This window comes from Hemicordylus capensis, chromosome 1 (assembly GCF_027244095.1).
Source record: "Hemicordylus capensis ecotype Gifberg chromosome 1, rHemCap1.1.pri, whole genome shotgun sequence".
NCBI classification, from domain to species: domain Eukaryota; kingdom Metazoa; phylum Chordata; class Lepidosauria; order Squamata; family Cordylidae; genus Hemicordylus; species Hemicordylus capensis.
This window is the reverse complement of record NC_069657.1, coordinates 357690583-357762671: the sequence shown is the minus strand read 5'-3', so window position 1 is coordinate 357762671 and position 72089 is coordinate 357690583. Positions and strand designations below refer to the sequence as shown.

The 72089-nt window shown below is 45.8% G+C and overlaps 1 protein-coding gene and 1 long non-coding RNA gene across 8 annotated transcripts; one reads left to right on the top strand and one right to left on the bottom strand.

Annotated features, from left to right (window-relative positions):
- The first annotated feature begins 45564 nt into the window (after nt 1-45564).
- LOC128347977 (uncharacterized) lies at nt 45565-63336 on the top strand. 7 transcript variants are annotated; one of them, XM_053303391.1, is made up of 5 exons: nt 45565-45907; nt 46061-46168; nt 46992-47059; nt 51205-51343; nt 57847-63336. In XM_053303391.1, the coding sequence occupies exon 5, from the start codon at nt 58935-58937 to the stop codon at nt 60429-60431; it is 1497 nt and encodes a 498-aa protein (XP_053159366.1). In that variant the 5' UTR covers nt 45565-45907; nt 46061-46168; nt 46992-47059; nt 51205-51343; nt 57847-58934; the 3' UTR covers nt 60432-63336. The 7 variants fall into 6 exon arrangements, with proteins under 7 accessions (XP_053159382.1, XP_053159372.1, XP_053159366.1 ...); XM_053303407.1 differs by having other exon boundaries at nt 45565-45750; XM_053303397.1 differs by having other exon boundaries at nt 51208-51343.
- Nucleotides 63337-66854: 3518 nt separating this feature from the next.
- Nucleotides 66855-70770, bottom strand: LOC128339866 (uncharacterized). Its single transcript, XR_008313283.1, has 2 exons — nt 69600-70770; nt 66855-69482 (listed from the first exon to the last, which is right to left on the bottom strand). It is a non-coding gene; the product is annotated as an uncharacterized LOC128339866 (long non-coding RNA).
- Between the last annotated feature and the right edge of the window lie 1319 nt (nt 70771-72089).

The window sequence follows — 72089 nt, the reverse complement described above, 5'->3', positions numbered from 1 at the left end:
GGCCCCAAGATCAGTTGGGATAGGTCCATAGTTGTCATGGCCGCTATGAACTCCTGAGCTGATCTTGACAAGTTGGTTCCAAAGAAAACATTAAAGCCCCAGAACTATTATTCTGGGAGATTCCAACGCAAACTCAGCAACCAAGTCAGGTCAGTTAGAGACTCTGTTGGGCAGCAGGTTGAACAGTACACCAACAGAAGTCCCAGTCTATCCTTGGTCTCCAGTCATAGGTAAACACACCCCAAAGAGGCCAATTCCCTGATAGGAACCCTGGTAAGGGAGATATTCTTAGAGACCACAGCCACTCCTCCTCCCTGCTCAGGTCCCCTCACCTGCACTGCAGCAGAGTATCCTGCTGGGAGAAGCTGGGCCCAAACTGGACCACTAGCCTCCACCATCCAAGCCTCTATAATACACACCAGGTCAGTTCCATCATCCACAATCAAATCATGGATTATTTCTGTTTTACTTTGAACTGACCTAGCATTACAAAGAAGCAGGGTAAGGTTCTGTGGGAGGTTGGTACTGCTGCCAAGGTCAAAGAGCTGGCAGGGGGCCTAGAAGGGGTAATAGCTATTAAATTTCTGATCTCCCTTCCCCTGTAACAGCCTCCTACCCTGCCAACATCACATCTTCCTCTGTTCCCCACCACCACTGGAATAGCCCTCAGGGACAGCGAACACTTTCCCCCGCCCCCATCTCCAGAGACACCAAAACATGTACCTGTATAGACCTCGTTAATAAAGAGAGAGGTTTTTAGAAACAACAGCATGGCTTGCCCCAGGAGCAGCCAGTGCAGGTGCCGTCAGGTGGGGTGGGGTGGCTTTAAGAGGTACCCTTAAGCACAAATTAATAGGTGCTTACCTCTGTTCTGGCTGCAGCTGCAAACTACTCCAAGCAGCAGTACGCTGCCCAGCACTCTCTACGGTGGCGGATCGGCTCCACCACTCACCTGGCTTCCACGGAGCCCATCCCCCACCTGTGGCCATGTGAGTGGCAGAGCTAATCCATAGCTGCAAGGAGTGCTGGGCAACGTGCTGCTGCTCGGAGTAGTTTGCAGCTGCAGATGAAGCAGAGGCAAGCACCTATTAATTTGTGCTTAAAGGCGCCTCTCGCCACCCCCACGGCAGTGCCTGCACTGGCCACTCCTGGTCTGCCCCATGCTGTATCAACACAGGTCTCTGTATTCCATCTCTTACCCCACCTCACAGGGTTTCTCTAAACCTCCATCTTTGTTGCCCCCTTTTCTCTCTCTACATCTCATGTCACTCCATCTGTTATCTTGACCCTTTCTCCTCTGTACCTGATAGTACTTTATCCTTCATTTACAGCTGTTTCTCTGACACCCTCATTTTCTTTTGTTTTCCCACCCCACAGATCTCTCTGCACCCAATCTCAATTTTCTAAAAAAATCTTAAGTGAGGAATCTTAAGTGAGCTGTGTTCCAGGCTGGGCACTGGCTCACTGGCCCGATCCTGACTATAGACACTATCCAAAGAGGTCCTTTAGGCCAGGGATCCTCAACGTTGGGCCCCCAGATGTTCTTGGACTTCAACTCCTATAATCCCTAGCCAAAGGCCACTGGGCCTGGGGATTATGGGAGTTGAAGTCCATCCAAGAACATCTGGGGGCCCAACGTTGAGGATCCCTGCTTTAGGCAACTTTAAGGGCTTGCATGCACCTAGAGGGACTTTAAAAAAAAAAGTAGTCCACCGCTCATGACACAAAATGCAGTGATTTTGGAACCCCTGACTTTCAAAATAGGTTGTAATATGGCATGGTTTCTCGCATATTTTCAAGGGAACAAAAAAGAAGCAAAGGATATCAGACTCAGGCTACTTCACTCACCATGTCATCCTCAATATACAGAGACATTATATGACATCTTGTTCAGTGAGTTAGTAGAGATGATCATTAAGGGAGTTCAACACCTGGCAACCACAGTGTGAAAATATTGCCATAGCTGGAGTGAAAGGTGAGACGAATTATGCAGAAGAAGAAAAAATAATCTTGCAATAGTGGTTTAATATTCTGAGATGAAACAAATTACATTTAATAAATCATGAGGTGAACCAGTATTAGGTATGCTACAGAATATTCTAGAAGGTGACATGTAAAGGGCATCTGCTGCCTACATTGTGTAAACCTATCCAATTCTGGCTGTAAATCAAATCATGTTGAGAATGTATGATGAAGAATATGAGTTTGTCCTCATCCCACCCAACCACTCCCGCACACCAAAGAAAGTGTGTTCATATTTTTTTAAAAAACAAAAATGATTAAACAGTCATGTCAGATAGTTGAACATTTATGCCTCTGTTGGGACGTTAATCTCTGCATCTTAAATTATTGTATTGTTTATCCTGATACTGGAACACTAACAGCCAGAAATGACAACCAGGTCAGTTCTCAAAATCAGCCTGCACAAGTACACAGGGATGTGTGTGTACATATACACTTAAGATATATGCATACAATGTACCAGACTGTAACCTATGGAATCCTCAGAACTTTCAAGCTCATACTATCCTTGAAAACCTATGGCCTACCCATATATATGTTTATATTGGCACAAGTGCCTGAGGTAGAACAATCAGTATACGGAATGGGAATAGGCCAGTAGTACCCCGAATCATGTTCCCATTCTTTTCACAAAGATTTATGTAAGGAGCTTGTCAAGGGGGCATTTCTGCAGCAATAAGCCATTGTAAATTCATCTCCACCAAGCAACCTGTTCACTTACTGTTCATGGGGAAAACTGTTACAGCCTTTCTCCCAAACTACATTTGCAAGATTAGTATAGGGGCAGATGCTTTAAAAACTGTAGCATGCAATGCAGGTTTTTGAAAGGTTATGAACATGTACAGAAGGAAAATAAGCATTGCAGATGATTCTCAGGCATGTCCTGAGACAGAGTTGGACCAAATCATCACCTATCATAAACAGAGGATATGTCCTAGAACACCCTGACATTTGCTTTCCACAATGTGTTTGGGTGGAAGACCAATAGTTGGTCACACTTTGGCCGTTCTTGCTGAGGAACCCCTGAGAAAATCCCAAAGAACCCAACTTTCCCCATAAAATAGTTTGAAAACCGCTGTTATATTTGACAGTAGTTGATGTTTGGTGTGCAATAGTATTTAACATTAGATAGTATTTGATAGTTGACATGTATGGTTATCCACTTGCATTTGCTAGATATCATCCAGTGGTAATTAGTAATCAATAGTTTTTTGAAGCAGTTCAAATTCAGAAATGCCAAAAAATCTAAGGCTTTTGAATGCTGTGTTTAAAATGTCAAATGCAAATTATAAAACGTCGTTTCAGCTCTAGTTCTGATTCAGAATGTACTCTTGCTGCTCTCAGTCAGGTCTGGCCTACAGATACAAGAAAATAAGGGAGTAGAAATGACTGTAGCAGTTTCTATGACAGTTGGGAGATACCAATTTTGAAAGCAACCTCATGTTTTTTTAAAAAACCCTCCCTGTACATAAACACTAAAGGTCAGCTAACTCTTCAGAGCTTTTCTTGAACTAGCCTGGAAATGATCAGAGTTCTTCCTCTTCAAATTTGGGAGAAACTTGGATCATTTGCTGAGTCGGAGGCAGCTCAGAAAATAATCCACTCCCTCACTGCCAGCCTAGACAGTAGCCCCGCCGCCCTGCCGATTTACCAGTCTCAGCAGTGGTGGGGTAATAAATAATAAATAATAATAATAATTCAATTTCTATACCGCCCTTCCAAAAATGGCTCAGGGAGGTTTACAAAGAGAAATAACAAGCAAATAAGATGGCTCCCTGTCCCCAAAGGGCTCACAATCTAAAAAGAAACATAAGATGGACACCAGCAACAGTCACTGGAAGTACTGTGCTGGGGGTGGATAGGGCCAGTTACTCTCCCCCTGCTCAATAAAGAGAATCACCACGGTAAAAGGTGCCTCTTTGCCCATTTAGCAGGGGTAGCAGGAGAAACACCACCAGCAGCAGTGCTGTGCAAAATGGGAGGCTTTCCCCCCTCTCACCTGATGTGGTCCAGAGAAGGAAGCTGTGGGGAAAGTAGCAGCAGTGTTCCCACATAGAAAAGGAGATGCTTTTCCCTTCCTCATTCCTTTCTTGTTCTGACACATTGCTCCACAGTACACCATGCAAATTTGTCCTGTCTTGTGAGAATTGGAGTCTTCCCAAGGGCTACTGCAGTTTAAGTACCTTGCAATAACCCTTGGGAAGACCGAGACTCTCAAATCCCTTTGCTTGGCACACTATTGGACAGTGCATCAGAGCAACAAGTGGAGGAGAAGTGGCGGGGGGGACCACAGACCCCACATGGCAGCACTGTTGCCATCCTTCCATTGGTGCACTGCTCTGGAGCACACCAAGGGAGAGAAAATAAAGTGTCCCTCTTCCTTGCATGCCGCTGTTACTACTGCTGCTTGTCCCACCACCAAGACCGGTAAGTGAAGGGCTTGGGGCTGGCAAGGAGCAGGGGAGAACTTCTCTCATTTCAGGATAACTTGTGATGCTCTGGAAGTTAGTCCCTCCTTTAAGGGAGTGATTTCTGAGCCCCAGGAATTCTTTTCTGAGCCTAAGCCTGCAGATGTTTGCTAGTATTCCTATTAAAAATGTCACATTAGAGAAAGCTTCTAGCCCAACCCATTCTGTGCTCTGCTTGCAGTGGTGAGCTTTGCCTTGGGGAGCATTCAAAAATGCAGTTTCCCCACCTGCAATCAATGGGTAGGCAGGCAGGCAGGCAGACATCCTAAGGTGTGGTGGAAGTGGTCTGAACACACATTCGCTGAATTCTAATGTATTTGTTTTCATGGCAGAGAATTGTGTGTTCAAACCAATTCCTCTGCACTTTTGAATATATCTCTGTCTTCACACCAAGGTAGTACAGTTCATCTATCATCTCATGATTTTATCACCATATTCTGCTGCTCAAGTATAGTTCCCTTAAGAAGGCTCTAATGCATTTGGTCTATTCCATGAAAAAGAAGAAAATATATTGGTGAGTGTCACACAAAGAAAGGTAGAAGTAGTGACAGAGTACAGAAGTAGCACCTCAGAAAAACACCTTCAATGATTTAAATGTTGATCTACACATCAGTACTTTCTTTCATTACTAATATAGAAAATGTGGCCTCCCAGAAGAGCTATAACAAGAAAACATTCATATTCCTTCAATACTTTACTCACAAAATGCCTTCTGAATGAACTTGATTTCACATCTTTTTCCTCTCAATTGTTCCCTTGCTATGCTTTTATTGACTTCTGGTCTCACTAAAGTTTTTTTATTAGTCTTTGAATGAACACTATGCAGCACTATTTGAGGTTCAGAAAAACAAGTTTTGGTTTTTCGTCTCTTCTTTTTAAAGACTACAAATGACAGTTTGAAACCAGTTTTTCTTGTTCAGCTTTGCAAGGATGTCTTAGTTCATCTCTGAAGAGCCGTTATAAAAACCAAAAAACATATTTTAATAGGCATCCCATGTTGACCTACATTGCTGGAAAGGAGATGATATTCCGTATTCAGATTAGCGAATACAGTTTCTGCAAAAGGGTTCTGGTACACTGAGTTCGGACATGACCAATTTTGCTTGGAAAATGCTCCAATATCAGAACATGAAAACATTCTGATAGTATGATTCTCTGAGCTACTGATCTGAGAGAGTTCTTCACAAGATTAGGTGTTAGCCTTCCTTTCTGCTAGGGCTAGGATCCTAGACAGACCTCAATTCTTGCACAGCAGCAGGTACTCTGGTTCAGTGTTGAGAATTGGAAACACAGGATGGTACACATGGGCTCTGGAATGCTGGGACCATATGTGAAACCATATGTGAAACCAAGCAGATGTCTTCTGATAACTCAACTATTTATTGCTAACCACTCACTGGGGGAAAAAAGAGTTTTATCCAAGGATAAAACTTACGTCTGTGGTAAAACAAGCACCGTTTATCTGTGGTCTGTCTCCAGTTTCTAATCTATCTAGGCCTTGGACTATACCGAGATGACCATACAGGCCTAACTAAATCTTCTGCTGAAAACTGAAAGTGTCCTCCCAGTTTTCTCACATGGTCTTTTTATTCTGAGGCCTTCTGGGCTTTCTGATTGGTTAAATAAGCAGTTGTGTTTGCTTCTTCAGTATAGTTATTCCATGTACTATTACCCAGTTTCAGGGGCGTAGCAAGGTTAGAGTGGGCCCAGAGACAAGATTTTAAAATGGGCCCCCTGTCACTGAAGCTCAGCTCATGAAGTAAAGAAATCGTAAATGAGGCTGAATAGTGGTAATCAAAAGCACAATAAAAATTTTATATATATCTCCTATGTGCCACAATAGAACATCATCCTAAATTATTTTTTTTAAGGTTTTGTAAATTGTGGACGATGCAAGTCATTTAATGGTACTAGAGAAAGACATGCTGTTCTGGTAGCTCCAGGTCTTAACACTCATATCAATTTCGGAGGATGAATACAACTGAGGGAAATTCGGGTGGGTGCACGGCTGGGGGAGTCAGTCATGTGACTTCCCTCTGGGGGGCCCCTCAAGGCAGTGGGCCCCCAGACAACTGTCTCCCCTTGCCCTATCATAGTTACGCCCCTGCCCAGTTTTAATAGTACATTTCTTCCCAATAAAGGTGACTTCCTATTTGCCCCTCCTAATTGGGCAAAGACGCACCTTTTAAAAGTGGTGATTATCTTTTATTTAGCAGGGGGAGAGCAACAGTGTTCCCTCTAACAGGAATTCCCAGATGTTGTTGACTACAACTCCCATAATACTCAGCCAAAGGCCATTGCAGCTGGGAATGCTGGGAGTTGTAGTGACATCTGGAAATCCATGTTAGAGGAAACGCTGGAGAGCAATCGGCCCTATCCACCCCCAGGATAGTATCTCTCCAGTGGCTGTTGCAAAGGTGTGACCTTTATATCAGGCGGTGAGCCCTTTGGGGACAGAGATCCATCTTATTTATTTATTTATTATTTCTCTATGTAAACTGCTTTGGAAACTTCTGTTGAAAAGCAGAATATAAAGATTTGTAGTAGTCAGTAAAAGTAGTTGATTTAATCTTAGCCAATTTGGCTCCATTTTCCTTCTCTGCTCCCACAGTTTAATTAAGGGAAAGCATTAGACTGTGTTTTTGTTCATCAGCAAATCTTTTCTGTTTGTAAAAAAAAGACATAACTTAATGTAATAAAGGAATTAACATGTTACAATATCAAATGAAGAGCAGTACTTAGTGTACGGAGAGGAGAGCTGGTCTAGGAGAGGAGAGCTGGTCTTGTGGTAGCAAGCATGATTTGTCCCCTTAGCTAAACAGGGTTCGCCTTGGTTGCATATGAATGGAAGACTAGAAGTGTGAACACTGTAAGATATTCCCCTCAGGGGATGGAGATGCTCTGGGAAGAGCTGAAGGTTTCAAGTTCCCTCCCTGGCAGCTTCTCCAAAATAGGGCTGAGGGGCGATAGTGTCTACTGCCCTGGTAAGCTCCCTGTTCCAGGTCTCCACCAGGGCATCAACAGAATCACTAGCAGAACCAACCCTAAAACCCTCCAAGGCTGCTTGGAATCCTATAGGACCCAACAGCCTTCTTGGGTGAACCATCCTAATAAGTCCTACACCAACCCAAGTGGGTTGTGGCCATGAAATCAACCTTAACCAGTCCATCCATGACAATGGAGACACGCTAGGAGTCTCCACTCACAGAACTCTACCCAGATCTGAGCAAAAGACCAAATCAAGAGTTTTACCAGCAGTGTGTATTGGCCCCACGACCAATTGTTATCATGGACCATAGTTGTCATGGATGCTATGAACTCCCAAGCTGCACCAGACAAGCTGGCCCCCAAATCAACATTGAAGTCTCCCAACAGCAAAAGCTTGGGCAACTCCAACACCAACTCCGTGACCAGCTCCGTCAGCTCAGTTAGGGACTCCATTGGGCAACAGGGTGCTTGGTACACCAATAGAATCCCCAATCTATCCCAAGTCCCCAGGCCAAAATACACATACTCAATATGGTCCAATTATCTCACAGGGTTCCTGGTAAGGGAGATGTTATTCTGATAGCCACTCCACCCCCTGCCCCCTGCCCCCTCCCCCTAACCTGCTCCACCACTGAGTACCCAGTAGGGAGGAGCTGAATCCATACTGGGCCACTAGCCTCCCCCAATCAGGTCTCGGTTATACAAGTCAAGTTGTCTCCCTCATCCATGATCAAATCATGGATGATTTCGGTCTTATTTTGGACCGACCTGACATTGCAAAGGATCAAGGTCAAGTTCAGAGTGTGGATGGAACTGCTCACCAAGGCCTGAGAACTGACAGGACAATCAGAAGGGAAAACAGAGATTAAATTTCTGGTCTTTCCCTGTAATGGCCTGCTGACCAGCAAGCATTCCCTCTAACAGAGAATTCCAGCAGTTGTTGACTACAACTCCCAGCATCTCTAGCTGTGATGGCCTTTGGCTGGGAATTATGGGAGTTGTAGTCAACAGTTTCTGGGATTTCCTGTTAGAGAGAACACTGCTGCTGACCTGCCAATGCCAAATCTTCTATTCCCCATCACTATTGTAATAGCTGCTCTAGAACTCCCAGAAGTGCCCCCAATTACCCCACCTACACCAGAGACCGGACACATAGCTGCAAGCCTGCAAATACAGATAGGCAATACAGAGAGGTTGGCACTATATAGAAGGAGTCCAAGAGGGTAAATAGGCCTCAGTCCCACCCCCAAAGGCCGGCCTCCTTTGGTGGCCAGTGGCCTGCGCTGGTGGCTGTGCCACCAGAGTTGGAAGGGCCCAAGAGTTGGAAAAGTCCCATCAGCTGTCTCACTCAGCCAGCAGGCACAGAGTAGCCCACCTGCTCAGGGTTAGAGCAATTAGAAGGGACCAGCAACCGAGGGGTGAGAGGGGGAGGTCCCGACAGAGCCTAGAGCCAGCCTGATCACCCCCAACAAGGAGAGAGAAAGGGAGGGAGGTAGAATGCACACAAACCTCTCAGCATCTCTTGCAGTGCTGCATTGGAGATAGAATGGAGCCCTGTGGGACCCCATACAATAGTTCTAATTTTGAAAAGCAGCAGTCTCCAAGAGACACCATCTGTAATCAATAAGAGAGGTAGGAGCAGAACCACTACATCTGGAATCCACTCAAGAGTAGGAGCAGAACCGTTGCAAAGCAGTGCCTCCCACTTTCGAGCCCTTCAGGTGCTCCAGGATGTATGACCTACAGTTAATAGAGATCGTGCATCATGATAAACCTGGAAATTGACTTTCAGAATGGCCATGAATGGTGTAGCCTTTGTCAAGCCACTAGGTCTCAGTAATGATCTGCCTTGGTGCTGAATTTCTGTGTGAGGTTTATACTGCATATGTTCACAGTACATGGCCGAACATCAATAGTGTTACTTTACAGTGGAGAAAGCAGAGGGACTTTTATGAGACATAGTTTATAGCCAGGGTAGAGAAGCTCATAGTGGATAATACGCTAAGGTTTCCCGAGAAAGATTATCAGCTATCAATCAATCTCAAGGGGTTCCAACTGCAGCAGAACTCTTACCTGAGAACTGCAATTTGCAATTTGCACTTTTAAAAAAGTCATCACCCTCATAATGATGAGCCAATTTGGTATTAATTATCGTCACTAGCAGGCACAATTACAGAAGGATTTAATTAATTCCTATCATTTGTTAATAGTTACTGAATTAATTGGATCTGGAAGACTGTACACTGAGTAAATAACTTTAACATTATGAAGTTCTATTTGTCAGGCAAATACAGCATATCCTGGCCAATTACCCAGATGGGATTTTAAAGTAAGAGTTCATGCTGTGCATCTGTATTATCTGCAAAATAAAATTACGGAAAAGCAATGGATACTGTGCTGTCCATGCTTGGTTCCTATTTAAGCATAAATTCATCTGGCTATATTGCTGAACAATGACATTTGTACATATTGCCATAGCTATCAGAATTTTCATCTGTTTGGGAAACTGTGTAGCATTTTTTTAAGGTAATGATTTAAATTATTCAAAACATCATATGAAAGCTGTAGTGTGCAATTTAGAAAGCACCAACGGCTAAGACTATTTTTGCATATTCAGATTCATATTACTGACATTATTTGCATACAATTTGCATGGGCACGGGGGGAGGATGTGCTGGTGTACACAGAAAATTGATTTTAAAAACATGATTGTTTCAAGAATTGCTATTCTCAAATATGCTTAGACCAGCACCCCCAAAATGTGTAACTGGATTAGAAGTTATGAAATTTTTTTTAACAAGAAAAAACCCTGAACTTCTTTTTGCTTAATTCTCACTTTTCAAAGCCTTTGCACATATTAGATACAATCCAAGTAAGTTTCAACATGATTAAATCCCATTTTAATTCAATAGTACTTAAATGCTTAATGACACATTTAAGTTTCATTGACCAATAAGATAAGCATACCAAGAACTTAGCTTTCTGAGGGGTGTTTCATGATCTATAGGCAGTATCAAATACAAAAAGATCAGCAGGTGAAGGGAATAGTTTAATGGTCCAAGAGGTATAGTTGAGCACAAGGCTATTCATCAGGGGACTATATACATTTTAAAATATAGTAAACACCAGTAGAATGATGTTTTTATAACAAACATAAAGATGAGCTATACTTCATACAATAAAGCATGTAACATCAATAATTTGGGGCGGGGGGGAACCACCCACAGTTTATTCCTGACAAAACCCAAGTTTTGTAGAGGATATATAGTACCACAAAGTAAGCAAAACATTCCTTAAAATCTAACCCCTGCCCCCCGAAGGATCCATATAAGCAGGAGGCATATATAAATATCAAGCAAAAAAAGCCCTTAAAACAAAGTGTAAACATTGTGAGCGTATTTACTTAGACTCAAGAGCCATATCCAGTTGTTATGCAAAACATGGATGCTATACCCATGTACAATGTCCATGAGAGTGCACTGGCAAACTCCATCCCCCATACTGATATGGCTCCCTCACCCCATCCCCCATGCTCCCCTGGAGTATAGCATTTGCCTGAGGAGACAAATGTTGTAATCATGGAGAGATTTTCCCTGTGACTAGGAACATTGGGCGCCCAACATTTACAATCATGGGGAGGGTATCTCTTGGAAAACCACATTTTTCTCCTCAGACACATGGTCTACTTGTGGACAGTATGGGAGTGGGACACTTGTATGGAGGTGGGCCTTACCGACATTCTCCCATAGATGCTGCACTTACGTAGAGCATCGATGGGATGCACATCCATTCTTTCAGAGCCAGTGAATAGGGCTAAAGAATGTGATGAATCCCACACTCCAGATGTTTCGGTTATACACACACACACGTAATCTTAGTTATAAGTAGGGATGTGCAAAACGTTTCGGGCACAGAACAATCTGTGCCTGAAACGACCAATTTCGGGTGATTTGGAGCTGAACCGAATCACACATGATGAGACCCGATAATTTTCGGACCCGAAACGAATCACCCCTGTTTCGGGTCTGAATTTTTCGGGTGTTTTGGGTCTCCTTTTTGTGCCCTAGAAAAGTGCCAGCCTTGTCTTCTTCTTCCCCCTCTGTTTTCAGTTTGACGTCTCTTTGAATTTCCCGCCTTTTTGCCTCCATTGATTTCAATGCAGAAATTGCTTTCCTTTTACTTTAATTGAAAAGGTCCTGGGGCCAAAAGAGTGGGGTGGTGTGGTAGTGCCTAATGGGTGGAGGTTACGACCCCAATTGCAGAGGGGATTGGGCAAAGGGCCGATTTTTGGTGAATTTCTGAAGTTTTGGTGTCTTTGGGGCAGATAGGGGGCATAACGTGGGATCTGGGCCAAAAGAGTGGGGTGGAGTGGTAGTGCCTTATGGGTGGAGGCTACCACCCAAATTGCAGAGTGATTGGGCAGAGGGCTGATTTTTGGTGAATTTCTGAAGTTTACGCATCTTTAAGGTTTTCCCCCATTAAGTATAATGGAGGGTGTATCACTTCACATCGGGGGGAAAGGGGTGGCCTAGAGTGGTGTGCGGTTGGTGGTAGTGCTGGGTAGGGGCAAGGAAGCTACCTGAATTTTTTCAAAGGATTTGGGCAGAGGGCTGATTTTTGGTTAATTGTTGAATTTTACGCGTCTTTAAAGTTTTTCCTCATAAGTTATAATAGAATGGAGCTTTCAGCAGCCCCATAAGTGCACTTGGGGGGTGCTGGGGTGGCCCAGAGCGAGTGGTGGTGTAGTGCACATAGGGTGCCAACAACCCCCATGGGTTTCTAACCCATGGCGTACAGGGTTCTGTTGTTTCTGAGGTATTCTGAGTGTGGATTCTATGATAGCAAATGAGATTTTCAATGACACACCATGAATCCACTCTAATTTGCTATCATAGAATCTAAACCTTAAAGACATGAACTTAAACAATTAACCAAAAATCAGCCCTCTGCCCAAATCCTTTGAAAAAATTCAGGCAGCTTCCTTGCCCCTACCTGGCACTACCACCAACCCCACACCTCTCTAGGCCACCCCTTTCCCCCCAACATGAAGCGATACACCCCCCATTCTACCTAATGGGGGGAAACCTTAAAAATGCATAAACTTCAGAAATTCACCAAAAACCAGCCCTCTGCCCAATCACTCTGCAATAGGGGTGGTAGCCTCCACCCATTAGGCACTACCACTCCACCCAACTCTGCTAGCCCAGATCCCACTTTCTGCCCCCGATCTGCCCCAAAGACACTAAAACTTCAAAAAATCACCAAAAATCAGCCCTTTGCCCAATCCCCCTGAAATTTGGGTGGTAGCCTCCACCCATTGGGCACTACCACCCCACCCCCTCTTTTGGCCCCAGGACCCATTTTTCTTACCCAAATCAATTCAGATTTGGGTAAATCCGAATCCGAACCGAATCGGGGGTGATTCGAGTGAGCAAAATTTGGGCACAGAACAGAACAGGGGTGTTTCGGTTCGGGTCCGAACCGAAACACCGAAAATACTGAATTGCACACCCCTAGTTATAAGCTCAGAGAATGAAGACCAAGGAGTTGTGCCAAAGATTTCATGAAAATGGTGGGTTTTAAGAAGGGATTTGAAGTATGTAAGAGAGGACGCATCATGTAGGTGTTCCAGGAGACTGTTCCACACATAAAGAGCCACAAGAGAGCAAGGGTGGAGTTATCTGAGGGAGCAGGAGATATTTGGATCACTGAGCATAGTAATGCTGGAGGAGCAAACGTCAATGAAGGAGTGTAACAGGATATGAGAGTTAGGTGCAGATGGTGAAGCTGGAGCTTAGAGGAGGCAGGCACAGAACCAACCACAGAAGTGCTGCTCCCTCCTCCCTCCCTCCCCCTCCCTCCCCCACTGTGTCTGCCTCTTCCTCTCTCTCTTCTCATTCCATCTTTATTGAGCCATGTGGGCTAATCATTTGCCAGGTGAACCAACCCAGGTGAGAAGAGAGAGAGCAAGAGGCTGCCGTGGCAGGGGAGAGAGAGATGCACAGCAATGGCCCATTCTGTGCCTGCCTGCTACTCTCTCTCTGCCCCCACCCACCGCCTCACTGGCTGTTCCTGATGAATGCTGAGAGTTATGGAGGGGGCGGCCATTGGGTTGTGCACAAAGCTAGCCAGGCCGGATTTGAACCGACCTTGCCCAGCTCAGTTTTGGCACCATTTGAACCTGTCACACACATATGCATGTTTGCCCCTGTCAGAGCTAATTCCCCCAGTCAGATCAAAAGCATAGTCTCGGGACGTGATAACAACCATGCACCCGAGCAAATCTGTTAACAACTTAAACAATCAAACTCATACAATCTACTTTGGATTGTGCCTCTCTGTGCCTATTAAATTTGATTTTAAAAATGTTCATTTCACGTTTCAGACTCTAAAACATGGTTTTCTCCTGCCCCTTCCACTACTGCTGTCACGTGCACCAAGCCTTTCTAATACTACTACAGGTTAAGTATCCCTAATCTGGACATCCAAAATCTGGAATGCTCCCAAATCCGGAATATGCGCCCGCAGCACTGATAAAACATTATTTTCACATGAAATCTGAATTTCATCTCCACCTAAAATGCTATGTTTGAGACTAACATGACCAGCAACATTGTTGTGTTGAAAATTTTCTTGCAATTAGTTTTCATTACATTTACAGCTACCTGTAGTTATAGTAAATTCAATGCTTATTTGTTTTCATATTTTAAATAAAACCTATATAAAAAAAACCAGTGTACAGTAACCTTTTGTGTTTAGACTTGGATCCCATGCCCAATATCTCATTATAGTATGCAAATATTCCAAAATCCGGAAAAGTCTCAAATCTGGAACACTTCTGGTCCCAAGCAGTTTGGATAAGGGATATTCAACCTGTACCATGGATTTATCTCGCTACCACCTGAAAGTAATGAAAGGTTTATACAACATGAATATTTCAGATCTGACATGTTCTAAGTAAGCATATATGCCACAAAGACAAAATACCCTTAGTGGATGAACACCTTTCGAGGCAACAAAGCAAAACTCTGGAAATGGTAAGATATCATGAGAACTTTTTTTTAAAGTGATAAATGGCTTTATTTGGTTACACAATAAACTCCTGTCAAAGAAAAGCCTCTTCAAGGAAAGAGCCTTTTATTTTTCATGCTGGAAGCATATGTGCAATCTGTAGGTAGAATATATGACCCCCACCCATCCCCATGTTCATATACCGTAACAACTAGTTTTGCAATAGTAACAGTCAATGAAGCTCTAGAGTTTGGTCAGATCTCCTTAAAATTCCCTCACGGTAAAATCTGACTCTATAAATAGCCAGTCTCATTTAGAATGGTCAATGTCTTATTTAGCATTCCCAAGTGTTATATGATAGGACCAAACTAGACACCGTATGAGGTCCATAATTAGGATCTCCCATACTCTCTCTCTCTCTCTCTCTCTCTCTGTACTAATTAGCAGTTCCAAACATCTGGTTTGAAAATCAGGAAAGTAGAGCCCTGACAGTGGGGTTTTCATTTTATCCTCTCCCCCCATGCCCTTTCCCTAGTGTAAATGGTGCTCACCCCAAGCTCCAACTATCTCTAAGAACATAGGAACACAGGAAGCTACCATATACTGAGTCAGACCATTGGTCCATCTCGCTCAGTATTGTCTGCACAGACTGACAGCAGCTTCTCCAAGGTTGCAGGCAGGAATTTCTCTCAGCCCTATCTTGGAGATGCCAGGGAGGGAACTTGGAACAGGAGATCCTGATCCTGGATCTTTGCAATCATGTCTAGTTTGGCCCTTGAATGTTTTGGTTTGTTTCTTGAGCCAATTATCAAGTCATACACCATAACTATGTTGACTTCATACAATAGATAGTAAAGCATGGCGACTGATGCTTGCACAGAGGCCAGATTGAGGCTAAGCAAGCTCAGCCAGTTCACTGTGCAGACCAAATAACTAGCCTAATCCAAATGCTTCTGTAGGCTCAGGCCTTGCCACGTGAATTGCTCTGGCCTCTTGATGTCCAACAGCCTCTTGCCAGTAGGAATGTCATCTTGCAGTTCTTCCAGTTGGCCAGAGCTTTGTGGCACAGGCATCACATCACAGTTTGATATTCTGCAGGGGCCAGGCTGATATGCTTTGTATCCAAGCCCTGACAGATTCTAAACTACAAAGAGTATTTTATCCATATTCCTGTTTGCATTTAATATAACTGAGATTTCCCCCTCTAAGTAAATTTATCTGCCAAAGCAGCCACCTACTATTCTTCCTCTACTCTTGCTAATGTGTCTTTTGCCATCCTAGTCCCTACACAGTGAATACACTCCTTCTCTCTATTCATCAAGTTACTTTCCCTTCTCTATTTTTAAAATGCTTATTTGAATCAGCTTTTTTAAAGCAATGCCTTGAAAAAATGCTCTCCTCATTTGGCATAGTTCTGCATTGCCACCTAATTCGCCTCCACTTTTATTCATTGTCACTCCTTGACCTATAGGTGGCACCAGAGGGGATGGGGGGGGCAGTAACTATGCCCCTGGACAACTAGCTCCCCCCCGCCCCGCCATTACTGGATCCAAGTGGTAATTTGAAGGAAATGCTCTGTTTACATACTCAGGTGCCTTTCTTTACAGATGTGTATAAAGGGCAGTTCCCCAGCTTGCTTAGGATGGAAGCATTAAAGTGAAATACACATTCAGAATTCTAACATGTGGAACAAAGTTTGCATGCCCTTTAGAAATGCACTTTGCCCTATATGTGCCCCCCCCGCAATAAAATGTCCCCCCCACCCCTAGTGCTACTACTGCCCTGACCTCACTCTGATTCCTGCCTTGCTATGCTCTGTACTGCAGGTAGAACACTTCAGATTCTACACTGCTTGCCCTAATATATCAATGTTTGTTTAGTGTTTTCTATGTTTTGTGGCTTCAGTCCAGCAAGCGCACAGACCCCCATCATGAGTGCAAGAGATTCTATGCATCAGTAAAATCCTCCCTACCCTGCCTGGTTATCTACCTGATCCAGGTATTTACAAGCTGCTCTACTCATGGCCTTTGTCTTCCCTACACCTTTCTTGTAGTTGGAGGGAAGAAAAAGGAGTTTGCTTTCTCCTTTCTTTCCCTTGCTGTTCATCTGTTCAGCAAAGACAAGTAGGGAAGGAGAACCCTGCATCAGCCTGCAAACTGAAGGCATATCATAATTACCATAACTCTCATCATTCAGCAAAGAACTTTTCAATTTCGTATACCCAATCCTAATAGTATTTATTTGGAAGCAAGCTCTCCCGTTCCCCCAGTGGAATTTACTTCTGCATAATAATGCTTAGACTTGCATTCCAACTAAAATGAACAGATTACTGAGGAGATTTAATGTTCCTGAATAATAGGCCTCCGTATCAATGTGTTGGCCTCAGAAGTCTTCATGGACCATGATAATGGCACTCTGCTACTTCCTGGCAATAACAAGTAGCCTTGCAACATCACATTTTCTAATAAAAAGATCTGACACCATCCCCTAGTGATGTGGAGACATTCATTAGGTTTACTTTAGAGGATTAATTATTCTTCAATCAATACGACTGGACAATCAACTAATTTATAGGTGAATCTGGGAGACGAGGCAAGTTCTTCAGGCAGAACATCCTAAACAAAGTTATCTTTCAACAGCTGTCATTTAATGCATTTTTCTTGATTATTTCTAAAACAATAACAACTGCTTTTCCAGATCAGACCAAAGGACATTTTAATACCCGCACTTTGTTTTCATCAGTTACCAGTCTGATGTAGGGATGTGCTAACGTGATTCGGAATCTGAATCGCACCACATTCCTCTAAAATGGGGGGATTCCACACCCCCTTTAACACGGAGGAAAGCAGGCCCATACCTGATCCTTAGGCACTTGCCACCATATGCTGAAGTGCGGCACTCCCCCAATTTACCAGCACACCCCCATGGCGCTCCCCCCAGCTGCCCCTGCAGGATGTTGGCACACACATGGCCTCTGCACATGTGTGATGGCTGTTTGCATGGTCAGTTTTGTGCACATCCCTTGTTCTGATGCCCCTTCTGGATTCATGGTATAAATATGATAGCCATTCCCTTTTGTTTGTCTCTGGCATCTGGTAAAATCAGAGGCATACTGCATCTGAAAATGGAGGCTTCACTTTTGACTATCATGGCAAATGATAGGTCTATTTCCCAAGGATTTTTCTAATCCTATAATATATTAGTGGCTACAGTTTGATTATTGTTATTTTTAAACTTGTCCTTTTGTCTGTGCCCATGCCAAGGCTGAGCCGTGGACAGCTTCCATGAAGTGGCACAGAGTCCAGGTCAGGATCAAGATGGTCTGATAGGTGGTCAGAAGTCAAGGGGCAGGAGAAAAGTTACGAGCTGGAGTCCAAACCAGGAACATAGCAGGGCCCTATATTTTGGCAAGACTATTGTTCAGAGGTCTGCCACTCAGAGCAACTATAAACAGAATCTAGACATATGCTGACAGTTCACTGCCCTGCGAGTGGCAGGCAAGGAGGATTGTAGGAGGCAGGGAAGTTGGGTAGGGCTAGAGCAGAGGTCAAGGCAAAAGGCAGATGAAGCGACAGTCAGAGGATGAAGCAGAGGCTGGAACAGAGGACTTGTGAGCAGGCTCTAGGATGGCTGGAACTGAAGTGCTTATATAGAGGAGTCAGAAGCCCCACACTTCCCTAAACCTAATGAGGTTTATGGCCTTGCCCTCCATACCTCATGGGACCTAATGAGGTCCCAATCCAGGGCATTTGTTGTAGTTCACAGCTCCCTCCTCTTGTGTAGGTGCATCGGGAGGGAAACTGTCACTATGCATGCATCTCAACACTGAAACTTGTCCTGGGTTTGGTGTCCACATTGCTTCAGGATTCTGGGGTCAATGGGTGGAGGCCCCAAACAGAAACAGAGAGCTTGTGATGTATGGTAAATTAGATATAGAAGTGCACAGATTGACATAAGCAACGCCATTAGCTAAATCTCAGACACAGCAAGAAGAGCTTTGTCAGTAGTTCTTATTACTGTGTACTGGTACTTTTCCTTTCCCTTAGAGTCAAAGTAACCTGCTAGTGCTGAAAGATAATGAAGGGGAGGCTGACTGTCTGCCTGCATACGTGTTTATAGTTTGTTTCTTGGCCTTGGTCAGGCATCTTGGCATCAACATGCTGTTTTCCTGTGTAGATGACTTTGGCATTTTTCTTGTATAAAGGTATTGCTGTTTGAAATAATTCTTGTCCTGCACATAAGGCAGCACCTCTGTACTTAAGGCAGAATAAACCTTTGGTCTTAAAGTCCTCTCATCTGGGCTGATTATTGACTCCATCTGCCCAGAAATGAACCTCCCCTACTGGCTCAAGTCTACCCTAATACATCACTTGGAGGAAGATTTCTTTATCCACCTCAGCTGCAGCAGAAGTGCACAGGTAAGGGGAACACTGCTAATTAATATCATCTCAAGACATGGAGTTTAAGTTCTAAATAAAGTAGTTTATTTAGGAAATCCATCAGGGAGATAAATAAGGCCTACATGCCTTGCTACTAGCTACATACAGGAACAGGAGAGGAAAAAGAAGGACCTCTCTCTCTCTCTCTCCAGGTGAGAGAACTAAACCTGAGACTACTATCAGTCTAACAAAAGGGGAAGTAGAGTAGAGAAAGCGCAGTCAGAGAGGGGATTCCCTTGCTCACGATCTCTACCCCTGGTGCCCCTACTTGTCAATGGGGTTGCTGGTGCTAAGAGTTGATGCCATCAGGAGTTGCATCTCCAACAAAACACAGGTCCAGATGAAGGAGGCTAGATCCCATAAGTTCCTGGCCTCATCAGAAGGAGCATCTTCAGGAGGGATGAACTCTTTATGCTCAGGGGCTGTGGCTTCCATGGGACCCCTATCAGTGCTGGAAAGCCCAGTGGAGTCCTATCTGGCAGAGGAGGTCTCATCAGGGTCTAAGTCTGGATAGATCCTGACACAGAAGTAGGCGGAGCCAAGGCAGAGTCTATATGGGGAGTGTCTTTCAGAATCTTTTCCATCCCAAGTACTAATTTGCTGTGAAAATGTGGCTTTGTGGATGGATGTGTGAAATACTGAACCACATTTATGTGGATCCATAAAACAATGGCTGGTAAGCAACACAATTAGTGTCTATAACACATCTTGTGGCAACAAATCCCAGGACTTGGTCTACACATGCAACAAAATGAGACATTAAAATCCTGAGATAATAGAGTGGACTGTACTATTTCTGACAATACCTATCCAACCCCAGAACAGCATCCTTTCAGTGGTTGTTACCTGCGTCTACCTTACGTTTCTTTTAGATTGTGAGCCTTTTTGGACCTTATTTATTACTTATTTACAACCACCTTATTTATTATTTGTTTTTCTAGTTAAACCATTTTGAGAATTTTTGTTGAAAAGTGGTAAATAAATATTTGGTGTTGTAGTAGACTGCATTGGTGTTTCACATTTTTGAATGTTTCCCCACATTTTCTAAGCCTACTTTCCAGTAGGCTTATTAGATCACCTGGCATTCTCTGTGTGTGTCCATCCGTGTGTCCCCCACTATCAACTTTGCAATGCCTAGACCAATATGAACCAAATAGGGTACAGTTGGTGGGACACATAGGGAACCTCAATGGCAAAGTTTGTGAAGCCAGCATGATGTAGTGGTTAGAGTGCTGGACTGGGGAGACCCGAGTTCAAATCCCCATTCAGCCATGATACTAGCTGGGTGACTCTGGGCCAGTCACTTCTCTCTCAGCCTAACCTAATTCACAGGGTTGTTGTAAGGAGAAACTTAAGTATGTAGTACACCACTCTGGGCTCCTTGGAGGAAGAGCAGGATATAAATGTTAATAATAATAATAATAATAATAATAATAATAATAATAATAATAATAATAAAAAATACACCCCGATCCAAGACGGCAGACACGTAAGCTTTTGAGGCACAAATGGGCTAACTTGTAAACCGCTTAACTAATTTGAACCAAATTTGCTACGGCTGTAGGGACACATAGGGACACCTCAATGGCATATTTTGTGATGATGTCATCCACCCCAATCCAAGGTGATGGTCGCATGAACGTCTGAGGTGCACGCCGGCTAATTTGTAGACTGTCTAACTCATTTGAATCAAATTGGGTACAGTTGCAGTACATGACACACAGGGAGACCTCAATGGCATAGTTTGTGATGATGTCATCCACACCAATTCAAGATGGTGGAACATGTAAACTTTGGAGGCGCAATTGGGCTAACGTAAACCGCTTAACCGATTTAAACCAAATTTGCTACAGCTGTAGGGACACGTAGGGCACCTCAACAGCATAGATTGTGATGATGTAATCCAGCCCAATTCAAGATGGTGGATATGTAAACTTTTGAGGTGCAAGTGCACTAACTTGTGGACAGTAACCGATTTGAACCATATTTGCTACAGCTATATGGACACATAGGGATGCCCCAATGGTGTAGTTTGTGATGATGTCATCCACCCTAATCCAAGATGTGAACTTTTGAGGCACAAGTGCACTAACCCGGATAATATCAGAACTCTCCATGATTTGTTGGCTTTCCGTAAGGCATGCAAGATGGAAACGTTCTGTCGGGTGTTCGGTCACTGAGATAGCTGGTCGTAGAGTGATCCGGTAATCCATAGTTATTATGTCTTGTAATGAGTACTGCATGCGGTTGTGGTTATGATCTTATGTATGTTGTATTTTATAGAACTGTGTTGTTTTGTAAGTTATTGCTTGTAAGCTGCCCTGAGTCCTATGGGAGTAGGGCGACATATAAATCTAAACAAATAAATAAAAATAAATAACTTGAGGATTGTCTAACTGATTTGAACCAAATTTGGTACAGTTGTAGCGAGTGACGCACAGGGACACCTGAATGGTATAGTTTGTAATGATGCCCTCCATCCCTATCCAAGATGACAGATGCATGAACATTTGAGGTGCAAGAGATCTAACTTGTGGACCTCAATTTGAACCACATTTAGTCCAGTTGTAGAGACAGTGATAGAAAAGTAGGCTGATTAGTTCTTACTAGAACAACTTGTTAAAAATGTGCTGCCTTGCAAGTAAAAAAAAGAAAAACAAGAGTAAGCTTTTGGTTCTACTTACTCTCTTTTGTTCTAGCTTCTACTTTCATGGAGGGTTGTTTTTTAAAAAACATAATGGGGGCCTTCAAAAATATGATCCCCATCTGCAGTCTGAAATTGTATAATCCATTATACCACCCCATTCTTCTCCACGTCTAGACCAGCTCTAAATGCAGGCACCCCATAAATCTATATAATGATAAACTGAACCTGAATTTGCCTTATTTATTGCTGCAGCACATACTATTAAAACACTTGCTTTCAAAGTGACAGAATACTAGGAATAAAGTTACAAAGCCTCAGGCAAATTAAGTAGGAAAAAACCTAGCAAAGAACATCCCTAGTAATCAACAGTAGGATTGTGGCATTAGGATATGGGGGGAAAGAGGTGATATTGGGAGTAACTGCTATAAAGAATTATACATCCAATATCCTTCTGAGCAATGAGAGGTGGGGAATACTCATTAGTGATGTTATACCTTTTTCATCTGACTGTATGCAAGAAGGGTGAAAAAAGAGTAGCCCTCTCTTTGGATGTGAATGAACTAGTGCTGAGTTTTGTCAAAGAGAAAGTAAAAGTGGGTTTCTAATAAATTTCTACACGATTATCATTTCCTAAAGAACACAGCATCTAGTTAAGATGTACTGAATCATTAACTATTCTCCAAGAGACAGTTCTTTTCTGCTGTAAGTTTATGTGCAGGACTTTAACTCTCTGATTCAGCAGCTCTATTGCCTACTTCAGCATGCTGAGAAGTATGAGAAAGGTGTCCTTACTTCTGTTGTAGTTTTTATGTGTGACAGTGATCACCAACTGGGTGATGCCACAGAATGATCATGAACATTAAATGAAGCTGTCACCAGTAGAATGTTCAGTTTCAGTCAAAGTTACCCATCTGAGTAGGATTGAAATATAACACAGGGCTATAGGACAGAAGTAGATGGGTGGGACAGAAAGAGGACTGGAAAGTGAAGAAGTCCCTGAAAGCTAAGGAGCTAAAGGAAATGTAGGCTGTGAGAGCCAAACTACACATTCCCACAAACACATGACTGGGGCTGACATGTTCTTTTTTATAACTTAGAATTGCAGCCACAGGTGAGCTCAAATAGAATTGGGAAAGCAACGCGAGGAAGGAGGGGCCCCTGTCACAACCCAGTCTGCATTGCCTCTTAGGGATGTGCGAACTGGCTTGAGGTTGAGCCAGTTCGCCATTGAACTGGGCCTGTTTAATGGCTTGCCCTCAAACCAAATAGGGCCCAGTTCAGTTTGGCTCAACTTCGAGTCAACCTCCCATCCCCGGGCTGGTTCGGGGGTTCTAAATGTTAATTTAAAACAAAACAAAAAAACCCCATCATCTGGCAGCTTCTGGAGGTGCTGCTGCAGCTTTGACCCAAGCATGCAAATGGCCAGTGTGTATGCATGGCGGCCTTCAAAATGGTCCCCCAAGAGGTTTGAAGGATATTTGGGAAATTTAATAGAAGAGAGAGGGATTTTTGTCGGCTTCCATACAAGAGCTACAATGGAAAATTTTACATCAGTGGCATTTAACTCCAGTAAAATTAGCATATATTTCTCATAATTATTCTACTCAGTGTTGGAGGGGTTGTAAGCAAAAGGGAACATTTATTTTATCACACGTGGTGGTCTTGTGAAAAGTTGGCATGTTTTTGGCAAAAAATATTTGGAGAAATAAGAATTATAATGAGACAAAATGTGGAGTGTTCTCTGGAATTAGGGTTATTACATGTATTTGTAGGAAATAATGCCAAGTTAAAAAATAAGGAACTTGTAAATTATTTTAATTTTGGCAACGAAAACAATAATTGTCCAACATGAAATATTTGGATCAGTTAACAACTGAGCAGTGGTATAATAAGGTGTGGTCAATTGCGTTAGAAAAGATTGACGATAAGATTAGATTAATGTAGGCTGTGAGAGTAGAATCACAGTTCCACCGTATTTGGGCAGATTATATTTATCATATTAACAGTACTAGATCTAATTCTGGATTTTCTTGTGATATATGGAAAATATGGTCGTTAAATGTATTGTGTTACTATGTGATACTGTTCTATGTTACTATGTGAATACTATTCTAATTTTAAAAAAACCAAAAATGGCTGCTGTGAGCCGGGAGAGGGCTAGAAAGGCCCGAAAATGGGCTTTAACGGCCTTAAGAAGACTGGGGGGAGCCTGACGGGGAGAGGGGGAACCTTCTGAGATGCATCCACAGCCGTGGCAGCACCCCCCTAGAGGCTGCTGGACAACCCAGACCCAGTGGTAAGTTAATTTTAAAAAAAATTAGAACCCCCGAGCTGGCTCAAACCCAAGCCAGTTAGGGTGTGTGTGTTTGCGGGTGTGCAAACCCCAACATTCCTGGTTGAGTCCAGTCTGGACTCAAACCAAATCAGGCAAACCAGTTTTGTGCACACCTCAAGGGGGGAGTTCTCACTGATAAGTAGAGGAGACATTAGGTAGGAGAAACAGTGTTACTGAGTGAGATAAAACATCTTTTAATCAGGGGGTCCTTCAAACACAAGTAGCAACTTTTATTAACCAGAAGCTTTCAGGCTTCCTTAATAGTCTCCCTCTTCCCAGTTCCATTGTTCCACTTTTCTTTAACCTATGAACTCTAAACCATTTACAGAGCCAGATGCTGCTGGGCACCAGCCCTGATTCACACTCTGCCTATGCTCTGGATCTAGAGCTGTGAATGGGGACTAGCCACAACCTCACTCCGTTCTTTGGAATGGCAGCCATGTATGATCCGGAGGGACAAGAGAAAGGAAGGATAGACATGCTCATATTGTTCAATGGGCTTTATTAAAGAATAAACAACCATTAAAACTAGCAGGGCAATCAAACAGTCCAAACAGGTCATTCATGCTTCCAGTGTAATGTAGTGCAGTTTCTTAACTAGCATATATGTTGGTTGTGTGTAAGGTGAGTGTTATCTGACTAATACACTTAACAAGGACAGAGGAAACCAGAAAGGAAGAGGGGGAATTCTTGGAACAGGTAGCAGAGTGTCTACAATTGGTGGGAATAATGGGAATTAGGAGGCAAAGGCTGTGGACGTCTCATATTACCAGATCTCGAAGTATCCAGGGCATATCCACTGCTGGTGGATTGGAGCTGACAGTCTTCAGGTAAGCATGTTAAATGCTGATGGAAGAGTAAACAAAGATAGCCTCACTTCCTCGTCAGGCAGGAAGAAGCGCCGACAATCTCTTGTGTACCAAAAGGCCTTGCTACGCAGCTCAGCAGCAAGATCTCATGGCAGGGTCATCGAGCCAGTGAGCAGCCAAAGTAACCTCTGGGCTAAGCTGGCCCCAGGTAGCAGAACCCTTAGGTAGCCAAATCCTGTCTGCTTGGTGGTGGGGTCTTTTATACCTATTCAGTCTTCTTGATCTGAACATGGAAACTTCCTTCAAGATAGCCTTGTCCTGTCACAGAACTCCCAAAGTGTCAATAATTTGATTTTAGGAAACTTCACACTCATGACAGTTGTTTGCTTTGCCAAACCTTGGCATGCAGGATGTTGAGGGCCATCTCTTCAGCCTGTGTGCTCTGGTATCAGGAATACAGTGTTCTGAATGTTCCCAAACATCCTGCTGCTTCTGCTGCTTCTGATCTGCCACTGGGGGCTAGGCAGATTTCTGGCGCCTTTATGCCTTTGCCCCAAGGATATTAGAAAGTAAAAGATTTGCCAAGAGGAGAATATCTATTTAAAATAACTTGTGTGTGCAAACCTATCTGAGGGTGCATTTCTAAAATATACGATTGAATATATATATAAAGACTGAAATCAATACTGGCAATATAGCAGTTAATACTCACATTGAGACAGTCATAGAAATTTCCATAGGCAACAATCAAACATTTACCATAGAAGGACAAAATTGTTTCTGCCTCTCTCCAAGTCATAAACCAGTGAAGAGAGCTGACGGGCCACCCTGCCTGCTTGCGTGGGGCTACTCAGATCACTCAGACCCAGAGACTCCTGAAGTCAGGGAATCTCTTAATAATGCTGTGCCAGGATCCGAAACGGGCCAAAGTCGAGCCCTCTGGGCTAGTAAACAAGTATTTTCCTAACATACTTGAGGAAAATTAAAACAGAAAATATGAGATGTAAGAGGAGCTAATGAGAGAGGAATCTGTATGCCTTTAGGGAATTGAAACTGTGGGTCAGAGAACCAAGGGGGCATAGGATTGTCTAGTCCAAACCCTTTCCTTTTAAGAGTTTCATAAATATGCAAAAATCTATGATTTGTCATTGAAGCATTATGATCTAGAACCCTACATGACAGACAAGAATCAGTGGAGCTCAATTTCATATATTAATCCCAATGAATGAGCCAATTCTTTTGCTGCAAGTTACTAGTTACATGTAATGTCAGAGCATATTCCAAATACACAGTTAGCACAGCATGCACAAAGCACCTCCAACATCAAAGAGAGAGAAGCAGTCCCTGCTTGTACATGGACTGCAGAGCAGCTCAAGAACTTTGGACAATAGCCACATTATTCAGTGTCCATTTGAGCTGATAGCCTCTTTATGTAAAAATTAGCCTCTTTATGTAAAAATTGGATGGATGGATGGATGGATGGATGGATGGATGGATGGATGGATGGATTGAAGAAAGTTAGTTTAGTTGTTCTCATTAATAATGCACACAAATTGCATTAAGAGTTCAAAGCCTTTCTGGAACAGAAAATTAATGTAAATGATTCTATGAGAGGCAAATGCTGAATGGCTACAACTCTTTTAAGTACTGCTAAGAGTGGCAAATGACCAGATGTAAATGATTTTCACAAAATAAGCAGGGCAGCCATTAGAAATAATGACAGAAAACACACTTTCAGTCTCTCAGACATCAGCTTTTGCATGCAGTTACAAATTGGCAGAAACAAAGCATCTGCTTTGAAACAAGGCAAAGAACTTTAGGAAGCTTTTTTCTGGCATTTTTCAGAACAATTATTCTGCATCTTCACTTAGTTAAAAAACCCAATGAAATATATACATTACTATTTCAGCCCTTCAGAAGTATGCATATTTATTAGGAGTGTGCATGAACTGATTTTTTTGTTTCGATTTGTACCCAAATTGAAACACCCCCCAATTTGTTTTGGGTCTGAATCTGATCCCACCAAATCAACCCTGATTAGATTTGTACCCAAATTATCCGAATCCGGATCTGAATCAATTAGGATATTTTTTTTAAAGGATCCCGGGGCCAAAGGAGTGGTGTGGGTGGCAGGGACCAATGGGTGGAAGCTACCACTCAAATTTCAAAGAAATTGGGCAAAGGGGTGATTTTTAAAGAATTTTTGAAGTTTCTGTATCTTTAAGCTTTTCTCCATAGGGAATAATGGGGATTTCAGCAGCCTTATAGCTCCACATGTGGGGCACCAGGGTGGCTCAGAGTGGGTTGTGGTAGGTGGTAGTGCCCAATGGGTGAAAGTAAGCTGCCACCCATATTTCAAAGAAATTGGGCAAAGGGGTGATTTTTAAGTGATTTTTGAAGTTTATGTGTCCTTAAGCTTTTCCCCATAGGGAATAATGGGGATTTCAGCAGCCTTAAATATAACTCCCTGAGGGGGTGGCACCAGGGTGGCCCAGAGTGTGTTGTGGTGGGTGGTTGTGCCCAATGGGTGCAAGGAAGCTACCACCCAGATTCCAAAGGAACTGGGCAAAGGGGTGATTTTTAAAAGATTTCTGAAGATGACATGTCTTTGGGGCAGATTCAGGGCAGAAAGGGGGTTTCAGGGGCAGAAGAGTGGGTCAGGTGGTAGTGCCCCAATGGGTGCCTGCTACCACCCAGATTTCAATTAATTTGGTGAAAGCGGTAGTTCTTAAATGATTTCTGAAGTTTGCATGTCTTTAAGCTTCCCCCCCATAGGAATAATGGGGATTTCAGCAGCCCCATAACTCCACTTGGGGGGCACCAGGGTGGCCCAGCGTGAGTGGTGGTGTTGTGCACATAGGGTGCCAACCACCTCCAAACCCACAAGCCCATGGGGCACTGGGTTTTGTTGTTTCTGAGGTGTTCTGGGAGTAGATTCTCTGGTAGCAGATTGAATTCAATAATAAACATTGAATCCACTCTCATTTGCTACCAGAGAATCTACAGTCAGAACACCTCAGAAACAACAAAACCGAGTGCCTCATGGGCTTGAGTGTTTGCGGGGTGGTTGGCACCCTATGTGCACTACACCACCACTTGCTCTGGGCCATCCTGGTGCCCCCCAAGTGGAGTTATGGGGCTGCTGAAATCTCCACCATTCACTATGGGGGAAAAGCTTAAACACACACAAACTTCAGAAATCATTTAAAAACCACCCCTTACAACAATTTCTTTGAAATCTGGGTGGTGGCAGGGCCCTATTGGGGCACTACCACCCAACCCACTCTTCTGCCCCCAAAGCCCCTTTTCTGCCCTGAATCTGCCCCAAAGACATGCCAACTTCAGAAGTTCTTTAAAAATCACCTCTTTGCCCAATCACTCTGAAATCTGGGTGGTAGCAGGCACTCATTGGGGCACTACCACCTGACCCACTGTGGCACTCCTAGGAGGAGGCACCCACAGGCAGAAATGGACACTGTCTATCCCCATTGCCCCATAGCACACACCAACAGCAAAAGCAGAGCTTTGCAAAGAACAAGGTTTCCAAAGGTCACGCACATCTACTGTGCCACTCACTACATCCACTGTGTCCCACCATCCCCCCAACAGAAATGCTGTTGATATACACACAACAGTGTGAAACAACAACAATGAAATGCATGCCCCACATGCCCCCCCCCAACCCAATGCAGGATCACAGCAGCAGCCAGCAACAAGCAAGCAAGGAAGTGTAATATCATAGATGCAGCAGACTAGGGCAGAAGACTAGGGCCAACAACAGCATCAAATGTGCCCTCCCTCCCTCAAGCATTTCATCAACAAGCAGCTAGAGTCTCTGCCTGCCTGTCCACTCAGAGCCTGTAGGCTGCTGGGCAGAGAATATTAATGCTGATATATTATGGGCACAGAGGCTGGAGGTCAGGCTTCTGTTTTTTTAAAAATGGAAAAAAAATCTTTGGAATGGGAAAAAAGACAGAATTGTTTTTTAAAACCACGAGGCTATGCTACCCTTCTAACCACCTACTAGTACTAGCTAATGGGGATCCCTCCCACAGACAGAACCCCTGTCAAACTTCTTTTAAACTAAACAACACACAACTTTTTAAAGTCAATTGCAACCCAAAACCTCCCTCCAAACAGGAAAAAACCCCAAGAACACACAATTCCAGAGGGGTGTGTGTGTGTGTGTGTGTGTGTGTGTGTGTGTGTGTGTGTGTGTAAAATGTGTACTCATGCAGTCTAGGGCTTCACCCATGTTGGGTCCAGTATGTCACCTCTGTGGTCTGGTCCCTGCTGAGTCTACTCTTTCTTCTTCAATCTTCTTCTCCTTCTTCAGTCTTCAGATTGGTGGGGGGAGGCCTGGGTCAAAAGCCAGGAAAATCTGGGCGGGGGGGGGGGCTGGCCAGGTGGCCACTGGCCACAGTGGGGCTCTGGGGCTGGTGGCTGCCTAGCACAGACAGCAAGCACGGGCAGGCAGTGATTCTCTCAGCAGCAGGAAGGGGGTGAAAAAAGAATTTTCTTTTCTTGAATGAGCAGCAGGAACAAAAAATCAATGCAGCAGAGAATCCATTCCAGACAAGCACACAGCAGGGGCAGGCAGGCAGGGTGGCAAGGCAGGCTGGGCTCAGGCTGGCAAGGCAGAAGGCAATAGGCAAGGCAAAGCAAGGCGTGCTCTCTCTCTCTCTCTCTCTCTCTCTCTCTCTCTCTCTCTCTCTCTCTCCCCACCCATGAGGCAGGAAGGCATAATGGTGGCTGCTGCGTCTTTAAATCTAATTGAAAATCCCTCCTTGAATTCTCCCCACCCTTGCCACTTGTTTGACCCTTCCCCTGGCCAATGCGGGGTCAGTCAGCAGTGGCAAGAGCCAAAAGAGCCAATCTGGAACCAGGAGGAAATTGTCAGCAGATCAGCCCATGCTTTCGTCCACCGATCTGAAGCTTGGAAGGGTGGGCAATTCAAAACAACATCAAAGCACAAAATGGAGACTACATGGAGATCGCCACAAAATGGAGGTCCGAAACAACAAAACATTTGGCTCTGAAATTTGCGCGATTTGTTTTGGAGCCGAATCTTGCCGGGGTTGCAGAGGGGCGATTTGTTTTGTATACAAATAGCACAAAACAGGTAGATTCAGGTACAGATCGAAACCAAAACGTTTCACACATCCCTAATATTTATTAGATGGGGAAGCATAAACAACCAAGGTAAATAGCTATGAATACAGTTTCAGTTCTGACTTTTGTTTGTAGAAACTTTTGGATTAACACTCGCTGGACCTGTCTCCTTCTCTGCAGCTTTCTCTTCAGTCTGGCTGTTTTCAGACCTAGCTGAAGTGTTATTGTGAATCACACTAGGTAATCCACAACCTATTTATTCCTAAGTAGACCTAATAAAAATCAATTGGTTTGTTCCAGATTGAGTGAGTCTAAATAGCAGTCAACACCAATTTTATGAGATTGGTTCTGTTCCAAAACAGTTTACAAGACTTCAGTGTAAGTGAATCCAAAAAGGCCCCACCCCCACCCCCAGTCTTGATCAATCTTCTAATGTGAATGATTTCCAACTATATGGTTGGTTTGAATTCACTGTAGAAACCAGCAATAGAGAGCAAAAACCCCTGCAGATACATTTCTTGCTAACAGAAAGACAGGCATTGTGCCCCTAACTCTGTCATGAAATCACCCAAGAAATTAGCAAGGTAGTAAATGGGAGCAGGGGTATCCCTTGGTGCCCAAACTGCTTCTTCCATTAGGACTTGTTCTGCTGCAAGAGCTGTGAGTAGGAGACATCCTGCCCATTGGCCCAGTGGATTCTGTTCTCTTGCTCCGACGAGTTGCCTGCAGCTAGTGGGGCTCACAAATGCAGCAGCACCATGGCAGGTTTCTGACTCAGGGCTGCTACTGTGTGATTTCACTGCCGACTCTGTTGGCCTTGTGGCTTACATACGAAGCAGCAGGACAGGCCAGCCACGTAGACATTTATTTACATTTGTTTCCCTTAGCAGCTGAAAAGCTCCTCACTATATTTACCACAAACACACCCATCTGCATTGAACTATATTTTCTGCTCTCCATTTCACAGTTGCATTGGGTATGCATGTAGAGTCCCTGAGCCTGGTCTCATGGCCTGTGCAGCCTTACCTGGGTAGGGCTGCTCGTGTGAAGCGCCAGGATTGAGGCTAATCCTAGCACTGCCCTGCCAGGTAGTCCAGAGTTCATCCCTGAGCATACTGAAGTAAGAGGGGGTGTGTGCACCCTCTTACCTCAGTCCCTAGTCACAAAAATCCCCCAATGCAAGCATTCTGGAGGCCAGGGACCTTTACACACATGGTGTTTAGCTCGCATCTCCTCTGGAATGGAGGGTGCAAGTCCACATATCAGCTGGATTTACCCCGAAGTCACAGCGGGCTATCAGGGATTCAGGGACCACTTCACACACGATTCTGCTTTTCCCCAAATTGCTGCTGCACATTCTAGCTTAGCCCAAATAATGTCTGAGGTTAAAAAAAATAATCCTCTATTTGTGGTGGCTTTTGACTTTTTTTTTTTTTTAAACGAGCTTTCTGGTATGCCCTGATGCTTCTCCCATGATGTGTGGAGGGGCCATTGCCAATAATTAGGCTTTCCCCTCCAAAACTCGCACTTTTGTGGGTGTTTTTTAAAAAAACACAAAACTTCAAGCAGTACCAATCAGCTTCAGAAAGATCCTGCAACTTGGGAGGGGCTTTCGCTGGGGATCAGAAGAGGAGGCGTTAAGCCTTGCCTGCCTGCCCCCAGACTCAGCCTCCCTCCATTTTCAGTCCATAAACAAACTTCAGCAGCACAATTCCTGTCACATGTGTTCCAATTCAGGTTATAAAATTGTCCTTGGTTACTGTTTGGTTATCAGTAAAACTTTATTGTGTTGGAGAGGGAGAGATTCTGCTCTCTGTGTCACCCAATCTCAGTGAAGAATTCCATGGGCAAGGATGCAAGGGAAAGCCAACCCTATTCTGCACACCTGGTTTTTGATGTAAGAAATGTTTATTACCTTTTGGAAACATTCACTCCCCTTTACCAGGCTTTTCACCTGCAGATGTTGTTGGAGGATGCATGGAAGTTTAACAATGGAGACTGCAGGTTCAATGTAACCTGAGCCCTTTGTGTCTGAGCTGATTCCATGAGGCTGCATTTTTCTTCATCACAGAGAGAAAGCAATGGTTTCTACTTTAAACTTCCGTGGCCTCTTAAATGGTCTGGGGTGGGGTGGGCAAACATGAAGTGATGAAGCAGTCACAAAGGCAAACTCATTATAAAATGAGCCATTTTGGAAGGGCGGTATACAAAGCAAAGCAAAGCAAAGCAAAGAAACAAACAAACAAACAAACAAACAAATATCAGCAAAGATTTAGGTCAGATTTGGCTGGTTTGGGTTAAGCGTTCTGCTGTTTTGAAGAGTCAATCTCCTGGAAGGAGGGGAGGGGTCTTTAAGGGGCAGGGTAGGTGTCGCTGACTGGGGCTGCAGGTAGGTATGCTGCAGACCCACACCAGTGGTTTTGGACACAGTGCCGGCAGGAGAAAAGGTCTGGGGAAGGTAAGGGCACCCTTCTTGCCCCTTTAAGGTGTCCCTGCCTCTGAACTGGCTCGAGCACTGGACTGCCAGACTGGTTTGGTGCTCTGTAAAAGGAGTACCAAATTGGTTCGTGCACATCCCTACTGCTGAGCATGGTGCATCATCCATGGTGTTGGACCCTCCCAGAGTATTGGAGCCTCAACAATTGTCCAACAATGCCGATCCTGATTGTTGCTGGCCCTGCGTGTTCCCAAATGTATAGCAATGTGGATCTGCCATTCACAGATGTCTAGGCTTCTGTGGCCACTTTCTCCTGAGGTGACCCTGCTGTCTCATTTGGGCCCTGATACAATGACAACACTGTTCCTGGGAGTCTGGGGGGAAGCAAGTGGTTCTCTGGTTAGGGCAAGAACTGAGGTTTCTGGGATGGGATCTTGCATAGGTGCAATCAATCTCGCCCATGTATTCAGTGTCATGAGGGCAAGGTTAGGTAGCTGAAAGATCTTTGGCTTTGGATCAGAAGTCCTACTGGATATTAACTCCTTCTCTGAGCACTCTCCAGGATCCCCATCCTGGAAAGTGGCTGATATCATGTTGTCTACTTAAAATGGAAAGTGGAGGTGAATGCATCTGACACATTAAGCTGGAAGAGGTTTTTTTTTATTCCATAAACTTAATCTGCACTCCCCAAATCACAGCAATTTAAGCAGGCCACCCAGTTGCCTGCAGAAACAGAACAGTGCAGCAAAATATCATGTTAAAAAGATAGTAGAGCCATTTTATTGCATTTTTAAACTACCATTAAATTGATCTCCACACTAAAACGTTTGAAAATAAAAATGAGCACACCACAGTTACTTTCGTAACAGAAGAAATTACATGTTTCCAAGATGAGATGATATAACCATGGCCATCTTATGTTAAAATGAGTATTGTTGACAATCTTCTCGCATTTTGTTTCCTCACATAATGTGAACCCAATTGTGGAGTTAAAAATGTATCATTATAAAACTTTCTTCTGCTGAGGATATTATAAAGTTCAAAGGAGTAAAATGACTCTAAAGGGGTGGGGGGCGGGGGTGGGAACTGACCCTTCCATGGAAACTAGCAGTCTGGAAAAGTTTTAAATACTTATATTATTATCTGGGGACACTTTCCCAATTTTTAATAATCAGCTTATTCATAGCACTGTAATTAAGTGCAATAATTAAGCACTGAGGTTTAGTGTCTGCAGTTTAAATCCTCTTTCTTCAATCCACTGACTGATTATGAGTCTTGATGCCTCAAGGGTGATTCCATTCATTTCATAGGAAGGGCAGACCTGTGTGTGCCTTCCTTTCCATATAAAGACCTATTTCCCCCCCTACTGAGATGAACTGGGGAGGTGAGGAAGTCCTGTGTTTTACACAAGAGCCTCTGGCCCAAAGCATTTCTTCAAAAACTTCCTGCATGATTTGTCTCTTCAAGAGTTCTCTTTTAGAATTCAGTATCAGAGGGAAAATAATAATTTTTTTGATATTAAAGTATAACAGATTCTCTAATCCAGCAGCTAGCCAGACACCTCTGGAGAGACAGGCAGGACTGTATGCCATAACATAGTTGTTCCCAACCTTTAATCTCTAGCTATTGCTAGGCTATAGCTCCCATCATTCCTAGCCACAAAGGCCATTGAGGCCTTTTTGAGGCATGCTACAAGTCTCCACTCTTGTGTACAGGTTACCCACCTATGTTCTGACCTCTGGGATGTCCTGGATGTCCTTGCAACAAGCAGGGGTTTGATTAGATGGCCAATACATTTCCCTCCAACTCTCCAATTCTGTGAAAACATTGGGTGATGGCACATATGTTGACTACTGCAATGTGCTCTATGTGGAGCTGCCTTTGTACATAGTCCAGAAACTGCAGTTAGTCCAGAATGTGGCGGCCAGATTGGTCTCTGGGTCATCTCAGAGAGACCATATCACTCCTATCTTAAAACATCTACTCTGGCTGCTGTTAAGTTTCTGGGTAGAGTACAAGGTTTCGGTTATCCTCTATAATAAAGACCTAGAGTGTAATCCTGTGTCCCTGCCCGTGTCTTTCTCAGCTGTTCTGGGCATGCGCTCCGCGCATGCCCAGAAAGTCCGAGAAAGATACAGCTGCAGGGACACGTGCTGACATGTTGGAAGGAAGGCCGGAGGCGGTGGCCGCAGCGGGGCGACTGACCCCGATGGCGGCAGTGGCCGCCGCGGCAGTGCGGGCGAGGCGGCAGTGGCCACACCGGGGCGACTGGCCCCGATGGCGGCGGCCGCGTTGGCGGGAGTGCGGGCGAGACGGCGGTGGCCGTGGCGGGCCAGCTGGCCCTGCTGGCGGCAGCCGCGCGGTGGGGCGACTGGCCCCGATGGTGGCGGCAGTGGCCGCAAGGAGACTGGGCCTACTGGCGGCAGCCGCCACAGCGGGAGACTGGGCCCGCTGGTGGCGTTGGCCGCGGTGGGAGGACTGGGCTTGTTGGCGGTGGCAGCCGCCGCGGAAAGCCCGGAGGCGGCGGCCGCGGACTCGGACCGGCCGTGGGGAGGGTAAGGGAGCCCTGAGGTGGCGGGGACCTGAGGTGGGAGGCCTGATGTGGCGGGGGGCCTGGCCCGGCCGGGGAGGCCGGCGGAGGCCCCGGATGGTGCCGGCCCCGGCCGAAGGAGGCGGTGGGCCCGGGAGGGAGGAGGCGGCAGTTGAGGGCACAGACTAGCGCCCGTTAAATTAACGGGCTGAAAAATACTTGTAACCTATAAAGCTCTAAACAGCTTGGGCCCTGGGTATTTAAGAGAACGTCTTCTTCGCTATGAACCACACCACCCACTGAGATCATCTGGAGAGGTTTGTCTGCAGTTGCCAGCAGCTCGTCTGGTGGCTACTCGAGGACTGGCCTTCTCCATTGCTGCCCCAAGGCTTTGGAACACACTTTCTGCTGAAATAAGAGCCTCCCCATCTCTTACAACTTTTTAAAGGGCATTTGTTCAGGATGCATTTGTTCACCCAGGCTTTTAATTAGATACTGTTTTAATTGTGTTTTAATAGTTTTAACTTTTTAATTTTAATTGTTGAAATGTTTTAATCTTTTATTGGCTGTTTTTATTGTCCTGTAATCCGCCCAGAGAACTTGCCTTTTTTGGCGGTATATAAACGTATTAAATAATAAATTAATAAATAAATATCTGCAAATCTGATAGATGTTAACCTTCTGCTCTGTGACTAATACCCCAAGCCTCTAGTCCACACTAGCGGATACCTGAAGAGCCAAATCTTTCTTCTATAATTCAGGATTTCAATAACTTTAATCCACTTAACTTTATTGCTTCTCCCTAAGGACTACAAGAGATTTAACGGCAAGAGAATTTATTCTTCATTGAGAAAGCCCATTGAAGTGAATATCTGCTTTTGCAACACTCCCATTCAGTTCAGTGGGGTCCACATAGGACAACTTCCTGGTGGATTGTACTCATTTAAAAAAAAAACAACATAAAAAATCTCAGTATCATGCTAAAACTAGACACACAAATGATGAAGTGAGCAACTGGTGTCTTTTACTCACATTTTTTATCTTTACTTTTTAAAAAATCCACCTTTTCTCCTTTTACCAAGTTGTCAAAACAAAACAAACTCAGATCTGGTGTGACTTTGAGAACTCCCTTTCCCTCCCAGCTGGTCTGTCAGTCATTGCTATTGTGTGCTATGGTGGCGGGAGGAGTGGGGACGACACACAGCAGCATGAAGAACTCATTAACAGTCCAGGCACCAACAAAGTTTAGCTGCATGAACTCCCAAGGTGAAACAGTCATTTCATCAGAGGACTCTGATTGTCCTCATCATGCCATTAATTTCTGCATGATTTAGACGTGCACTTGCCACTGCCTATTAGCTGGACTGTTTTGAAATCCTGGGTGGAAAGCTCAAAGGAAACTTAACATTCTGTATTCCAGGGTTTCAGAGCAACAGAAAAATGATCTTCTCAAATGGTGCTGCGATCAGGAGTAGATACTGAAGCAATCAGCTACTGCTCAAAATTGGCAGAGTGTTCACAGTGTTCTGTCTCATAAGGCCATACAAATAAGAAACACTTCTTTGGAAAGAGTTCAGCTCCAGGACATTCAGCTCTCAGCTAAAACCAAAACCCTGAACCAACACAAGCACAAGTGGAAATCAATGTGTGCAACAGGACTGAATTTAAAAACACACACAAAAACCCAGGGTTGTTTGCAATTTCAAATTAGAAATGCTGAAGCAAAACCTCAATTTGACATTTAGAATGCAAAATGCTTAATTCAAAATACAAAATTTGAATTTGACAAGAGACTTGTCATCTCTTGAGGGTTTCGATTTTGATAGGCTTGAAATATGAAAAAGCAGGGCAGCACCTCACGCTCCTAGTCTGGCAAGGGCAGGGGTGGCAAAGACCAAGAGAAATCTAGGTTGGAAATGGATACAGTTTACAGGTCTCCAATTGACCATCCTTATTATGGGAGTAAATGATCCATCCATCCATCCATCCATTAGGGTTGCCAACTAGGGACTTTTATAGAGGACATGCAACTATTTTGAGTACGAAATGACTGTCCCCCCCATTAGGAATATAGAGACTATTTTGGGGACTAAACGACTTTTTTTTGCATGTGTTGTGGTGTCGGAAGTTCTGGAGAGCAGCTTGAACATTTTATTTGCTCAGAACACTTTGCTATCATGAGCAGCTTCTCTTCCTCTGTCTCCTTCCTTTTCCTACTCCATCCTTTTCCTCCATCCATCCAAGGGCGAAGCAATAGTAGAGGTTCTGCTTCAGTGACAGATTGCAGAGTCATTTTTTTTAGCTGCTTGCCTCATAAACATCAAGTAGTCTTATGTTGGTTAACTAAGACCTTATTCAGGAACAACTCCATTTTTCTCCTCCTTCCCTTTTCTTTCTGACTCCACCCCCCCCCCTCTCTACAGGATCCCCCGGGACATTTTTATAATCAGAAAACATAAAAGACTATATTAGATAGAATACAAAACATCCCTCCCCTTTATAACAACCAAAATTGAATTGATTTTAAATGCAGTTATAAAGTATTTTGGGTGGTCTACTGTCACACACACTTCTCCTAATTCATGGGTTCTCTGGCACAAAAACTATTTGTGATGTTTCTTCTGGAACCAAAGAGTGTCCATCACTTTCATCAGCTTCATCTGTGAGGTCAAAACTGGAGGCAAGATCGAAGTCCTCTCCAGTTCCTCTCTCAAGACCAGACTCCCTTCTCTCTTTTCTCATGTATGTATGTTTGAAAGACTTGAACTGTTCCATTTCTTTCCATCATCCAATATGACAGAATCTCCTTTGATTGTGATTATCTGTTTTGGTGCAGAATATCGGGAACACCCCTTTCTCACTTTATAAGGCAACTGTACTCTAACAAAGTCCCCCACCTGAAATGGTCACTGTTTCACACCCCGTTTCTGATCCTCATAAAATTTATATTTTTGTTTCTTCTCCCTTATCTGATCATGAATATCTGTATATTCTGGGTAAGATGGCCTATCACTTGTTTCCATTACATAAGTTTGGTGCTAGCTTTGCATTTTCTCAGGAGTTCAAATTGTTATTTTCCTGTAGCAGACTTAGGGGTAGTTCAATAAGAAAATAGAATTTCATGGATCACCTCTTTCCAGGGTTGTTGCATAGTAAAGGTAAAGTTGTGCCGTCGAGTCAGTGTTCGCTCCTGGTGACCACAGAGCCATGTGATTTTCTTTGGTAGAATACAGGAGGGGTTTTACCATTGCCATCTCCTGCATGGTATGAATTATGCCTTTCAGCATCTTCCTCTGTCGCTGTTGCCCGATATAGGTGTTTCCCATAGTCTGGGAAACATACCAGTGGGGATTCGAACCAGCAACCTCATGCTCCCTAAGCATAGTAGCCAGCTGTAAACATTCCTTCACTAACCTGTTTATTCTTTCCACTAAGCTATTCCCTCAAGAATAGCACAAAGAAAAAGTCTTGTATTTTATCCCATGGTTCTGCAAGTAATGCTCACTTTCAAATGAGGTAAGCTGTGCCCCATTGTCAGTCACTAGTTCTTTAGAAAAACCTTGAGGCTATTCCCATGAGGCTATTCCCATGACCCCACTTTTGGGCGGTCGTGTGCTGCAACGGGAGCCATGCAGCTCCCGGCAGCTAGCCACCATAAATACCCCTCCCCTTAAATGGTGTTAGTGGAGTGTGCGCTCTGCTAACCCATTTACTCAATTGTGAGGCACCGCAAGCTTCACACCGTGGTGACTCATGAGGATACCCCCACCAGGAGGCTGAAACAAGCCTCCCGGACTCAGGGGTCTCCCCAGGATGCCCCATGCACTCATGTGGGGCATCCTGGACTTCTAGGGTCCAGGCAGCCCCCAATCCCCGCAGCCCCTGCTGGTTCTGTGACGGAGCTGGCAATCGTGTGGGCAAGGCTTTCTGCTTGCTTGTGTGTGGGGAGAGCGGGCTAAGCCCGCTCTCCCCACTTAACCCACCTCGGCTCTCCACACTGCTTTTGTGGAGAGCCTCCTTCCCTAGCAAAACCTGGAGCCATGTGCTGGATCACCTTCTTTGTAGTAATATTGTCAGCAAATGAAACTTCTGGCTACCTGGAATACTAATCCACCATCACTATAACAAATTTGTGTTTTGTGGGTTGGTTATCAAATGGCCCCATTATATCCAGAGCATGTTTTTCCCAGGGACCATTGGGATACTTACTGGAATCAAGAGGGTGGTAAAAGTCTTTTGCAATTTGTCACATACAGTACAAGCCATACGGTGACTGATTACATTTTCAATATGTTTGTCCATACCTGCCCATCAAAACCTTGCTCTGATTCACCTTTTAGTCAAGCTCATGACCAGGTGATTTGCATGTGCAAATTTGATCACTTTTGCTTGTAAGGAGGTTGGCACCACCAAACAATCAGTCCTTAGTACCAGCTCATTGAGAAGGGACAGCTGACTCGCTACTTGCATGTATGGCTGAAGATGTTCAGGTACCTTCTTTTTGCAGGGCCATCCATTTGTTATGTAAGGTTTAAGTTCAGTAAGCACTTGATCAGACTGAGTGCCACTTTCCATTCAGAAGACATTATCACGGTCATCCACTGTGAGTGGATGAAGCTACTTGCATAATTATTACTCCTTCGTCCTCTTCTTCTGGGATTTCCTCTTGGCCTGGAAGTGGAAGTTCACATAATCTGCAGTTGTGTTCCGAAGACCTGGAAGGTATTGGAAACCAAAGTCCATAAGTCTGGTGATCCATTTGGCTATTCTTAGAGTTGCTTGACCTGATCCCTGAGTAGTAAATAAAGCAGCTAGGGGTTAATGGTCTGACTTTAAAGTGAATTTTCTGCCCCACAAGTAAATCCTAAAGTGCCTCACTGCCCTGAAACATGCTAGAGCTTCCTTTTCAGTGCCAGAATGCATCTTCTCTGATGCAGTAAGCACTCTGGAAGCAGAGACAACTGTAACTTCCCTGTCCCCCTTTTCCTGGGTCAAGGGAGCAACTGAACCATTTTCAGAAGCATCAGTGGTTACAATAGTGTGTCTGTTGGCATGAAAAGAATTCAGCAATGGCCGATTCTATAGTCTGAAAACTTGCCATGCAGGATGCATCCCAGTTAAATGCAACATTCTTTTTAAAAAACAGCAATGAAGCAACATGCTCTGGTGGTTCCTGAATAGCTTTTACCAAGTCTGTTTTGGGATCTATGCAACTCTGAGATATTGTGTGTCTCAAGTATGTCACCGAGTGTGTGCAAAATTGACACTTCTCTGCAAAGATAGTGTTGTTGGAGTTTTCTTAAGACTTCTGTCAGTTTAACATCATGCTCCTCAATGATTTTTCCATACACAAAAATGTCTAGGGATGTGTGAGATGGTTCACATCGAGCTGGGCTCGGCATCAAGCTGGCCCAATCCAAGTTTGAACTAGATTGCCTCCCCACTCCCCCAGTTTGGAGAACTAGCACGTGGGCTAGTTCAGGGTGTAAATGGGAATCTGGTTAGGATTCCCAAGTAAAGGGGGTTCCCAAAACCAAAAGTGGGTGGTGGTGGCAAAAGGGGAATATTTACCTTTAGTTTCCCACCAGCAGGGACAGCGGTGGCAATATTGGAGGTGGCAGTGGGGCTCCTCTAAGCCCCCTACTACCAATCTCCCAAATTACAGGCTCGGCCAGCTGTGGAGGCCTGAACTGACTAATGACGTACAAAGGCCTGAACCAGCTAGGGAGGTTCTGCCCATACCAAAGGGACTTCACCAATAGAGGTGGTTCTGCCTGCCAACTGGGATACGGGGGACCCCTGCCAATATAGCTGATTGGACTAAAGCTCCCTGCTCTTGCAGCTCATGGTGTGCTGCTCCCAACTAGGGAGGTTCTGCCCAGCCCCAAGAGATTGACAGGGGTTTACCAACTGGCAATTATCTGTCGTGCTTTGACTATAGCACCCCCCTTCTAGATACACTGAGGTGCTGCACCCAACAGGGGTGGTTCTCCTTGGTACCTCAGACAGGGGACCTCACCAATTGGGGAACTCTCAGGGGTTCTGTACCCTAATCAATAGCCTCAGGGTGCTGCACCCAAAAAAGGTGGTTCTGCCCTGGTCCAAGAGTCTAGGAGTGGAGCTGCCCTGTTTAGGAAAGATTGATTGATGGATTGATTTTTTGATTTTTTGATTAAGTGCTGTCAAGTCACTGTCTACTCTTAGCAACCACATGGATAGATTCTCTCCAGGATGATCTGTCTTCACTTGGTCTTTAAGGTCTCTCAGTGATGCATTCATTGCTGTTGTAATTGAGGATGAATTCTGTGAACTCAGAGTTCACAGCAGTTAATGTCACACACTGTTCTATTTCTGAAAGGAGGAGGAATTCATATTCATTGCATTGAAACATGCTAAAATATTTAAAAAATTTGAATTTAAAAAAAAAACATGAACCCCACTGGCTTGGGGCTTTGGTGCCCAGGCAACCCCCAGGGGGCATCTGGGGCATCCTCAAATCCCCATTATTCCCTATGGGGAAAAAAAAATCTAAAATCGCAGGAGTGCCCAATTGCTTTGGGATTTGGTGTGTGGTAGGCATCCCTGGGTATGTATCACCCACCCCACGTTTGTGCCCCTAGGTGCTCTACATAATGGGTCAGTTCAACTCCCCATTATACCCTATGTATAACCTTTTAGAACCAGTTCGAGTTGGGTTCGAATTCGAACCAAATCAAGGGTTTGCTATTTTTTTTAGAAAAACCAAAACCAAACCTGCCCACCCTGGTTCAAATTGGGTTGGAAATCAAACCAAACAGGCCAAACCAGTTTTGTGCACATCCCTAGTATATTTCCCAGACTATGGAAAACACCTTTATTGGGCAGCAGCAATATCATCTCATACTGTGCAGGAGAGGGCAATGGTAATTTTTGCAGATTTACATTTTTTAAAATCCACATTTTTACAGTCCTCAACCCCCGCTGCCTCCCCTGCAAGACAAGTCACTTATGTACACATTCAAAAATCTACATATGTACAAATTTACATATATGCAAATCTATGCATTACAAATCGACACAATGACAAATATACACAGTGCCACACTGACACAACTGCCTAATGTTTGTGTGTGTTCCCACAGCCCCCTGAGTGCTGCCAGTCAGATAGAACCAGGGGGATGTTCAGCATCATGGGTTGCACAAGTGAGTGGGTTGTCCAGTTGTCATGTAACAATACTAACAGCATGCTGCGACATGGCATAGCTGAAGAACGAAGTGTAGGAGGTTGAACTTGAGGAAGACCAACTGCTCGACCAAGCCAGGGTCCAACTGGGACAGAGTAGGTGTTACCATGTCACAGCACATGAAAACACCCAAGCATTCTGGACAATGGTTGGGGGGCAGGAGAGGAGATGCACAGCAACCACCACCAGGTCTGGCCAGACTTGGCAGTGGGTTGCCCAGAACTGTGCATGGTCCATCTCAGGGTCTTCTTCCACAGGCTCCTCCAGGTACTGGGCAATGCAGTGCGCAGCACCCAAAGGCCTGGTAGGCCGAGCTTCCCGCAAACTGGGCAAGGCACCCCTGTGTAAACCACTGAGCTGATGTAGCAGGAGGAACTGCCTGCAGCATTGGCGCTGCTAACTGGATTGCCACGCTGCTAGACTGGGAAAAGGAGGGGATATGAGAGGAAGGATCCCCCACACTGCTGCTGGGTATGGGGTCATTCATGCTCATGGGGTGCAGCATGACCACCCTTCTGGTCCTCCTGACATCCTCTTCACTAACTCTATTGACCAGAAGGGCACTTCACCTGGGCAAGTCATCTGTGCAAACAACATTGCCCTTGATGGTCGGGTCGCAGAGACCAGCCAAGACATACTCCTCTCTGTCACCCAATACACCAACCAACCTGTTGACAACCCTGGTCCTCAGCTGTCCAGCTAGTGCACAGCCCTCTGGCATGGTCAGTGAGGTCCGGAGTTCACCCATCAGCTTTTCCAAGAGAATATCTGTGGGGAGGGCCTGGCTCAGAGGAGTGGCATCGGCACACAGAGTCTTCATTGAGTACAAGAAGGGCTCCAGTGCTGACACCATCTTGGACTTGAGCTTCCACTCCGAGTTGGAGAGGTCACACATACCCAAGGCTTCATACCTTGCCAGGTCATCTAAGGCCACCTCCTTATCCAACAGGCACTGGAAGAAGAGGAAAGTGGAGTTCCACTGGGTATCTACCTCTATGGGGATGAGATGGTGAGGAAGGCCATGCTCATGCTGCTGCTTGTGGAGCAAGCATATGGACTTCTCACTCTGATGGAATTGAGCTGAAATCGTGCAGGCCTTGTCCACAAGCACAGCTGTGGCAGCAACAGCACCCTGAAGCAGATGGCCCTGTTCCCTGAACGCCTTCACCTCCTTGAGGCCAAGGGCATCCCTCACAGCTGAGTATGGCTGCCATATCCTTCTTGGTGTGCTTGACAACCAAGGACTTCATGTGCAAGATAGCCCACCTTAGCTGAATCATGGCGTGGGACACACTGGAGCCAGAGGCAGCATCAGAGGTCCTCTCTGTCTCTGGGTCCCATCAGTGAGCAATTAGTGCCAGGAAAGCAGTGTGAATTCCACTCACACTGTTCCAGAGATTAGTGGTGAAATGCACGCTGGTGCAGCCGATGCTGCATGCAGAGTGGCTAACATGAGCTCCCTGCATCTTGCATACAGGGAGGGAATCACATTGCAGCTGAACACAGATCTTGAGGGGATCTTGTAGTCAAGTGTGAGCATCTGGATAATCAGGCAGAAGCCCGGGTTCTCAACCACCTGAAAAGGTTAGTCATCAGTGGCCATCATCTCCCCTATGAAGTGGGTGAGGAAATGTGGGTCCACATGACCAGGACACTTCTTACCCTATGACTGCATCCACAGTTTGACCGGCAGCATACCTTGAATCAGGGAGGCCTCTGCACAGCCTTTGTCAGTGCTAGTTGCAGGCATACTAGGTGTGCTAGCACTGTCAGCAGAATCAATATGGACCTGCCCTCTGATCAGTTGACCCAGATCCCTAAGTCTTATACCCTTCTTCACCTTTGATGATTTTAGGAATGGTCAAGGTCCCATGTCCATCATGGATATAAACATGTCATTTTTGATGCCAATTTTCTGGATCTTGGTCTCAGAAGTTGCTGTTATCTCATTCTCACCCTCTGGTATGATGTCTTTCATTACGATCCTTATCTTTGGCACTCCCACTGCTGATGCAGGATTTTCTAATCGGCATTGTCATCCTGGTCTTCGGCCTTGATTGATAAGCAATAAACATCCATTAGGGGTGTGCGAACAGGTTTGGAACGGATCCTGTTGGGCTTGAGCTGGTTCAGTTCAACAGTTCGGGGTCAGGCTGAACCACCCCCGGTTCGGCTCGACCCCAGACCAAAAAATTAAAAGAAATCTTTTTTAAAAAAAATTTCAACTTACCCCCTCTGTGGTATTGGGGGGGGGGGGGTCCACAGAGGTTCCCTCCCCCCCCCCGGCCTCCATTATTCATCCATCACCTGGTTTGAGCAGTCTTCAGAAGCACAAGGGCCATTTGCTCATGTGCAGCAGCCTCTCAAATGGCTGCCATGCCAAGGGAACGGCCCGGAAAGGGCTGAAGACCACCCAAACTGGGTGATGGGTGCATAACAGAGGCCCATGGGGGGGGAGGGGAAACCTCTGTGGACCTTGCCGCCACCTCAGAAAAGCCCCCTAGAGGGCGTAAGTTGGAAAAAAATGTTTTCACTTTTTGGTCCACGAACCCCTCCGGACCGAACTGAACTGGGGGTTGAAGGGGTGCCAGACTGACCTGGCCCAGTCTGGTTTGGGCCCGGTTCATATTCAAACTGAACTGGGACCCCTGGTTCCATGCACATCCTTAACATCCATAATGTTGTTTGTTGTTCTTCCTAGCCCCTTGGCAAATTTCAGTTACCATAGCCAGTAATGTGGGAGGGGAGGGAAGAGGGAATGGGACAATAGCAATAAGAAAGGCCCTTTTATATACACAGGATGTCTGCTGCAGCCTTGCAAATTTGTAATATACGAATACATAATATGTTAGCTCATTTGCTTCTAAGCTGAGCCCTAATACAGAGATGCAACCAGCAGGGAAGGGAAAATCTATTCTAATCTCTTTGAAACCCACAGCTGGAACTTCACAAGGTAGCTCAAAGCTCTTTCAATGAATCTTGTGGGCTGTTTTCTTGAGCCATCTTCCTCCTTTCACATTCCTAGGCATAAACAATGTGGGCATGGAAGTGGGTGAAGGAGCATTGTGATGAGTGGCCCCCTACACGTCAGTCTGGGACAATGCTAGCGAGTTATTAGAGAGGTCAACAACCCGTAATGATTTCTATAACAACAGCAAGTCTTGGCTACAGTGTATATATTGTATGATGTAAGATTTGTGACGAACAGATTGCACCCACTGGCAGACATTCTACACAGTGGACAGATGGATAAACAATGTGACGGAGATAGCCACAGTTGGGTCGCCTGTCACCTATAGACACAGATCCTGTCCTATCCAGTCCCTCCCTGGAACCCCACCAGTCCCAGAACAGACCCTATCTCTCTAGAGCTCCTCTCCCTAGCCCTGTCCGTCCCTATCTACCACTCTGAGCTTACAGAAAGTCTGTTTAACTGCCATTCTCTGCTCCATTCTAAAACCCCTCCCTTAGGAATCCCACCTGTAGGGCAGTTCCTTAGGCTTTAAATAATGATTGACAGGACTGGAGCTGCTACCAACCGTCACAAGCACACATGGCAGTAGGACTAGGACAGAAAATCATGGCAATGATCGGTCGGGGTGGGGGGAGGCAAGAACAATGAAGGCTGGTTCATAGCACTCCTGGGGTGGACAAGAAAAATGGTGGCGGTGGGATGTGAGTCATGCTGCAGTGGGCATCCAGTGAACAACAGAGTTCAGGACTGATAAGGTAAAAAGTACCTTCAGGGGGTACTTTTGTGCAGGTCAGGAAGCTGGAGGAACAATCAGCAGCAGCAATTGCAGAATGCAGCAGTCCAGGAATGTAGGCCAGTAATGCAATGAAAAGGAGATGCAGAACTCTCACAAGCAGCTCACACGTAGAGCAGGTTCAAAATCTCATTGCCAATTGCTTCCCTCATAAACATGAAGTGGTCTTAAGTTATATTGGTTAGCTAAGACTTTATTCATGAACAACTCCATTTTTCTCCTCCTCCTTCCCTTCCCTTTTCTTTCTGACTCCACCCCCTTACTCTCTACAGGGCAAACTTCAAAAAGAAACCCAGGACAAACTTCAAAAATCACAAAACATGAAAGACTACTAGACAGAATACAACACACATGATTCAGGAGCCCAGTGGGATCGGCAGGTGCAGCTTGCTTCCTTCATGTGATGGTGGTGGCAGTGAGAAGTTAGCAGTTAGCCAACCAACTTCACCCACTTAGCAGTTCGCTTACTACCTTTACTTAGTTAGCAGCTACTCCTGCTAACTGAGCAAAAAGGCACCTTTTAAAGTTGTGGATCTCTTCAGTTTATCATGGGGAGAGCAACAGACCCTATCCAACCCCTGCACAGCATTCCTTCAGTGGCTGATGCTGGTGTTACCCTGCCTTTCTTTTTAGACTATGAGCCCTTTGGGGACAGGGGAGCACCTTATTATTTATTTTTCTATGAAAACCACTGTGAAATCTTCTGTTGAAAAGCCACATAGAAATGTCTGTAGTTGTATGGAACAGCAAGCGAGTGGAAGACTGTGTATGCACCACTGCGCCAGCATCCAATTTTTATCGAAATATGCATCTAAACACATGCAAATTTTATGCAAAGTAGGTGTGTGTGTGTGTGTGTGTGTGTGTGTGTGTGTGTGTGTGTGTGTGTAAAGCATCCTCTATTTCCACTTTTTTAGTGATGGATATTGATTTTTTTCACTACCTGGACCTGGCGATCCTACTATCCATCTGCCTGCCAACTACTTTTCTCTCTCTGATATAATCCATTTATATGAAGTACACTCTGTAGATTTTCAGGAAATGTAGGCTTTCAGGTAGATAGGTTTGCCAAATTCAATATAGAATGGGGTTTATGTGCCTTTAATTGCTGTATAGAAGGAACATATAGAATGTGGGGCTTTTCCTGTCAGTGCCCTACTGTAACAGGAAAAGCTGAAAATCCATATCCTTCATTCCATACAGTTCTGCAAGGCAGCCACACGCTTGATGGTTTCTGTTCTGAATCAAACAGCCCCAGCAACAGCAGAAACGTAAGTGTGTGCTACCAGTTCAGCAAGATGAACTCGTGTACCTCATTATAGGAGGAAGATTATGTTTGTAATAAAAACATCTTTTAAGAGAAGGATTCTATTTTCTGTGTTTTGCAGAAAATAAACAAAAGTCCTCCTCGTTTCAGCACAGAAAATATTTGAGAACTGCCAAGTGAAAGGAAAATGTAGCTATTTATTAAGATCCCTATTCTCCACCAATAAGACAGTATTATAGTCCACATATAAACAATGGTATCAAACCAATAATGTGTTTAAATGAATTTCACTGAAAGGAACACCTCCTCACTTTCACAGTGAAGACCAGGCCTATATAACTTTTGAACCATCAATGCCAGCAGCGATGCTTGGCAACCTGCCAAAGCTTGAGAAACCGGTTTTTCCTGCTCTACTGATACAGATAAAATGGGAGGCCTGTAAGTGTGAGGTCCTTGCCAACTGAGCAAAGAGGCACATTTTAAAATGCCAAATCCCTTATATTTAGCAGGGGACAGGGGAGAGTAACTATCCCCATCCAACTCCAGCAAAGCATCCCTCCAGTGGTTGTTGCTGGTGTGCCTCCCTTGGGTTTATTTTTAGACTGTGAGCCCTTTTGGGACATTGAACAATTCTATCTATCTATCTATCTTGCAAACGGCACTCTGGTCATTACCAAGTTGGAAGGCTACAGGAATTGATGGAATAGCTACAGAAATATGGCAAGCAACAGAAGAAGAATCTGTCAATGCTTTAACCAAACTATGCCAGCAAATTTGGAGAACAACACAGTGGCCAACAGATTGAAAGAGATCAGTCTACATACCCATACCAAAGAAAAGAAAAATTAACAGATTGCACAAACCATTGCACAATCTATATATTTAATTCTCTTAGCCGGCATGTGTGCCCAGGATTTGATGGTGGAACTCTTGCGAGAGTTCCTGGCATTGGGGCGAGAGAGTTCGGGGCAAAAAAACTGGCGGAGGATGGTGGTGGCGGGCCACAAAACGGGAGGCAGCAGCGAGACATCCTGGCCCAGCCGGGCTGTCCCAGGAAAGGGGGAAGTGGCAGCGGTGGCGGCAAAGCCCAGTCTGGCCGCCCGGGGCGGAAGGTGGCGGCAGAACAGCAGGCCAGGCCGTCCTGGGTAAAGGGGAGGCGGCAAAACCCGGACTGGTAGCTGGGGGCGGGAGGTGGCGGGCGGGACGGCCAGCGGGCGAGACAAGAAAGTGGCAGAGAAGCAGCGGAGAAACTGGAAAGGGGGTGAGTGGGAAAGAGAGAGAGTGGTAGGGGGAAGGAGAGGGGCAGGAGGGGGGAAGGAGGGTGAGATGAGAGAGAGGGGAGGGAGGGAGGGAGAGAGTTGGGTGGGAGAGGGAGGGGGCAAGAGAGAGTGAGGCAGGGGGCAGGAGAGTGAGATGAGAGAGAGGGGTGGGGGGAAGGGGGGAAAGAGAGTGGGGCAGGAGGGAGGGGGCAGAGAGTGGGGCAGGGGGAGGGAGGGGGAGGGACAGTGGGACAGGAGGGAGGGGGGAACAGCTGGCCGCAAATAGCGTACAGATGCTCTGTGTGAATCGGCTAGTATCTTTAATTTCACATGCTAGCAAAATAATACTCAGGATTATCCAACGCAGATTAGAGCCCTACGTGAAAGGGAAATGTCAGATGTTCAAGCTGGTTTCAGAAAAGGCTGAGGAACAAGAGACATCATTGCCGATGCACACTAGATAATTGAGAAAGCCAAAGAATACCAAAAAGAAGTCAATACGTGCTCTATTGAATACAGAAAAGCCTTTGATTGTGTCGTCCATGTCAAGTTTTGCAGTCTCCTTGTGCAGGAAGGACCTGCTCTCCTCTTGTTTAAAGATCATGCTTGCTGCTCCCCTCTCCGTGCTTCAGACCTAATCCAACAATGTTTGGTGCTGAACCAGTGCACAAACTTTTGTTTGTGCACATCCCTACTAGCCTCCATTGGGTGTGTATTGTCACTGCAGCCAAGAGCAGAACAGAACAGTAGCAAAGGAGATTGCTTTAAGGCAAGTGGGAAAAAGACAGCTGTTTGGGGCCAAAATTAGAATACCTATGAAGGGTGTTAGGGGGAAGAACACTACTTTCAAAATATTAAGGAGGGGGATGTTACCAACCATGACTGAGCCTGAGGAAATCCTGTATTTTAAACCCGCTGAGGAAATCCTGTATTTTAAATGTGTAAGGATATCCCTTCCAGGAACCACACTTCCCTCCACATGTGCCCCCCACTGCCACCACCAGTTACCTAGTTTACAGGATAATAAAACCCCTTTGTGAAACTTTGTCCAGTAGGTGATATAGTCCTTGGACACAGAACAGTCAATCTGGAATCTGTGCAAGGTGTAAAATAAACTAAGCTGTTGTTATTTATAGCATATTGAATCTGATTGGATACAAATATAAACTATTTATATTAAATTATATTTAATCCGATTGGATACATATATAAACAAGAGACATAAGTTTGGGGCTGTATAGAAATATTTTAAATAAACAAACAAACAAACAAATAAATAAATAAATAAATAAATAAAATATTCAAGTCTATAATACTGAGGGTGGTGGTGTTTAAGGTTGTCGCTGTCAAGAAAGGTCTCTGCAATCAGCTTGCCAAATGGACCAGCCAGGAAACATCCCACACTCAAGTCACTGTCCTCCACTCCAGGAGGCAAGGCACGGGTGTAAATACTTAGCTCACCCATGCACAGACCCCACTATGTAGAACTGGTTTTCCTGCTACAATGTACTTATACTTAAACTAGTTGTAGCATGTATCATAGCAGCTAGGGCTGATGTTTAGACTTCAACTACCTAACTGAAGACAAAATGACAAATACAATATTTTTCAGTATAAACCAATATTATATTACATAAACTGATTATATTACATTTAAGGAATATGAACATTCACAGGGGAAAACTAATATCCTTGCGGTTCCCTGGAACCCTAACACAATAATTTTAAAAAACAAGAAATTGGTACTTGCCTTGGTCCTTTTAAACATTTAACATCCAGCTCGGCTTTATAATGATGTGTCCAATCTGTCCTCAGCTATTACAGATTAGCTGTTCAAATATCTATTCAGTAGTCTCAAGGGTTGTCTTAACTAAATATTTAATTTCAAATAAAGTAGACAGAAACACATGCAATTCCTCATATTCAGGTTTTTCCATATATACGAGGAACAATTTGATTAAAGTAAAATAATACAGCTGAAAATATATTTATTGATGAGAATTGCTCTCTCTTTACATCAACATCTATAATAGATGTTTTGTCTGTCTAGGGTTGCTTGATTCAGAATACATGACAAGAATCTTGTGAGTAACAATTGTATAAGATGAAAAACACGAATTTTCAGTTGGAGCTTTTCCCATGGAGTAATCAAAATCAGTGTTTGGATTCCTCTTTTTGTTCTATGCAGACTTGACAAGGCCAGAAAGAGACACAGAAATAGAGACACTAGCCCTATTCAGACATTAAAGCTATTCACACGAGCAGTCTAACCTAGGCTAGGGCAGTCCAGCCTGTGTTACGCTGCTTGTGTGCAGCGCAGGGATTGCTCCCAATCCCAGCGCTGCCAAGCCGCCTAACCCTACTTTTCACCCGGGCCTTTAGCCAAGATTAGGGGCATTCACTTTAATTGCTGTAACATCTTGCACCTGGGCTGGGTTTGCCTGATTGGGTGGGTGAGATCCACGCCTGTTGGGCTTTTAAACTTTTGGCCCTTATAAAGGGGAGCAACAAAGGGGGCACAGCCCCTGGTACAGCCCACTGGTGGGTGAGCCACCTGCAGGCGGATGCTGAAGCCAGCTGCCAAAGGGGGCAGCCTTTGGTGATGGCCTTTGGGGGTGGGACTGAGGGCTGGAGCATGAACAATATGAAACATATTGTTCTGGACTCATAAAAGGAAGACTCCTTCTGAGTACAATATTATTGCCTAGTAATTGATTGGGCCTGGTACAGGTATGTGTCTTGGGTTGTCAAGAGATGGGGAGACAGGGGACAACTCTGGGGCAGCTATTCCACTGGTGATGGGGAATTGGCAAAGATAAGCCACTGATAGGTCAGTGGGCTGTTATAGGGGAGGGGAATTCAGAAATTTAATTGCTGTTTCCCCTTCCAGCAGGCCCATCACCTCTTTGACCTTGGAGAGCAGTGCCAATTACCCATAGAACCTCACTTTATTACTCTGGAATGCCAGGCTGGTCCAAAATATGTCTGAGATCATTCATGACTTGATTATGGATGAAGAAGCCAACTTGGTAAGTCTTACAGAGGCCTGGATGGGAGAGGCTAGTGGTCCAGTTTGGTCTCAGCTTCTTCCAGTGGATTACACTGTGGTGGAGTAGGGGATGTGGGTGGGTTGGTGGGGTGGCTGCGGTCTATAAGAATGGCATCTCCCTTACCAGGATCCCTGTCAGGGAATTGGCCTATATTGAATATGGGTACCTAAGTCTAAGGACCAAGGACAGACTGGGACTTCTGTTGGTGTACCAATCATCCCACTGCCCAACAGAGTCCCTAACTGAGCTGACAGAGCTGGTTGTGGAGTTAGCATTGGAGTTGCCCAGGTTGTTGTTGTTGTTGTTGTTGGGGGACTTGAATGTTCATTTCAGGACCAGGTTGTCAGGAGTGGCTCAGGATTTCATAGCAGCCATGATGACTATGGGCCTATCCCAATTCGTTTCTGGACCAATGCATGATGCTGGCCACATGCTTGGTTTGGTCTTTTGCTCTGATCAGGGTAGTGTTCCATGGGTGGGGACCCTGTCATTATCCCATTGTCATGGGCAGATCACCATCTATTTAAGGTAGTGGTTGCAACCAGAACCCACTTTTCAGGGGTGAAGGACCTATTAGTTTGGTCTGCCCGAGCAGGCTATTGGATCCAAGAAGGATTCAATCCTTCTTGGAAGGATTCCAAGAAGTCATGGAAGGGTTTAGAGTTGGCTCTGCTAGTGATTCTGTCAATGCTCTGGAGTGAATATGGAATAATGAACTCATTAGAGCAGTAGACACAATTGCTCTTAGGCACCCTCTTTGACATGCTTCAATGGTATTCAGAAGAACTATGGAATCTAAAGCGGCAAGGTAGACGACTAGAGCACAAGTGGAGGAAGACTTGGCACGAATCTGAAAGATCACAATACAGAGAACATTTGAAACTCTATGCTCTGGTAGAGTGGGCAGCAAAGAGGCATTTCTTTTCTGCCCGCCTTGCTTCCAGAAATTCATGCCCAACAGAATTGTCTAGGCTTGTGAGTGGGCTAGTATATGCTCCCTCCCCCTTGAATTTGAACTTGGAACCTTCAGTCACTCGTCGCTGTGACATCTTCAATGATTTTTTCCACGGATGAAATCTCTCATATTTGGGCTGTATTGGATTCCACAGTTATTGCAGAGTCTACTGTGGAAGTGTCCAGCAACTTCTCTTATAGGATTAGATTGGATCACTTTCATTTTGTTATTCCTGAGGATGTGGACAAACTGCTTTAGACTGTTCACCCTACATCCTGTTCTCTTGACCCTTGTCCAACTTATCTTATTTCATCTGGCAATCATATTATCAGAATGGGTCTGGTAAATATTGTAAATGCTTCTCTCAGGAAGGATGGGATGCCCCTTTGTTTTAAGGAGACTATTATTATAACTTATTTGAAGAAAACTGCATTAGCTAACTGAGTTAGCTAATTACAGACCCATTTCCAATCTTCCATGGTTGGGCAAGGTGATTGAGTGGGTGGTGGCCTCTCAGCTCCAGGCAGTTTTGGATGATGCAGATTACCTAGACCCATTTCAAACTGGCTTTCAAAAGGGCTATGGGGTTGAGACTGCGTTGGTTAGCTTGATGGATTATCTCCAATTGGCTACTGATAGAAGGAGTGTGACTCTGCTGATCCTTTTGGATCTCTTGGTGGCTTTTGATACCATTGATCATGGTATCCTCCTGGGTCGCCTTAGGGAGGAGGGATTGGGTGACACTGTTTTACAGTGGTTTCCATTCCTATCTCTTTGGTAGATTCCAGTGATGTCGCTTGGAGACTGATGTTCTGAAAAGCGACAATTAAAATATAGAGTTCCACAAGGTTCCATACTGTCTCCAATGCTCTTTAACATCTACATGAAAGCATTGAGAGAGATCATCAGGAGGTTTGGTGCAGGGTGTTATCAATATGCTGATGACACCCACATCTATTTATCCATATCGACCTCATCAGGAAATGGTGTAACTTCCCTAAATGATTGCTTGGAGATGGTAATGGGCTGGATGAAGGATAACAAACTGATGTTGAATCCAAATAAGCTGGAGGAACTAACTGAGGGGGTTCGGGACCTGAGTGATGGTTTAGATCTTCCTGTTTTGGGTGGGGTTACACGGCCCCTGAAAGATCAGGTCCATAGCTTAGGAGTGCTCCTGGATCTTGTTCTCTGTTTGCTTTAGGAAGACCCTCAAGACACACTTGTTCCCTCAGGCTTTTAACTGAGATTAATTTTAAACTGTTTAGTTGTTTTTATCCCATGAAATTATTTCAACTTTTTATTCTGTAAAATTCTTTTGTTTTTACTCTGTTTTACATTTGTTGTGTTTTAAATTGTGTACACCACCTAGAGATGCACATATCAGACAGTATATAAATATGAGAGAGAGAGAGAGAGAGACTCATCTTACAGAAACAAGAGAAGAAAAGAGGAAAATTCAAATTAGACTTCTCAAGTATTGGAATTCACTCAACAAGAATGTGCATGATTTACTTCTGTATGCATGCAAGACAGTAATAAGAAAATCCTATTCTCTCATTATAGATTGCTGTGGATATATTCTTTCTGATTGCTGTGGATATATTGCTTTCTGTACACACACAAAATGAACACATTCATGCTGACAACAGCAGAGGAAGCCTTGTTTTCCATGAATGTCTTCAACATTTGGCTTCATCTAGTTTGTCTGAGGTCATCTGAGTCATCTTTAGAGAAACCTTTCTCTTTTTTGACCTCAACTCCTTCAGCTCAGAGATATGCTTTCTCAGAGTCCTTTCTGAAATACCTTAGCAAGGCCCAGGTCTTTCAAAATAATTTATAGTAAGATGACAGCATTCTGATGGTGACAGTGTAGCTGACATTGCATTGACCTTTGCTATTTTTATTCCTTTATAGCACAACTAATCAGAGTACAAAGAGTAGGAACCCCTGTCTTCAGTTAATGCACATAACCCAGCTGAAATGTTTGTCCTGAATGATATTCTATTAGATGTCCTCCATAGCAGGACTAAATGGTTCTTGTTTTTCCTAATATCAATGGACCTTACCTAGGGCCTTTTCTGGTGATCAGATTTGCTCCCACCCAGTCCACACACTGAAGGATCTTTAGCCCTCCACCTTTCCACCCTTACTCATGGCAGCTGAGCACCATAATGGAGTCACTGTAGGCTGTACCGTCCTCTCATCTCAAGGTGTGATGCCAAGTTCCATTTCCAAAGCAAAGCATAAAAAGCATTATGCCCTATCCTTATAAACCCAAATTATCACAATGGTTGCACTAGTAAAGAGCAGGAGAAAAATATATTTATGTTTGTGAGCTAGAATCATTTTCATCAGAAAATCTTGGGGGGGGCAGAAAATGTCATTTTTAGGATATATGGGTGTCCAATGTCTAGTACAATAGAAATCGGTTCTGAAATTGTTTGGCCTTGAGAGACCGCTGAAATACAAATATTAAATAATAATTGGAGTTTTACAATGAGCAGAGTCCTCCATCTACATTAATGTTTGCTTCCCAAAGAGCAAATAACAGAATCCAGCTGATCAATTCTAATAAAGTCTCCTTTGGCTTAGCAAGGCTGAATTATACTTGGCAATAATTTGCAGGCACGGGACAAACCATTGATTTTATTTTGTTTTGCTTAGTTTAATTAGGTTATTCCCATATCACTTCCTTTGTATCTTCTCCTCTGTGTAAATCTCTCTCTCTCTCTCTCTCTCTCTCTCTCTCTCTCTCTCATATATACCGTGTTTCCCCGAAAATAAGACAGTGTCTTATATTAATTTTAGCCCCCCAAAATGCACTAGGGCAATTAGCGGTACATCAGAAATTACTGCTAGGTCTTACTTTCGGGGTAGGTCTTACTTTCAGGGAAACAGGGTGTGTGTGTGTGTGTGTGTGTGTATACACACACACACACACACACACACACACACACACACACACGATAGAGGCATCCCACTCCCAGGCTGTAGGCTCTTCTGCTGTCATGGAGAATGAAGGGCTCGGGAAAAGCGGATATCATTCTGAGGAAGAGGGAAATGCTCCCTTAGAAGGGACCCCTTCCATGAATGATCAGCCCATATCCTCGTGCAAAGGGGATACTCCTCCAGGGGGTGGGGGCCTCCTAGTAGTGGGTGATTTGGTCATTAAGGGTATAGAGAGGTGGGTCTGTGACCCATGTGTAGACTGCACAGTGACTCGCCTGCCTGATGTGAAGGTTGCAGACAGCACACAGCATATAGATAGGCTGTTAGGCAGTGCTGGGAAGGAGTCAGCTTTTGTGGTGCACATTGGCACAAATGATGTTGGGAAATGTAGTCAGGAGGTCCTGGAAGCAAATTTTCAGCTGCTAGGTAGCATATTGAAATCCAGGACCCCCAAAGTAGCATTCTAAGAAATGCTACCTGTTCCACATGCAGGGCCAGCATGCTGTTTCATGTGCTACCTGGGCCACACAGGCAATGCTGAGGGATCTCAATGTGTGGATGAGATGGTGGTGCTGGAAGGAGGGGTTAAGAGTTGTTAGGCACTGGGATACATTTTGGAACAAGATCAGCCTGTACAAAATGAACAGGCTCCACTTGAACCAAGATGGAACCAGACTGCTGGCACTTAAAATCAAAAAGGTCACAGGGCAGCAGAGGCGTAACTATAGGGGGGGCAGGGGGGGCACGTGCCCCGGGCGCCATCTTTTCTGGTCACGTGGGGGGCGCCGCCATGACCAATTTTTTTTAAAAAATTTTTAAATTTTTTGTTAATACAAATGTTTCCTGCTCAGTGCAGCAGTGCTGCAGCAGTCAAGGGAGCGCGTCGGTGCCCCCTTCCCCACGAGCGGTCCCTTCCGCGCCACCTGTGCCCCCCTGCATTGCTTTGCTGGCGCCTGGTGGCCAGTCAGTGGCCTGGCTTGGCAGCGGCGGCGGACACTTGTGAGGAAAAACCTAAGTATAATGTAGTATGTTGGGGGGGCGGGGGGGCGCGGTGGGGGGGGCGCCATTTCAGTGCTTGCCCTGGGCGCCGTTTTCCCTAGTTACGCCTCTGCAGGGCAGCTTTTAAAATGATAGCCAACAGGAGCTGGGCACTACCCAGTTTGGCAAATGCCATCCCTAAAGTTTTGAGACTAACCCTAACCCAGAAGGAAACCGAATACAACCAGGTAAAGAGCAGACAGAAGGATGTGTTAGCTGGTGAAAGAGATCAAATGGCCATAAGAAAGATAGCTCACACCAGGCAAGAGATTCAGCACATAGATGCTTATATGCCAATGCCAGAAGCCTCCAAGTCAAGATGGGTGAGCTAGAATGCCCCTCCTCTGGCCTCGTTGCCTGGGGAGGGCTATTTGTCCCAGCCCCGGCAACAGGCAAAAGAGACGCCTGGTTGGCTATTGGGCCGGAGGGGCGGGGCTTGACGGCCGTTATCGGCGTCTCCCCGCCCTTGCTCTTCAGTTCGGCCCAAGTTTTTCATGAGAGAGGAGCTCTGTGCCCGAGCTCCTCTCGGTGGTTTGCTGGTCCGGACTCGGACCGTAGGGGAGTGGGGACCCGGGCGGTCGGGTTGGTGGTCGGCGGCTGCGGCAGCATTTTCGGCCCATTAGGCCTGTGTTTGGGCCGCGTTGGGCGGCCAGTGTTCGGCCCCTTGGGGCCTGCGGGACCCGGGAGGTCGGGTGGGGGTTGGCGGCTGCGGCCGCGACGTGGGGCGGCCAGTTTTCGGCCCTTTGGGCCTGCGGGACCCGGGAGTTCAGGTTGGGGGTTGGCGGCTGCGGCTGCGGTGGCATTTTTGGCCGATTTGGGCCTGTTCTGTGCCGCGTGGAGCGGCAGCATCAGCCGGTTGGTGGGCTCGTTGGGCTAGCTGGGGGCCTGGGATTAGGCCTTTGGTTGGGTGGTCGGTCGGCGGCCGTGGCTGCGGTGCATTTGTCCCCCTAGGCAGTGGGGCTATCTAGTTGGCCCTACAGGGGGTGTCTGGGACTCCCTGGGAGGTTGTTTCGGGCCTACGGGCCATTGGGAGTGACAGTTCTTTTGGCGGGCATTTGATTGACAGCCTTTTTGGCGGGAATTTTCTCGGTCCCTGTTGGGCTTGCTGGGAGTGGCTGCGTGGTCAGTGCGGCTGACTGCTTTAGCTCAGGCGTTGGATGTTTGGGACCGTCATACAATTATCTGAGCGTGTGCATTGTACACGTATTATTGCGTATTACATAAACTAATATAATAAAATAATAATTATAATTAATAAAAACAAACAAGCAAGCATGCCTCCTAGGAAGGCGAAAGGAAAAGCTGGGGGCAAACCGGTCAAGCCTCCTAAACAGCCTGCACCCCAATTATCATCCTCGGATGAGGATGATGAGGAAATGACCCTTATTAAGGGGATGATACAACGGCTGGAAGCTTTGGAGAGGTCCAAGGCGCTTCCGCTGGATAAAGGGGCAGGGCCTTCTGGTAAAGGAGGCAGGACTCTCGGGCGGACTCGGGGGGCTGCAAGGACTCAGCTGATCGATTCTTTATCCACCAGATTGAAAGCCATGGAAGAGAGTCTTAGCGGTCAGGGCGAGCTGCCTGTGGTGGTTCCTGACGATGCAGCAGTTCCAGGGGCTCTGCAGCAGGAGGAGTTTTCGGCAGCAGGGGAGATGTCATCGGTTACTCAGCCGGGTGAGCTTGGACCTTTTGCACCACACGGTGGTACCGGCCAGTGGCCGTGGTTTCCCTGGCTGATACCAGCTGCTGGGGGTTGGGGCTCTGCCCCGTGGGGGATCACACATACATACCCAGGGGGGTTGATGGGTCCTATGCCAGGAGTGGGACCTAATACTCAGGGGGTGGCTGAGCAGGTGTGGCAAGGAGTCGTGCCTGCCTCCGGTGGACTCGGGATGACGCCCATGCAGGCTGCAGGTTGGTATCCCAGGGGGGTTCTGCCTACACCTCAACATTCTCCGTATGGGGCAGTGGGGTTGCCTTTAGGTGATCACCTTTTACCAGCCACTAAGGAAAAGATTTTAAAGGGGGAATACGTTGACATATTCTCCTTGTTATTTAGAGAGCCAGAGGTGAAACATAAGGAGGGTGAGTCGTGTAAAGACCACGCTGTGACGAAGCGTAAGCCAGTTGAGAAGTCGTGGAACAACTGGCTTTCGGGTTTTACGATCTATATGGGGGTGGTTATTCCAGCACAGCCGGCCAGAGCCCTGGCATTAGTAAAGTATATGGACATTATTCATCGTGCTGTGTCGGATTTTGCTGGCAATGCTTGGGTGCGATATGATGAGAATTTTAGGATGCGTGCCGCGTTGGATCCATCCATGCCATGGGATGCGCCTCATTTGGAGCTATGGGTTCTCATCATGTCACCGACGCGACCGGTGGATGGTGATAGATCGGACAGCGGGCATCTGTTATCCAAAGCTGTGGCCCTGTTTTCTCCCGCCATAGCGGGCCAGCCGTAGGTTCAACCCCAGGCGGTTTGCTGGGAGTACAATCGCAGTGGCCGCTGTGGAAGACAGGCCTGTAGGTTTAGGCACGGGTGTAGCCTCTGTGGTGCCAAGCACCTGTGCTCTGCCTGCCCCAGGGCTCGGGGCTTTGGGGTGGGTGGCAAGCCAAAGTTCGATGGGAGTAAAAAGGGGGGCCCTCCTGGACCCCCTTTGGGTAAAGGGGCCCAGCCCAATTAAATTGGATGTTTTAGAGCAGCTGTTACTGGGTTACCCTAATCAGGGGGCCGCTGCCTTGTTGAATTCTGGGTTTAAGGAAGGTTTTAGGATTCCTTCGTTATCTCATAGGGTGGCCTTCATGGCCGATAACCTTAAATCTGTTAGAGGGATGGAGTTGGTAGTGGCCAGGAAGATAGGTAAGGAAGTGGCGGCCGGGAGAGTGACCGGTCCTTTTGATCATCCTCCTTTTGATAATTTGAGGGTTTCCCCGTTGGGGGTTGTCCCAAAGAAGGCCCCAGGTGAGTACCGTCTTATAGATCACCTGTCCTATCCTAGAGGGGGGTCAGTTAATGATGGGATCCCAGAGCATTTGTGTTCAGTTCATTATACCTCCTTTGATGCGGCTGTTCACATGGTAAGGAGTCAAGGGGTTGGGGCGTTAATGGCAAAGTGTGACATAGAATCCGCCTTTCGATTGTTACCCGTTCATCCCAATGATTTTGACCTACTGGGGTTTTCCTTTGCGGGTCAATATTATTTTGACCGGGCTCTGCCCATGGGCTGTTCCATCTCGTGTGCAGCCTTTGAGGCTTTTAGCACCTTTTTGGAATGGGCTATCAGGGAAAGGTCGGGTTCTAGGGCCACAGCTCACTATTTAGACGATTTTCTTTTTTCTGGAAGTGCTTATTCTAATGAATGCCACTTCCTGCTTCAGAGTTTTATTCAGTTGGCCAACGAGCTGGGTGTCCCGTTGGCCCGGGGGAAGACTGAGGGCCCCGTTGCTAAGTTATCCTTTTTGGGTATCGAGTTGGACACGGTTGTCGGTTGTTCACGTCTCCCATTGGAGAAGTTGGCAACACTGCGGGGCCTTATTGGGGCCATGCAGGCAGCGCGTAAAGTTTCCCTTAAGGAGCTGCAGGTGGTTGTGGGTCATTTGAATTTCGCCTGCAGGGTGGTGGTACCCGGGAGGGAATTTCTGAGGCGCCTTTGCGACCTGATGTCCGGTTTGCGGGCTCCTCACCATAGGGTGAGGCTTACGGAGGGGGTTAGGGCAGACTTGGCAGTCTGGGGCACATTTTTACAGCAATTTAATGGTGTTTCATTCTGGAGGGCGGAGCAGCTAGTTGAAGCGGAGCTGCAGGTCCATTCGGACGCGGCTGGGGGAGCGGGGTTTGGCATTTATTTTCGTAGGCGCTGGTGTTATGGGCGTTGGCCAGATGGTTGGGAGAGGGCCGGTATTACTAGGGACCTTACCTTTTTGGAATTGTTCCCCATTGTGGTAGCAGTGCACCTTTGGGCTGGGGAGTTCTCTAACTCCACAGTTCAGTTTTGGTGCGACAATCAGGCAGTAGTGCAGGTTGTTAATTCCCAGACATCACGGTCCCCTCGGGTCATGGGCTTAGTTAGAACTTTTGTTTTGCAGTGTTTACGTGCCAACATTTTATTTGTGGCGTGACATGTTCCCGGGCTTCAGAATGACGTCGCTGATGCCCTGTCTCGGTTTCAGTTGGACAGGTTTCGGGAACTGGCGCCAGAGGCTATGCGGGACCCGGAGGTCATGCCGGAAGCCCTGTGGCGGCTTGGCGCGTAGCTGCGCGGCAGGCCATTGATGCCTCATTGGCGCCCAGTACCAGGGTTAGTTATCAGGCGAAGGTAGGGGCATTCTCAACATTCAGAAGACAAGAGGGCCTTGTGGAAACATGGCCCGTGTCTGTGGAACACGTTATGCAGTTCCTGGTGTCTCTTTTTAGGGCAGGTAAGGCGGTCTCGACCATGGGGGGCTATGTCTCCGCTCTGGCCTTTGAGGCTCAGGTGCGGGGTGTTCAGGACACTACAGGTGATCCTAGGGTTAAATGCATGCTTGAGGGGTGGGCGCGGCAGCAGCCCAGGGGCCCGGATAAAAGAAGGCCACTGACCTTGGATGTGGTGGCGACGCTGGTTCGCCATTTACCTGGCTGTTGCTCTTCTCCTTGGGAAGCCACGTTAATGAAGGCTGCCTCGTTAGTCTACTTTTGGGGGGCTTTTAGACCCAGCGAAGTTTTGCCACGGGGCAGGCATTCGCCTGCGGGGCGTTGCCTACAGTTTGGGGATATGGCATTTGAGGGTAGGGGAGTCACGTTGCTACTCCGTAGCTCCAAGACTGATCAGAAGGGGAAGGGGCAGGTGATTAAGCTCCATGCTGCCTCGGACCCGGGGATGTGTCCGGTGCTGGCCTTACGGCAGTATGTGGCAGGCGGACCCAAGGCATCTGGGTGTTTATTTGTCCATGAGAGGGGGGATCCTTTAACCCAGTATCAGCTATGGGCTGTCCTAAGGAAGGCTATGGCTTGTGCTGGTGTGTCGGAATTGGGGTTTAGCCTGCACTCATTTAGAATTGGGGTGGCTACTATGGCCAGTGGCCTTGGTTTGGAGGCAAGGGATGTGCAGAGGATTGGACGGTGGAAGTCTGATGCGTTTTTACGCTATGTGCACTAAGGCGACGCAGTTGCGGTGTTTGTTACCTGTTTATTCTTTTGACAGGTGCTGGCGGGGCAGCAGCTCTGGGGAGAGGTGCTGGCGGGGCAGCGGCTCCTGCGAGAGTACTCCTGTGTGGCCATTCCTTGGTGTTTTGGGCATACAAGAGGGCCAGCGCCTCACGTTTTGGGACCCAACTCGGTCTGGGACAGCAGTCCAAGTTGTCATGGTTGGGTATGCGGGGGATGCTTTGGGGGCAATTACTCCCAACTCTGTTAGATTATATTGATAGGTGTTCATGTCCGGATATTTTGGTCATGCATTTGGGTGAGAATGACTTGGGCAAGCGACCAGGACTCTCCATCATTTAGCAAGCCTCTTCTGATTTTGGGTCCCTGCAAAGTAGATTTCCAGGGATGGGGATTGTGTGGGTTGAGTGGCTCCAGCGCAGAGTTGGGCGCGGGGTGCACTCGCTAAGGGGGGTTGAACGAGCTCGGCGTAAGGCGTCTAAGGCTATTGGCCAGCTCGTTCTTAATGACGGGGGTTGGGTGTTGGCACAGCCAGGCCTGTCGGCCTCCTTGCCTCACCTGTTTAGGCCTGACGGGGTACACCTGTCCATTCAGGGCTGTGATTTGTACCTCTCCAATATTCAGAGGGGGCTTGGGGAAGTTGTTGGGGAGTGGTGGGGCAGGAAGGCCAAGCTAGGCTGACCTCCCTGTGTGGCAGGGACAGTGCGGGTTGGGTGAGAAATAGTTGGGTTTAAGTTTGGTGAGCACCCTTGGGACGAGTTAACTGGTGATTGGTCAGTCGCTCCTTTGTGGCTTGTGTGGCCCAGGGAGGACAACTTGCCATGAACTGGCTTCAGGACTTTGCAGATCCTTGGGCTGCACGGCCCGGGGTGTGCAAAGCCTAGAAGGTTCCAGACCCTTGATTGGGGTTGGTTGAAAGGAGACGGATCAGGCCAGCGCCTGATGCTCTCCTGAGCCAGGGTGTGTCGCCCAAGCATGGTCAGGGGTGGACTCGGGGTCCAAACCTGGCCAATGCTAGGCCCCGCACTGTCTGGGTGATTGAACATCACTGTCTGGTTCGCTTGCTCATAGTTGATTCTTTCAATAAAGTTATGACCAATTCACCCAACAAATTGTGTCGGTGTCGTCTTTGCCTGGGGTCTGGGGACAATGCCCCTCCTCTGGCCTCGTTGCCTGGGGAGGGCTATTTGTCCCAGCCCCTGCAACAGGCAAAAGAGACGCCTGATTGGCTATCGGGCCGGAGGGGCGGGGCTTGACGGCCGTTATCGGCGTCTCCCCGCCCTTGCTCTTCAGTTCGGCCCAAGTTTTTCCCACCCTCCCACCCTGGTAGCAGAGCGGGCCTAGCGGCTGGTCGCCCTGTTGGGGGCTGAGTAGGAATTTTTTGCTTCCAACAGATTGGCATTGGTTGGGGGTTTTTTCGCCTACTCGGTTCTGTTGCGTTAAGGGTGTAGTTATTTAGGCAGGTCATGACAGGCAGGGACAGTGCGGGTTGGGTGAGAAATAGTTGGGTTTAAGTTTGGTGAGCACTCTTGGGATGAGTTAACTGGTGATTGGTCAGTCGCTCCTTTGTGGCTTGTGCGGCCCAGGGAGGACGACTTGCCATGAACCGGCTTCAGGACTTTGCAGATCCTTGGGCTGCGCGGCCCGGGCTGTGCAAAGCCTAGAAGGTTCCAGACCCTTGATTGGGGTTGGTTGAAAGGAGACGGATCAGGCCGGTGCCTGATGCTCTCCTGATCCAGGGTGTGTCACCCAAGCATGGTCAGGGGTGGACTCGGGGTCCAAACCTGGCCAATGCTAGGCCCCGCACTGTCTGGGTGATTGAACATCACTGTCTGGTTCGCTTGCTCATAGTTGATTCTTTCAATAAAGTTATGACCAATTCACCCAACAAATTGTGTCGGTGTCGTCTTTGCCTGGGGTCTGGGGACAATGCTTGATTGCTAATGAAAACATAGATATTTGAGGTGGGAAACGTAGATATTTGGGTGAGTGGGTGACAAAATGGCAAATGTAGTTCAATGTAAGCAAGTGTAAAATAATGCATATTGGGGCAAACAACAACAACCCAACTTCACATATTCACTGATGGAGTCTGGGCTGTCAGTTACGGACCAGGAGAGAGATCTTGGGGTTGTGGCAGACAACTCACTGAAAGTGTTGATTCAGAGCACGGCAGCTGTGAAAAAGGCTAATTCCATGGTAGAGATCATTAGGAAGGGGTCTGAAAATAAAAATGCTAATATTATAATGCCCATATACAAAACTATGGTGCAGCCACATTTGGAGTACTGCGTGCAGTACTGGTCACTCTATCTTAAGAAGAACTGGAAAAGGTGCAGAAGAGGGCAACCAAAATGATCAGGGACCTGGAGCATCTTCCTTATGAGGCAAGGCTACAGCATCTGGAGCTTTTTACCCTGAGGTACAACCTATGAACATTCAGATTTTGAAGAGCAACTGTCTCCAAGGGACACCATCTGCCCGAGAATTTGGAGCAGAACCACCAGAATGCAGTTCCTCCCCTCCCCAACACCATTAGACACTCCAGAAGAATACTTTGGCCCATAGTACTGAAAGCCACTGAGAGATCCAAAAGGACCACCAGAGTCACACTCTCTCTGTCAATTCCCTACTGAAGATCATCAATCAAGTTGACCAAGGCAGTCTCTATCCCATAGCCTGCTCGAAAGCCAGTTTGAAAAGGTCTAGATAATCAGTTTCCTCCAAGACCACCTGTAGCTGGGAAGCCACCACCCTCTCAGTTACGTTGCCCAACCATGGAAGGTTGGAGACAGGCCTATAGTTGTTTAATTCTGAGGGATCCAATGCATGACATATTAAGGGAGAACATGACATATCAAGAGAGAAACACCATATGGGTGTGCCCGGAACTGGGAGCTATTGATCCAAACCAAACAAAATCAAATCAGCATCAAATTTGAACCAAACTGCATAGTCTAACAAAAGGATTTGTTAGAACCTGTGGCAGTTTGGTTCGTACTTTCCCGGTTTGAGTGCTGTACTTCTAAAGGGGAATCCAGTAATCCCCTTTACAAGCAAAGTGGGGGGGGATTCCCTAACTAAAAATGGGCTGAGGCCTGAGGGGGGTATGCTAGAAGGCACCTTACCCACTGTGGCGACAGCAGAGGCAGCTCCCTGATGGTGGTGGGCTGGAGGTGGCCCCTTTTGACCCTTCCACCCCCAACACTGCAGGCTGGTAGGTGGCCTAGTTCTGGTCCGCGGTGTGGGGTGGAGTGCTTGTGGGGTTGAGAGGGCCCGCTGCTGCTGCTGTGGAGCCACCGCTGCAACCAGGCAGTCACCACCACAGTATATAAGGTGGGCTCTTGCCTGTCCTCCTCCAATCCCACTGGCACTCCCTGCATGCACTGTGGATGACTCCAGGTGGCCCAGTTCCTCCTGGAGATGGTGTTCCAGTGCATTGACCTTTTGCACCAACTATCCTAATGACCACTAGGGGCACTGGGAGCATAGGCAGCTACTGAGGGTCTCCTTACCTGTCCCTGCTTGCCTCTGCTCTATGATCCTTGCCTTGACTTCTGGAGTGAGTCAGTCCTTCCTCCTAGAGAGAAGATGGAAACCTCTCTCTCTCTCTCTCTCCCCCGCCCCACCCCACCTATTCATTATGTGGCTGATAGACAGGACAGGACTTTCCTATCCCAAATGTATTTCATCAATAAACTAGTTAAGTAACTTAGACTCTACAATGATCTCCATGAGTGTTGCTTAAACTCTGCACTCTGTAAATGGAGTAGTAGCTTCCTTGGTGCTTTGCTAAATAATCACAAACCCCAACAGTTCCAGCCAATGGTGCAGGGTGGAGTGCTGGCGGGTCTGAGAGAGGCTGCTGCCAGGGAGCCACTGCAGCCTCCGAGGAGCTGCCACAGCATGTAAGGTGCCCTCTCACCTGCCTCCCTTTTTGCTCAACACTTTTTAAAGTTAGGTAATACCTCCTTTTCTTGTAAAAGGGTATAGTTACTGGATTCCCTTTTTACCAGTAAAACACTTGGACCAGGCAGAACCAGTTCGGTTCAAACTTGAACCGGCTCTCTCTTTTGAAGGGGTGGTCCAGTTCGAGCTCAAACCAGGCCAGTTCTAATCGAGACAGGTTTATCGAACCAGTTCCACACACACCCAAAACACTACCTCCTGGAGCTGTTCCTTAGGAAAGCAGGTGAGTACCTGTTATTTTAGATGAGTAGGATGCTAATGCTATGTGGAACTGATGGGACCATGCACAACTATTTCTGAGGATGTCAAAAATATGCCCATCACTGTTCAAAATTAGCAATCCCTTTCATTGATGAGTTACAGAATTTCTAGTTTAAAGCCTGGTAGAGGAAAATGAGGACTTGTGCAATAGGAGCTTGCTAGGTGTTGATTTAGCTAGTATATTAGGCAGGGGCGGAGCCACCATTGGGCCAACGGGTTCAAAGAACCCGGGCCGCCAGCCAATCAGGGGCCGTGAAAGAGGCCCCAACACACACACACCCGCGTCTGACCTCGGATGCGGGGAGGCTAGTTTAGCTCCAGAGCGGGGGCCGCGCAGCCCCTTCGGGAGCTAAACAAAGGCTGGCGCTGTGTTCGCAGCACCAGCCAGGAGCGTGTCTTCCCTGCTCCTGGTTGTGCAGCACCAGCCTAAGTAGCTCCTGACAGGGTCGCGCGGCAGTTAAACTCTCTCTGGGCCGAACGGAGCCTCAAGGCTCCGTTCGGCCAGACCACACCCCTGCGTCTGATGTCAGATGTGGGGGTGTGGCTAGCCGCCGGGGGTCCCACTCTGCCATTGATATTAGGAGTACTAATTCCCTATTGATTTCCAATTTTGCCACATAAATTTTTTTCACAGTCCTTATATTTGTTCTTTCAGCAACAACATAACATGGGTCATTATTATTCTCATTTTGCATAGGGAGAACAAAAGCTGAATGGTCCAAAGTAACCTACTGGCTCCATCATTGAATTCAAAATGGAATTACAGACTATTTAGGTCCAGATCCAAATGTTGTAATAATCAAACCATACCGGGCTTCATGGGAATGCAGTTCTTCTCTTAGCCTAAGAGGAGCCAGCATGTCAATGGTAGCGTATTTCTCAACACTAGTAATGGGTTACAATTGCCAAAGTGTCCTCTATGTACGAATGTACTACCTAGAACCCTTGAACTGCCTAGTACTAGGGTGCTAGTGTATCCACCACAAGAGGTGCACCAAGGTAATTTTGGTGTCCGGACCTAAAGAGCTTTGGAGCCCCTCCTCCCATCTCCCAGCTGCAAGTTAAGCATCATCCCCCTACACAAACACACACACACAAACACCGTGACACATGCAGTATTTTTAACACTTGGGTTCTTGAGGGCACAAACTGAACTCACAAGAATGTAAGAATATAAAACAGATATATTTATGCAAATATACATTAACAGAAATATGCCAACATGCAACTTAACATATTCCCATCCCACTAATTTCTTTCCCCACTCCCCGCTCTGTCTCTAAAGCAGAGGTCATTCTTGGCTGCCCAGTGCAGGTCACAGTCACACTTGGCTGCCCGGCATAACACAGGCCGACAGCATGGTGTGGTGACCACACCACTTTGGACAGATTAAAGAGGATTTGGGGGCCCCAGGGGGTGTGGAGACCCTGGACTTCAGACCAGAAGTCCAGTGGTAAGAGCACCCCTGACCCCCACCATTATTACCAGGATTATTGTTAGTTTATGGTGTGGATTAACAATAGAGGCACCCTTAATTTGGCAACTAAAGGTTGTTGTGAGCTCTCCGCCCCCTTTTTAATTGGTAATTGAGAGTGCTCAGAGGGTCCTTAGAATCTTCTGGAGGTTCCAGCCCCAGCAAAAAGGAGATTTAGGAAACCCTTTTTGTCTTATGGACTTGCTTCCTTATTGCAGGTAAAAGGGAAAGGGTCTTTCTTTTCAGAAAGAGAAGGGTAAATGGTTTTATGTAGGATAATATGAGTCAGTCTCTGAGAGTAAACAGGGTTGGTTGGAAAGTTAATGTTGCTGGAGCACAATATTGCTAAAAGAAATTTAAAAATGAATATTGTAATCAGAGGGCTCTTACCCCTGGACCTTGGGGCCCCAGCCCAATGGTAATAGTTATATGTATCTGTGTAGCAAAGTAAATGTTTAATAAGAGGGTCCTTAGAATCTTCTGGAGGTTCCAGCCCCAGCAAGAAGAACTGAGTGGGAGAAAAGGAGATTTTGGAAACCCTTTGTGTTTTATGAACTTGCTTCCTTATTTCAGTTCCCCATCACTCAATTTGTACACCAGTTTGAGACTCTGGACAAGCCCTATCAGCTTGTAGCATGTTGTCTCAGCTGCACACCCACGAGACCTTTTGTAGGAGTGGTATGAACTGTGCAAAAGTGCAATTGGGGCAATTTTTTTTAAATGAAAGAGACTGGAAGTTTGTGTTTGGTTTTGTTTTCTTTATCAAACCACATGCTACTTTGTGGAAAAGAAGCTATTTATAGGATAGCCCTGATATCATTGTATGTATGTTTTATGATTTGTACCATTTTGTAAACAAGTATTTTGAGTTTATTATTATTTGAGTACAAATTATTATTGTACATAAATTATTATTGTATTATTATTGAGTTTATTATTATTTGAATACAAATGCATGTGGACAAAGAAAACTTTAAATGCTTATAAATCCTTAAATTTGGTGTTAGAATTTCTTTCTTTCTTGCGATCACTGGTGGAAACACACTGTCTCAGAAAATATAGAGACTTTGAACCCAACTCCCCTCCTTCTTGCTGCATTTCTTGAGTAAGAAGAAGGGTTACACTGGGCACTAGTACATACACACACTACTGTGCCATGTATATGAACAGGGGGGAAAGATGCCTAGACATTCAGAAAACATAAAGGAAATGTAACCTTCTTCAGTATTTCCCCTCGTGTACAGGAATACTTGAAATGGTACAATCATGCACACCTTACTTCTTACTCACTGCCTTATGAGCCAGTCCAACATTACTGCTGGGTGAATTTGGCAGTCCTTTGGTGTGTTATTAGCAATACTGAAACGGGGAGCATCTGACGGTCACACTATTTGTGCTTCCTCCATAACATCAAGAGGGGAGGTGCTCATGTGCCCCCACATGGGGACGTGTGTGTGTGTGTGTGTGTGTGTGTGTGTGTGTGTGTGTGTGTGTGTGCATGCTGCTTCAGGGATGGGAGAAAATAAAGTATTGGTCTTGGGAAATGTAAGTTCTAGTGTGAGTTGGAGCATCATTTCATATTTCACTTTAGAGGGAAGCAGGACTTGCCTACGCGTGAAACAAACATCCCTGCCTAACCAACTAAAATGTACACTGAAGGGTGTTTTTTAAAAATTTTAATATCATGAAAAGATAAAGTCCTAAGAGACTCTACTCATTATGCTTTGTTTTATCAGACAACAGTCACACAGTGCTGGGGGTGCCAACTTCCCCCCCCCCCCATTTACTGCTGCTGCTCTTGTGTCTGTAACAGCAGGCTGTCATGCACGAAGTAAGTAGGTGCAACTCTTCCAGGCATGGAGGTCAAATGATGGGTAAGCATCACCCACTTCATTTCTGTGTGTCATTGAAACCACAGGAACACAGAGAGTAAAAATGTTGGCAGATCTCCACTGTGCAGCAGTGAGCCAGCAGGGGAAAGTGTCGCTAATGTGCACAAATAGCTTCCGAGCACAGAAGCTGTTCCATTAGGCCCAGTTCATGTCAAGTCAGGTCAAATGGAGTGAATGACTGCCAGTCGAAAATAGTTAACAATGCTTTGCACTGGATGAGGCAAGTGCAGGAGAACAATTAATGCAGACATGTAGAGAGATGCTGTGCTGGAGTAGTTGGAGAAGCACAGCTACACTTGGTTTACACAAAAGCAACATTCTGCTCCTATTCATCAATTGTTTCTCCTTTCCTTCTCCCAGACACATTTTCACTTTTAAGAGGGAACAGTGGTCCTTCATTCCTCCTTCCACATTCTTTGGAGCACCATCTATATTTAAAAAAAGGGGTGCCAGAAATAACAACACAACATGGTTATAAAATCATTGTTACATTTCTGATTCTGCCACAAAGGATGAACTACTTTTCTTGACAAGCAAGCTTTTACTTTTTTCTTTTCTTTCTTTCTTTCTTTCTTTCTTTTTACAAAAAATGAGGATGAATTTGGAATGCAGTTGTCTTCACAATCTGAAGGACAGATAGGGCCAAAGATTCTAAGAGAAAGGGGTCAGTTAGCTGAGAAGCTTTGAAAATGTGTTGTGAGCACAATAGAATATTTGCATAGGAGCATAATTTCCAGCTCTTAAAATTTGATTATTTGATTATTTATTTATTTATTTAAATATTATTGTCATCCGTTCTTCAGTTGACTACAAGAAAGCAAGGACCTAGCTGCTTTTCTTTATTAAATACTATGCTGCACTAAATGAAGATATTTCTCATTGATCTACATAGCTTGGGGATTCACAACATATTCTGATAATTGCAAGTAAATTAAACATAATTATTATTGATACAGGTGGACCTGCCCTGACATCTTCCTCAGATATCCAGATGTCCTTCCAACATGTTCCTTTATTATGTTTGTGTGGGAGTGGTTTATCTGAATTGCCACTCTGCACACAACTCAAATATAGTTTAAGCATCAACAAAGATGTGGTTATGGTAGACGTAGGTGCAACTAGATGAGCTTAATTTTCCCTTTGATTCCATCAGTGGTGATGGAGAAAAGAGAACAATTCACATTGTATAATCCCCTGCTGAAGACATCTATATTGATGATCCATGACCACTGGCAAGTGCTTGCACATGGTACAAAACTATTGATGAAAGAGCAGGGATTATTTTCATCTGCCCTCCTCGTTTCTTATTATTGCATTTTTACTATATTCATTTATTTTTCATTATAGTGAAATCCTTTATTGCTAGTGTCACTGATCTACAGAGAAATATCATACTAGCTTTCTCTACAATCTGAGTTTAAATTTTGATAGCTTAATCAGAGAGAAAACTCATCTATGTGTTTAGAACATTTATGGTTGCAATCTTGTTTTTTTACTCAGATTTCTTTTGCTACCAGTGTGTACAATATCAGAAGAGGTCTCTGCACAATAGTAGTAGCTATGGTTTCTTTTTTATTTATTACTAGCTGACCCCGCACAGAACATCTGTGTGCTCTTTGGGGCCGGCGGTTATCTTTCTCCCACTTCTGCCCCAGTCTCTGCTTCCAGGCCCAGCCACCTCTCCTCCCTACTGCCACTTCTGCGCCCCCCACTTTCTTCCCCCCCTCCTCGGCCTTGCCTCCACGGCCGGGCCAGGCCCTCCACCTCTGGCATCCATGGCCAGGCTGCCACCGCGGCAACCAATCCTCCTGGGTGTGCCTCAGCCAATCAGGCGAGTCTGCCACCCAGCCAATCAGCTGGGCTCTGGGACGCACATTCCAAGGCACACTCAGGAGAATTAATATAACAGATATTCAAATAGAATAAATAACTTAGCCATGGCCTTTCAGCCGCTAATAAAATTAAAGCAATTGGGTCAGTTAGCATAGCAGAAGGCTAAGGGGCTAACTGCACATTAGGTGCAAATGCACATATTAGCGTCCTAATACTTTTTTGGAAGGGGTTGGTTGAAAGCAGAGAAATACCCCTTTTCTTTTTCCCAGCTCTATATTACCCCACAGTGGCTTCCTATCTTCCAAAAGCAGTGGCTTGCCTCTTCAGCAGAGGAAACTACCCTGTCAGTAAAGGTCCTAACAAAATTGGCTACACTAATGCCCCACCCTCACCCCATGTACACACATCACTCCTTTAGTATGTGGCTCTAATCTGTTACATTTAGATGCTTTACTAGACACCACTCAGTAGATCCAGTTTCACTTCCTGACATCTGGGCATTTTCCAGATTACCCGCTCAAAAGCGACAAAATGCTTCAGTTCAATCAAATCACATTCAAAATGTAAATAGCAAAGCTACCTGAGCACTTTCCAGATTGCATAGTATCACAATGTTGCAATTAGGGGTGTGCATGGTCCGGTGGGCCCCCGGTCCGGCACGGGGGGGGACAGTTTCTTTAAGCGGGGGGGGGGTAGTACTTAACCCCCCCCCCGCTGCTCTTCCCCCTCCGGCGCTTGTCCTTTGTAAAATCTTCTTGGGGTGGCAGAGTTCTTCCCTGCCTCCCCTGCCCCCGTCGTTGTTAGTTAAGGCTTTAACGAGACGAGCGCTAGCAGCGTGCATGCGTCCTCCTCGGTGCGTGCGCTCGTCTCTGACGCTGCCATGCGCGCGCCGCATACGTCACGGCGCGCGCGCGTCAGCGTCAGAGATGAGCGCGCGCGCCGAGGAGGACGCATGAGTGCCGCTAGCGCTCGTCTCGTTAAAGCCTTAACTAACAACGACGGGGGCAGGGGCGGCAGGGAAGAACTCTGCCACACCAATAGGATTTTACAAAGGACAAGCGCCGGAGGGGGAAGAGCAGCGGGGGGGGGGTAAGTACTACCACCACCACCCCCGCTTAAAGAAACAGTCCCCCCGTGCCGGACCGCCGGACCACTGGACCGGTCCGGCGGTCTTTTCTATTGTGCCGGACCAAAACCGTGCA

Bases quoted from the DNA above. Each gene is read 5' to 3' on its own strand.
- LOC128347977 (XM_053303437.1), top strand. From the start codon at position 58,935: ATGGGAGTAAAAAGGGGGGCCCTCCTGGACCCCCTTTGGGTAAAGGGG.